Source organism: Macaca fascicularis, chromosome 8 (genome assembly GCF_037993035.2).
Source record: "Macaca fascicularis isolate 582-1 chromosome 8, T2T-MFA8v1.1".
Taxonomy (NCBI): domain Eukaryota; kingdom Metazoa; phylum Chordata; class Mammalia; order Primates; family Cercopithecidae; genus Macaca; species Macaca fascicularis.
Window position 1 is genome coordinate 120607101 of NC_088382.1, and position 72089 is coordinate 120679189.

The 72089-nt window shown below is 32.8% G+C and overlaps 1 long non-coding RNA gene across 1 annotated transcript; it reads right to left on the bottom strand.

The window, feature by feature from the left end:
- Positions 1-2519: 2519 nt before the first annotated feature.
- Positions 2520-24077, bottom strand: LOC135964555 (uncharacterized). Its single transcript, XR_010577041.1, has 4 exons — positions 23800-24077; positions 4591-4706; positions 3743-3851; positions 2520-2556 (listed from the first exon to the last, which is right to left on the bottom strand). It is a non-coding gene; the product is annotated as an uncharacterized lncRNA (long non-coding RNA).
- Positions 24078-72089: the final 48012 nt, after the last annotated feature.

The window sequence follows — 72089 nt, forward strand, 5'->3', positions numbered from 1 at the left end:
GACTCCGTCTCAAAAAAAAAAAAACAAAAAAACAAAAAAGAATTGGAAAGACTTATTATTTGTATATCTATGATTGAGAATGATAAATACTATCTTTAATTTCTGCAATGTTATTTATATTCAATTTCTAAAGAAGGATCACAGTGATATTAATTGCTGAGTCTAAAAAACTTACTGATTGTTTTAATCTGTTACAAAAAATACAATTCAATCTTTATTGCTGTAGTTGTTTCTTTCTTTTTTTTTTTTTTTTTTTTTTTTTTGACGGAGTCTCACTCTGTTGCTGAGGCTGGAGTGCAGTGGCACCATGTCGGCTCACTACAACCTCCGTCTTCTGAGTTCAAGCAATTCTCCTGTCCCAGCCTCCCGAGTAACTGGGAATACAGGCACTCACAACCACGCCCGGCTAGTTACACATATATATATATATATATACAGTTTTTTTTTTTTTTTTTTTTTTTTTTTTTTTTTTTTTTTAGTAGAGACGGGGTTTCACCATGTTGGTCAGGCTGCTCTTATACTCCTGACCTCAGGTGATCCACCCGCCTTGACCTCCCAAAGTGCTGGGACTACAGGTGTGAGCCACCACTCCCAGCCACCTGTAGTTTCATAATATGATTTTTCTGTTCTTTTTAATGATTAGTTACCTGGTTATGAACACTATGCTAAATATTTCAACCAGGAAGCAAATTCAAACAGTTATAATGAGTTTAAATGTTAAAATTGCCCTGTAGTCTTATTAGTGACATGATAATCAATTTTAGTTTATGAATCTTTGATTTGCACTATCCTATGCAAATGCCATTAGCCACTAGAACATTTCCATTATCATGGCTCTATTGAACAATACTTCTTTAGTACTTTTTAGAACTTTTTATTCCTTTTACTCAGTTTGTATTTCAGTATTTGCTTCCCCCCCATGCATTCTAAATTAGTTAATTCTTTGATAATTGTTTAACAAGCGTTGCTAAATGTTTTCAAGAGACCTCAAGTTTGCTAGATGCTATGTATTGCCAAGTTGCTGTCAGAAATTTACAAGATATGGTTCTTTTGTTCTGGTAATTTATATGTTATGAATAATCTGACTAACAGTCATTTGGTTAAATGTGTATTGATTTGATAAACTGTATGTTTGATCCATAAAATGTATGCATATATTTCTAATTTATTTTGAATTAACTAGATAGACACATAAATTGACATATAGAGTGATGTTTTCTCTAGATGATAGTTTATATATAAAGGAGAGATGTGACTATAAGACTTCAAGTTACAGTTGGCAGATAAGGGCATCAAGTTCTGACTAAAACCTGACCATAATGAGCTTCTTCATTGGAATTGATTAGTGATAAGTTAAGAGATGTTGAGTAGCAAAGCAATTCAAGTACAGCATTAGAAGCAGAGAGAAAACAGAAAAAAGAAGGAAAATAGTTTGTTGGCTGACTTTTTCAATTTATTTATACAGTGGGGTTAAATTGTATCTGCTAAATATTTTTGGTTTAAAAATAGTATAAGCCATGTGAATATGTTTTAAAAGATCAGGACCTCATGCTGTAATTATTGGCTGTCCACATGCAAAAAATTAATCAGATCTTATGCCATTTGCCAAAACAAGTTCAACATAGATCATAGACTTAAATGTAAAACACAAAACTCTAAGACTCTTAGAAGATAGTATAGCAGAAAACCTTAGATGACCTTAGATATGGTAATAACTTTTTAGATACTACATCAAAAGCATGATTCACGAAAAAATAATTCATAAAGTTGATTTCATTAAAATTAAACATGTCTGCTCTGCAAAAGGCAATGCCAAGAGAACAAGAAGACACATTATAGACTGGGAAAAAGTAGTTGCAAAAGACATATATGATAGAGGACTGTTATCTAAAAGACACCAAGAGCTTTCAAAACTCAACAATAAGAAAACAAAAACACTAGATTAAAAAATGGGCCTTGATAGACATATTATCGAAAATACATAAAGGTAACAAATAAACATATGAAATGATTCCCACATTATATAATAATAAAGGGAAATAAAAGTTAAAACAACTATGAGATGTTGCTTCATGCCTATTAGAACAACCAAAATCTCGAACACACAGACACCACAGAATTCTAGCAAGGATGTGGAACAAAAGCATCACTAACTTATTGATGGTGGCAATGTAAAATGGCTAAGCCACTTTCAAAGAGTTTGGTAGTTTCTTATAAAAATAAACATACTTTTAGCATTCAGTCTACTAATTGTGCTCTATGGTGTCTACTCAAAGGAGTTGCAAACTTATGTTCACACAGAACCTGCACATGGATATTTATAGTAGTTTTATTCATAATTGCCCTAACATGAAGGCAACAAAGATACACTTAGGAGATGAATGGATACGTAAAATATGGTACTCCTAGAATATGAACTGTTACTATTCAGTGCTAAAAAGAAATGAATTCTCAAGCCATTGAAGGACTTTAAATACATATTACTAAATGAAAGAAGCCAATCTGAAGAGAGTACTTACCTTATACCAACTATATGACATTCTGGAATAAACAAAACTATGGAAAGAGCAAAAAGATGAGTGACTACTAGCAGTTGTCAGTGGATAGGGAGGAGGGGAGATGGTGAATAGGTGGTACACAGAGTATTTTAAGGTCAATGGAAGTACTTTGTATAATACTATAGTGGTGGATACATGTCAGGATAAATTGTCCAAACTCACAGAATGTGCATCAACAACAAACCCTCATGTAAATGATAAACTTTTGGTGATTTTGTGTCAACGTTGATTCATCAACTGTAATGAATGCACCACTCTAATTGGGGGATGTTGATAATGGGGAAAGGAATGCACATGTTGGGTAGAGGGTATATAGGAAAATCTCTGTACCTTCTCAAGTTTGCTTTGAAACTAAACCTGTTCTAAAAAACCATTAATTCTTAAATAACATGTATGTTATTATCAAAGGAAAGACTTTTGTTTAAGCACGAGAGCCCATTAAATATGTATGCCCAAAGGCAAGAAACCAGAAGAGAGAAATATGATTGTCAGAACAAAGTAAAGCTAAGGGTCAGTAAATGTGGAGGTAAATGTATTATCTATGTAATAATATAAAATATTTGGAAATTGAAGTTAGAATATCTGGATTTGAAGTCACCTCCCTCATCTATTCCTCACTTCTCACTCTTTATTTGCTCTTTCTACTTAGCCAAAAACCTTAAAATACCTTATAAGGAATGTCAGAAACTGGTTTCATTTTAATGTTCCAACCTCATTTTAAACCACTCCCACACGTTCTGTGCTATGACCATTCTGTACTTTTTTTTTTTTTTCTTTCAAATGCCTAGGCTCTCTCTCATTTCTAAGGCTTTACAAATACTATAGTTTCTATTGAAGCACTTTCCATCATCCTCTTTATCTGCTTAAACCACTGCCTTTCCAACATTAGTTTCCACAGAAAGTTTTTTTGACTTTTTACACTGTAGTAAGTACTCCTGTATTTGCTCCCATTAGTATCTTACAGTCTACTGGCATTTTACTACTCTGTATTGTGCCTATGATATTCAAGAATCCTGAGGAAAGATTTCACAAATCACATTTATTACTTCTTATTTTTATAGCATTAGGCATACTAATTAATACTTATTAAAATATTTGTTGAAAAACAAAATGCTTAGAGAATTTAAATAATACACAAAGTCACAGAGCTACTGACACGTAGGATACCGACAAAACAGCTCTACCTTGCTTCAGAGTTTTCTATCTCCAAGGCAGAATCTGATTTGACCTTATATTATTACTGCTTTGTGTTGAAAGTGCATTTTCTCAAGTTCATGCTCCCTTTTACTATACCTGTAAGCGATACAAAATGAGAGTATTTTAGGAGGGACAATATGTGGCATTTCTATTTATGCTGGAAGCTAATGTAAAATCTTATAGAGTGACTTAGGGATGATTTTTGTAAATAATATTTTGTTGGTAGATTTCAAAGCAAGCTTTTTTACAACTTTCCACATTCCATGGTCCATTGATATTAATCAACATTTCAGGGAATGGTCTTAAATCTAGCTCCCCTACATTCAGTCTTTATTTCATTAATAATAGAAATGAGGAATACACTTTTTTTTGCCTAGTTCACTTAAAATTCAAAGATACAATTTTAGCCAAACACAGTAGAAAAGATGTAGTTATGTGTATCAACAATAAAATATAACTTTATTTGGCCTTAAAAACAAGCAATAGAGTTTATTTTTTAAAGAACTGTTTATACATTCCTCTTTTCACATTGAAGATAATTTTTATATGTATATCCTAAGGTATTTTTCATCAGAAAAATACTTTAAAAATCCAAACTTTATAAAAACTATATTGGTGAGTAACTCAATTTAGAGTTGTGGACACACAAAAAATACATTTCTACATACCGACAGGACTGGATGTCTATTGTCTTTATTCTCAAGCATCATTTCACTTATTCTGTAAATAAAACTTCTATGTCTTGTAAGAAACTCATCCATAAAGTTCAAATAGGGTAGAGATTGACTCTTAGCCACAGACCGTGGGCAGCTGTTCACAGGGCAACGGTGTTTACCTCAAGATTGAGCATCTGAAATGCGAGAGTTCAAAGTCCAAATGTGTGATTTGATACATAGGAGGGAAGGCATCAATGGCCTGAGTGTTGCCACAGACATGTTGTTCATTTTGTGACTATAAAAATAAAACTAAGCAGAAGTCGTCATGAGATATTGTGGTAGGGATTCGAAATTTTTAGTCATCAAACATTTGAAAACGTTTTCTTTACAAGTGAATCTCAGTGTGGAAGAGAAATAAAGTGGATGTTTTCTCTTCACTATTCACAAAAGCAAGACTGTAAGATGTGAAGTATACATGACCAAATAATGTCCCAATTTGGGAAGCTTATAATGAAAGAATAATGTAAAAATAGAGGAATAAAAGTTATTTAGAACAGTGACTTCAGAGTCCAGGCACATAGCAGTAAATATTCTGTGTTGTTCTGATTTTGTCACTACATTTTTCTTGGTCTAGGACCTACCCAGTGCATTGCAGCATATTCAAAATCTCTGGTCCCACATATTAAATGTTAATAGCAAATCCTCAAACCACAAATGGACTGATACATTTCAAAGGGCCCAAAGGCATTCCCTAGTGAGAAATGTTTGGCCTTGCTGACAAAATTTGTTGTCACCTGCCTACTTTTTTGAGTCTGATTCTTGAAAATTCTTGCAAATTTTGTGAGCTACAAAATATTCTCTCCAACCATTTATTTACTGCTTGAATTGGCAAAACTTGGTTTCTAATGCTGATGACTGAAAACTTTAAATAATACAGACACAAATTCCTAACAGCATATTTGAATTCCAATGATTGCAGTCATTTTTTTTTCTTTATTTCTACACTTAGGTAGCATGAATCAAGGGATTTTCCTTTTGTCCTATTACAGATCGAGTTGGGTTTCTGTCATGTCACCAAATGAAATATTCTTGATTAAAAATGTATGTCTAAAATAAGTCAATTTTGACCTCGAGAAAAAATGAATATAAACTTGAAATATTCATGTTATATAGAGAACTTTACCTGTGCTATTTCTACCATCTAAACACTAAGCATCAACTTTCATTTTAGAGGGGTACTCACTGTCTGCTCTTAGAATCTCTTTTTGCATAAACACGCATATTTTTCTTTAATGTCATACAGTTCTCTGTCCAAATATTAGTTGATAAAAGACTATCGTGATGGGTTTTTTTTACATTTTACCTTTACATGTTATTGATTTATCTGCTTATGTGCTTGTTGTCTGCTTCCTAGAGGTAGAATGTCAGATCCATGAAAGAAAAAATTAATTTTGTTTAAAACTCCTATTCTGGCACCTAGAACACAGCACTCCAAACATATAACAGATGCGAATATATATTGACATCTGATTTAATAAATCAGGTGCATATTTATTTTATATTTATACACATATACAATTGTCATTTTGGAAGAATTTGTAAAACTCCGATGTAGATAATGTAGATAATTATACTCCTCAATTGAAGACATATTATGATCATTCATTTTAGATGGATCTGTCTTGTTTAATGTAATTAAATTACACTAAAAATTCCTCCTTCTATGTTATTTCCTTCTCTCTCAGGTGAATACCCATTTAATGTATTATTGAGATATATCTTCCAGTAATATATATAAAACATTGTTTTTGTATGTATAGATTATTTTAATTAGCTCCAATTATATTGTTTTAGATTTTTCTTTTTATTACATTTCTATATGTATGATTTTTAAATTAAATCACATTGCTGAATATATATTCATTTTGCTTTTAACTATTTAGTAGTATTGTATATTATACATCCAACATATATTTTATTTGTTATCCTATTAATGGAATTCCAGTGTATTTTTAATTAACTGCTCCCAGTAGCTAAATTATGATGAGTACTTAAATACATATATGCTGTTTAAATTAATGGTTTTGCTGTATCATAGGTAACATGCATATTAAAGTTTAATATGTACACTTTACATATTGATTGGTTATTTTTATTGTTTTTGTTTTTGTTTTTTTGAGATCGACTCTCGCTCTGTCACTCAGGCTGGTGTGCAGTGACATGATCTTGGCTCACTGCAACCTTCGCCTCCTTGGTTCAAGAGATTTTCCTGCCTCAGCCTCCCAAGTTGCTGGGATTACAGGTAGATGCCACCATGCCTGGCCACCATACAAAAAAAAAATTTTTTTTGTATATTTAATAGACAGGGATTTTTATCATGTTGGCCAGGCTGGTCTTGAACTCCTGACCTCAAGCGATCTGCCCGCCTTGGCCTCCCAAAGTGCTGGGATTACAGGTGAGAGCCACCATGCCCGGCCACATTATTTATTTTTATAATGAATGTACTGTTGATGTTTCTCTTCCAAAAGTTATGATGTTGTGAAATTCATATCTGAAAATTGAAGTGTTTGCTTCATGCTATTCTGAATTTTAAGTACTCTTCTCAAACACAAAAACAATTATTGCAAAATAAGGTAGAAGGTATTCATTGTAATCTAAAATTTTCTAGGTGAATTTAAAATATAACCTTATTTCATATGTAAAAAGTAAAAACAAAACGTATTTCTGCTTGCTGGTCACTCTAAGATACATAATATTTTAACTTGAATAAGATGTTTCGGTATAACATTTAATTATGAATAATGAATTATTTGCTTTTGAAATTCTAGCTTTGCCCAAATATAGTTGTATGACTAGCTTTGCAAAGAGCTGTCAATTTTATTTTTCATCAAATGCAATGTAAGGCAAAAAACTGCATCTTACATTGACTCTGGCATCATTTCAGATTTCTAATCTCTTTTTTTTTTCTGAGATGAAGTCTTGCTCTGTCACCCAAGCTGGAGCTTGGCTCACTGCAACCTCCACCTCCTGGGCGCAAGAGATTCTGCTGGCTCAGCATTCCAAGTAGCTGAGATTACAAGCATGTGCCATTACACTTGGCTAATTTTTGTATTTTTAGTAGAGATGAGGTTTCACCATGTTGGCCAGGCTGCTCTTGAACTCGTAGCCTCAAGTGATCTGCCCGCCTTGGCCTCCCAAAGTGCTGGGATTACAGGCGTGAGCCACCATGCCTGGCCTCAAATTTCTAATATTTTTAAAGCAATGTTAACAATTTTCTCTGAAAGAAATGGCACCACGTATGCATTAAATTCAACTGGTTATCTTGATAAAATTGAAACCGCAACAATGTAAGAGTGAATTTTGGAGGCAATATCTCTCTTGAAAACATAAAATTTGAAAATATTGTATCTCATGAATTCTAAGAGGTTTTTGTTTAAAGATAATAAGACACAGGTGTGACTATCAGTACCATACCTATTTATGAATAAAAAATTCAAAATTTTTTATTATAAATTCTTTTTTTTTTTTTTTTTTTTTTTTTTTTTGAGACGGAGTCTCGCTCTGTCGCCCAGGCTGGAGTGCAGTGGCGCGATCTCGGCTCACTGCAAGCTCCGCCTCCCGGGTTCACGCCATTCTCCTGCCTCAGCCTCCCGAGTAGCTGGGACTACAGGCGCCCACAACCGCGCCCGGCTAATTTTTTGTATTTTTAGTAGAGACGGGGTTTCACCGTGGTCTCGATCTCCTGACCTTGTGATCCGCCCGCCTCGGCCTCCCAAAGTGCTGGGATTACAGGCGTGAGCCACCGCGCCCGGCCTATAAATTCTAATACTGCTCATTTATGTGGTAATTATGATGACTTTTGTGTATTATTATTCATATACAATCACTACTTATGGAAGATAAAATGAAGATGTGTACATGTGTGTGAGAGCACATGTTAAAATTGTGTAGAAAGAGATAGCTTATAAATATGGTAAAAGCATATACATTAAATATAGTACCATATAGTTTTAGTAAATGTGATTCAAAAATACTACAGGGACATGCATTCTGATATGAAAAAAGTAATACACTATGGGAGAAAAGAAACAGTGTTTTTTGCTTCATAAACCTAGGATGTAAACCACAGCTAATAAAATTCTTAGTATTTGTTGTGTTAATTTGAAAGAAGTTAAAGAAGTGATGTGTATGGTGATAAGAATGCTAGATAAGGAAACAGAAGCTTTAATTCAAATCATATGATCGCCCACACAGTGATGCTACATTTTTTGAGTGCTTGGTTACATTATTCATCTTTGCGATTGCAGTACATGAGTGTAATTGGTACCCAACATTTCACAAATAAATGAATGAATAAAATAGTTAAATAATGCAGACACTACCACTTACTAGGTGAATGACATGGACCAAGGTAATCACTGAATTATCTTAATTTATAAAATAAGGTTTAGCTCTATTTTACATATATTTCATATAGTACATGATAGCACCGTGTGAGCGTGGTGGTCTCAGGATTTACTATGCCTCAGAAATGAGTTACTGGTTTCAGAGAGCTCTTAAAGCAGTGATTAAAACTAAATTTGTGTAAATTGGATGTAAGAAACGAGTTGATAGGTTATTCAGAAGAACAAATTAATTACCTAAACATAGTGTGACATTGTAAGGTGTTACTCCAAATGGCTCACTTCTAAGAAGGACAAAAAGGTCTTTATTAATAATTGTGCCAGGGTAATAGGCTAAGTCATAAGTGTTCCGAGTATACTCAAATACTTCTTCAGTGGTACTGTTTGATACATGTTTGATTATAGTTATCCATAGGCTACTCAGAAATAAAACTAATATACACTATATCTTTCACAAGAAAAAGTTTCATTTCATATTTACTCCAAAATATTGTTACTCATATCTTCTCCTCTAATATAAAAGAAAAAATAATTGAAGTCAACCATAAATGTAGACTGTGTGCAAAATAAACCATATCCATAAATGAATCAAGATGTCAATTTAATAGCTCAGAAATATAGACATCCTCAAGTATATCCTACATTTAATTTACTGGGGTCAGTACATTTTTAAAAAGCAATTGCCATGATATTTTAGAATGCAAATCTCTCATGCTGGCTCAATTAGATCCAGAGTTAAAATATTTTAAGTTCATCTTGTGGGTTTTTTTCAGACATATGTATCATTTAGTACACCATTATAAGTTCTTATAATGTTTTATAATTTCTGTAATTAAATAACTATAACTTATACTTAAGTCAATAAATGTAACATAGATACTTTGCTAAGATGGTATAATCAAAAGTATTGTTTATTTTTACCTTCTACTATGTGATAATAGCCAATCTGTTTTCCTCTGAATGTATTTTCTCCATTATTTTGTTCCTCAGAGACAAACTGATAGGAAGCTTAAAAAGCAAACAAAAAAACAAAAAAACTCTGATACCTACAATACATATAGTACTTCTGGGCTCACTGTTTTCCAGTTTCTAATTATCCTTTTTAATTTGCTCCTGCTTATTTTCATAGATCTCTCAATTTTTCCTGTTACCAAATACAACTGAGTAATTATAAAGCAAAGTACAGCTTTATAACAAGATAATTTAACAAAATTAGAAACATTGGAAAGTTAAATACTAAACAGTTAAAGAAAATTACTACATTAGCATGAATATAACTGTTTTCTGTGATGACAAATCAATCAGAAAGAAAAATAATCAACAGGAAAAAATGAACTGTTTGAAATAAAAACAATAAAACCTTCAAATACTTATTTTAAAACACTTCAGAATCTTTATTGACATTTTCTACATGAGCTGTTCCAATTTTAATTAGACAGGATGTGTAAAGAAATAACCGCTATAGCCAAATTTCTAAAGAATAAAATCTGTCACTAAGTATTAAATTCTCCAAGAAAGAAAATCTCACAGCACTCATCTACATGATGATAGACTTCTGTTCTGAAAGGGTGCTACATATGACTCCTTCAATTCTCCTATTAACAATTAAAATTGTTTAAATACATGGAATAATAAGGAAGTTATTGAAGCACAGTTTATAACTTTGCAAAATCAGGCAAATAAAAGTAAAATGAAAGTACTTTTCATGGGAAGGAATACTACGACTCCACACCTTGGTATTTTCAACATCTAATACTATGCTTGGCGCAATAAAGGGAATTCATTTAAAAAGTCTTAATTGCCTTGCAAGCTTGTAGTGGCTGTATTTTGTTTCTTTTTATTACATATTATTATTTTTAAAATTAATAAATTCATGCAATTTTCTTAAAACACCTACTCTTTGGTCAGGATTTTAGGAAAACTGACTACATGCAGATGTTTAAACAAAATATGCTCTAGATAATAAAGCCTTTAACAGAGCAAGCATAGCTTATTGAGGGTGACACCTCAAGCCAAATTTATAGGCAGCTCTAGAGATAAAATGGCCTTTCACAAATGTCCCATGTTGAAGAAAGGAGATCATGCCTTTGTCATCCAGCATCCTCCCTGTGGAGGGAGACAAACTTTCACAAGGCAGCTCCGTTTAGTCTAGAGGATGTGATTCTCATAGGCAGCCCACACTTGTGGAAGTTTAGGAATAACCTCCTTCGTCTTGAAAGCAGGACCTTTGTAGAGCACTACCCCTCGATTTTCTAATCATTCCATTCCATGTGCCTTGAACAATGAACTAAGCCATTCACAAATACTTGTAAATCTGCAAATGTTCTTATCTCAGGCTTCATATATTTCTCCAGAAATTAGACAACCACATGACCATATGCACTCTTTGAAGTTTTTCTTTTTCAGGGTGTTTTCCCCTGATGACTGTTTTCCAAGTTCTTACTTGAATGAGGCTTTAGTAGAGCACTGTTTCATTTTCAGCATATACCCATATACTCAGCTGACCCATTACAGAACCAAATTTGGCATTTTCTCCTCCATCCATTGATTACAAGAAACCCTTCATTTGGCCACAGATATGGGCTTGCAAAGAGCTGCAGTGTGATGGATCATTTGGGAATCTGGGTCGTGGTTCATGCAGTTCACTTAAGTTCTCTGGCCCTGATCTCACTTAATTCTAAATGAACCAGTTTGTTCTCACTGAACCTTATAAGTTTTAGGGTAAGAAAAAAACAGTTCATGATAGGCAGTTCTGCTTGATATGTCATGATCAGATATTTCATCATTATGCTGCTTAGGATGATTAGAACTGCTTAAGGTAATATGTATAATTTTCTGTTGCAAGTGGTATATATTTATGCCAGAATATTCTGGGAACTACTAGAAATTCCATATGGGTTATTTTTCCACCTAGAATAACTAATAATATGGGTTGTAATTAATTATAAGTATAACCCTTGGCAGCTTCTACATGGTGTTGAGTGTGCCTGTGCACAGAAGTCAAATTTGGGGTTTGGGAACCTTCGCCTAGACTTCAGAAGATGTATGGAAAGGCTTGGATGCCCAGGCAGAAGTTTTCTTCAGGGGCAGGACCCTCATAGAGAACCTCTGCTAGGGCGTTGCAGAAGGGAAATGTGTGGGGTCAGAGTCCCCACACAGAGTCCCTACTTGGGTACTACGTAGTGGAGCTGTGAGAAGAGGGCTGTCGTCCTGGAGACCCCAGAATGATAAATCCACCGATAGCTTGTATTGTGCACCTGGAAAAGTCATAGACACTCAATTCCAGCCCATGAAAGAAGCTAGGAGGGAGGCTATGCCCTGCAAAGCCACAGAGGCAACGCTGCTCAGGTCCATGGGAGCCTGCCTCTTGCATCAGTGTGACCTGGATGCGAGACATGGAGTAAAAGGCAATAATTTTGGAGCTTTAAGATTTGACTGCCCTACTGGATTTCGGACTTTCATGGGGCCTGTAGTCTGCCTTTTTTCCCCCCAATTTTTGCCACTTGGAATGTCTATGTTTACCCAATGCCTGTACCCCCACTGTATCTAGGAAGTAACTAACTTGCTTGTGATTTTAAAGGCTTATAGGCAGAAGGAACTTGCATTGTCTTGGATAAGACTTTGAACTGGACTTTGGAGTCAATGCTGAAATGAGTTAAGACGTTGGGGGACTCTTGGGAAGGCATGACTGGTTTTGAAATGTGAGGACATGAAATTTGAGAGGAGCCAGGGACAGGATGATATGGTATGCCTGTGTTCTTATCCAAATCTCATCTTGAATTCCCACGTGTTTTGGTAGGGAGCCAGTGGGAGGTAATTGAATCATGGGGGCAAGCGTTTTCCCATGTTTGTTCTTGTAATGGTGAATAAATCTCACAAGAATTGATGGTTTTATCAGGAGGAGTTTCCCTGAGCAAGTTTTCTTTGCCTGCCACAATCCACGTAAGATATGACTTGCTCTTCCTTGCTTTCCACCGTGATTGTGAGACTTCCACAGCCATGTGGGACTGTAAGTCCAGTTAAACCTTTCTTTTGTGAATTGCCCAGTCTTAGGTGTGTTTTTATCATCAGCCTGAAAACGGACTAATATATATACTTTACTACTTTTTTAAACTGCAGCAGTCAAGTGATTCTATTACAAATTACTCCAACATAGCCAGAAACAGAATTCCTCTTCCTCTTCTAATTATATTTTGCACCCTTTTTCATATTGTGTTCTCTGGAGAAATCAAAATTAATAACTTGGTGTGTATCACTCCTTATATTTATTTATAGGTAGGATAATTTTAAGCTTCAACTGATGCTACAAATATTTCTAAGATGCATTCTTTTACCTATTAATTTAAAAATATCATATTTCCAATTTTAGGTGATATAAATGTAAACTATCATATCACTTTACTTTGTTATTTATTCTACCTAAAATGTATTTAAAATTTCTTTTCTTTTTTCATTTCAGAAACTTCGCCAGCATATGTTATTTGTTACTTTTTCAGTGTTACTCCTTAAGTTTCGTGTAAACCTTTTCAACTGAAACACAATTCCATAAATGGTGTAGAAAGCTTTCTTCATTCATTCCTGTTCTTGTTATTTCTCCTCCATCTGTTGATGTTTACTTATATTGGAACTTCTATTATTTAAATATTTGTTCTCCTATAATACTTTGTCATGTCTTTTAACCTTATCTCTGTGTTTTTCAAATCATTCTAATTTTGGTCCAGGGTGCATGCCATATTTTATTTGTTTTGCATTTCAAAATATAAAGTTATTTTCTATATCTTTCTGAAAGAGGTTATTTCTTTAAATCTAAATTTATTTTATAATTTCTAAGTTTCTTTTGTGTAACTTAATGTTTTTCTAGAATCCTTTTCCTTGTTTAGTTTTCTCTTTTGCTTTCACTAAGAGAAAGCAAAAGAGAAAACTTTTAGTGAAAGCAAAAGAGAAAACTAAACAATATGGCAATCTACTTATGTGTTTATATTGGTCTTCTTTCTTCTTTTTATTATTTCAATCGTGATACTTCAGCCATTGTGTGTAGTCTCTTTCAACATTTGTTTTGGCTTTTCGGATGAAACAGACAATAAAAAGTAATATCTGAATATTTTCCCCAGTGGCCTGATGTTGACTAGATGAACAAATAGTGCTCCTTTCTTTTTAGGGGTAGCCTATGATGAAAGATCCATCTTTTTTCAAGTATAATATGTAAAAGATTATTGGCAAGTTAAAATTAATCATCTATCATGCTAAAAGAAGTAGTATAAATGTCTCAATCTTCCTACACTTACAGCTAGGGGTGTCATATTGATCTGCTCACAAAATCAAGAGATTGGTTAGACTTACCCTATAGCTTTTTCTAAGGTACAGAGGTCTTCATAATTTCCTTGATGCCAAAAACATTAAATACCTACATGTGCATTTCTTTTGGTCCTATTTAGAACTCATATTCTTAAATGTAAATGAGGATCTTCAGATTCTCATTAAAAATTTTTGTGATGGTTAATCTGGTTGCTAAATTGTACTACCAGAGAGGTAGAGGAGGAGACAGATATGTTTTAGTTACATTCATTCCAATAATTGGTCGATGTACTTATGGTAATACATTTTGTATTCCCTAATGGTATAATATGAGTTTGAAGATACAATAATTGTCATTCTGTTAGAGATTAATAATAAAAATATCATATAAGTCTCAGATATCAATCTCAAACTTAGCTATCATGTTCCTAGACATTTGAATTACAACATAAATTATATCAATTTCCCTAAATGAATTTGAAGTGATTTATACAACTGATTTTAATGATTTATGTAAGTAAAGTGTGTGTGCTTTTAAAAGATAAGTACTATAAAAAGTATAACTTAAGAATCATAGAGTACCAATTGAACATACTGTGCTTACACAGGAGTATTGCAGTTGCTTAGTGCTTAGGTGACTAATATATAAATAAGAGTAAAGTGTAAGAAAATAAAAAGATTTGAAAAATTCTAAATATTTGATAGCAGAGTTTCTCTGAGAGAGGGAGCTTATTTTGTTTAGTGTGCTTTATATGTGACTTCAGATCTGGACATAAAAATATATGTTTGTTCATATGAAATTAACAGAAATTCTGCATGCTCACTAAATATTGAATGTTGAAAGACTGAAAAAAGTCACATAATAACAAACCTCAGGGATTGGAGATGGCCAAGAAACTGAGAATTTAAGGCCAGGAATACCTAATATTTTAGAATTAAGTTCCTTTTTTTTTGCATTGCAATGCAAAAATCATTTTAAGGGAATGTCTTTCAACATAAATTCCTTTCATTTCCCTGTATTTTAAACAGAGGCATTCTTCCCATGCGGGTCTAAATAATTAGAGTGAGTTCGTGAAAATATAAGGCAGTGTCCCATTTGAAGTCACCATTATAAAAAAAAAAAAAAAAAAATGGAGAGCACTTGTTTTGAATTACAACAACCCATAAACAGAAATGATTGAAAGGAATCAGAAACCGAGAAACAGAGATGGTATCATTTGGCATACAGCAGCACTATTACCAAGTTTAAGGATTAGGGTTGAATTTCATCTGTAACTAAATGAAAAATTTCACAAGTAGAAAAACGTGGTTAGCAATATAAAGCAAGCACTGGTGAAGAGCTTGAAATGCAGAAGTGATTATTGTGGAACAAAATAATTTCTAGAGGAAATTTGAATGGACTGGGAGAGGAGAAGTATTGAAAGAAACCACACAGTAAAAACAAATTACAGGAAGAGGTGCGGAAATATCAGGCACAACAAGAATTCTTGGTGGAGTGTGAGCAAAATTAATTCTAAGTATCTTAATTTAGAATCTAAGAACTGAATTTAACTTTTAAAAATCTTATATATTTGTATTATAAACTTTAATCCTGAATCTTCTTAATATGAACTACAAATAAATTAACTTTTTAAGCTTGTTCTGGTAAGGTAGGCTCACACCTTCATATGGACCTTACAGAGTTTTGGAAAGGGTGTCACTACTACCAGTAAAGAAAAACTGAGGTAACTAGATGATTTCAAGAAATTATAGGAAGGATGACCTAGAAGGAAGTGTAGAACCAACCTCAATAAGAAAAAAAAGAAATAGCAATTTTTCATTGTGTGAACATCTTATAAAATGTATATTTTGTTAGTGTGCTCAATGACACACTAATACGAAATGTTACATAATTTCCGGAAATTCTCCTGAAGATACCGTGCCTCTTTGTTAGAAGTCTCATTAAAAATGGGTACAAATATGTTGAAAAGTATCCACAGTTCCAAATATTTGTATTTAATTATTTTTCATTCTGCTTATTTTTTCACTTGTCCATTTGTTCTCTTTTTACTATTTCATCTTATTTTACAATCAAATTCATTAACATATTCCTATCTTTGTCTTAAGTCCTTCTTGCTACCTCTTTATAGTTCTGTTTTGTTTCAATTTCAATCTATTCTCTTACACATATTAAATAAACATTTTATGTGATATCATCTATTAGCTAATGTCTTATTATTTTCTCAGTTATGAGGTTAAGCTTGTCATGTTTGAATGCCACTGGAAAGAGGGAATCATAACCAGAAAATAACTATATAAGAATAAAAATCATACATTATTTCTAATATAATCATACATTATATATATCTCTAATATATTTATATGATACATCTCTATCTGTCTGTCTGTCTGTCTATCTACCTAACTACCTATATCTATATGGCATAGCAAACAGGAGCCATGTTGCTGACATAAGTCTGTTTTATTCTATCATTGTTTCTAAGTAGCCATGTTGTATGGTGAATTCCCATGAATTTGTTTGCAGTAAGTGAATCAGTTTATTGTCAGGAATCAGAGAGGCTAATATAAGAGAAGATGGAGACTTGATAGTGTGGTTTTGCATGTTAAATGACTGAGACATCAATTGTGTTTTGTTTGTGAGCTGCTATGCTGTGCTCTTCATCTCCTCTGAGCCTGTCTTAGAACATTGAACGCAGCACTGTAGTGAGCCAGCCTTTGGAGACAGATTGATTGACTTTGACTTTAGCTACCTGTGTGAACTTGATCAAGTAAACTCATGTAATTAGTTTTCTTGTCAGGCAAATATAGATAATGCTGATCTCCACCTCATCGGATAAGTCTAAGTCTAAACTGATTTAGAATAGCGCCTACCCATATTCAGTACTGCCTAAGTGGTAAATATTACCTTGACCTTGCTCCCTCTCATTCTATTTTTCCTTCTCTGCCTCTATCCCTCTCTTCCCTTTCATTCACACTGGAGCAAGTAAGATTAGGTGGGTGATTTCCTAGATCCGCTATTCAATAATATTTCTGTGTAAAAATTAAATGAACTTATTTGCGAGTACTCCAGAACCAACCCTGGTTTTAAATAATTTGAACATGATGACATGATGAGGAGAGTTTAGCAAATGCCATGATACATAAAGGTTGCAGTTTAAATTCAGGCACCTTCAGATAGAAAAGCCAAAATAAAGCAATGATATTTATTCTGTGTATGATGATGATGGGGATATTTTCATGACCAGTGGAAGTAAAATGGATGTATTGCTCTTTTCACTTTAGTAGAAAATGTTAAGAGCATAAGTGTCCATGGAAGAGGGACACTTTATTTGTCCCTAGAGGATAAATAGCTCAAGCAGCACAGGCCAGAATCCTGACAATTTGTCTACTAAGTCACCCACCTGTCACATGTGCAGAAATTGTTTTCTAAAATGTACCATAGACAAGGAAGTTTTATTCAAAAGCCAGAAAAAAAAAATCTATGCACAGCAAACAATTTGTCAAATTTCTTTCGGAAGTATGAGCTCTGAACATATGGAGCAGTGTCAGTCATTAAAGAAAAATGAAACTGCAATGTGTCTACAAAAATGCTTTTGTGGGAGAAAGAGCTAATTGTCTGCATGCATTCCTTAAAATAATATTCAATATCTATAGAAAAAATCGAATATGATGATCAATTTCCAGTACATACGCGGGCATCTTAAAAGTGTTGATTTTGTGCTATTACATAGTAATTCTTGTATTAAAGTAGCATAATATCATTAAGATAAAATGTTAACTACAGTGCTACCTTCGCAAGTGTCCTAGTTTTACACTCTGTATTAGAGAGCTTGAGTTTAAAAATGTGATTATTACATTTGTTCAGTAATCCATATCAGTCTACATGTAATACATCTGATTTATCTTTGACAATTTATTTGACTTAATACAGCTAATGTGTCATTTATTTCATGTCATGTTTTATAAATAGAACAAAGTATGTATTTTATACTTTAAATATTTTAAAGTAGTTATCAACTAATTCTCTACCCTGAAATTTCTATAATGATGCCTGTGTAACAGCAGCTTAAGAGTTTAATAATGTAGGCCAGGCCAGTGGCTCACCCCTGTAATCCCTTCATTTTGGGAGGCCGAGGTGGGCAGATCACCTGAAGTAAGGAGTTCAAGACCAGTCTGGCCAACATGGTGAAACCCTCTCTCTACCAAAAAATACAAAAATTAGCCAGGCATGATGGCAGGTGCCTGTAGTCCCAGCTACTCGGGAGGCTGAGGCGGGAGAATCACTTGAACCCAGGAGGCAGAGGTTGCGGTGAGGCGAGGTGGTGCCCCCTCCAGCCTGGGCAACAGAGTGAGACCCTGTCTCCAAAAAGAAATAAAGAAAGGAAAAAAGAATGTAATAATGGATTAATTATATTTCCTTTTTCTATGGTGATTATACTTCAATGTTTTTACATAGTGACAGCAGGATGTTCTGTAACAAATCTGAAATCCAACGTCAGGGAATCTGAATTTCTACATTCAAGCACTAATTTCAATACATATTATTAATGTTAAATTTTATTTTTAAATATGTCAACTCCTGTGAACCTCAATGTCTATACATATGGAATAATACAATTAATAATAATATTTTTGGTACATATTTTGTGTTAGATATAGGGCTCACAAATGTGCACTCATTAATGATATGAGGTAAATAGTTTTGCTGTCTTACTTTACTAAAATGAGAAACCAGGCTTAGTGATTTTTCCAAGGTCACAGAGCCCATGATACGGCCAGGATGTTGACTCAAGCATTTTCCCCGTAGAGTTTACAATCTTAAAAAATGGAGTGTCCTATTTGTGTTGCATTGGTAATAGTAATGGCCCTGGAGTTTCACTCCTCCTTGTATTTATACTCTTGTGTAGTCAAGGGGTAGTTCTCTGCACCTCAGCTTGACCATGTGTTCTGCCTTGGCCCGTGTAGGGACCCAGGTAACAAACATGACATGAGTAGAGTTATGAACAGCAATTGTACATTGGGCCTTGTGCTTCTGCCCTCTTGAAGAGAAGATCATGTCCAGTCCAATCTGCTTACTCCAACAGGAGGATGAGAGACATGTGACAGACACTGAGCCCAGATGTCCCATTTATCTCAGCTGGACAGCTTTGATAAGCTAAGCTCCACTGAGATCAGTGAATTTCAGCCAGTGACACATGAGATATAATTATACAGTATTGTATTATTTTTGCAATATTAGTATGAGTTTGGGGATATTTCTTAATACCCAATAGCTAAAAGACAGACACATCTCAACTATAACATGAGAGGAATACTTATATCTCAGGTTTACGGAAAGGCTAACATTTGAAAATATTTGTATGTGGGAAAAGGTATTCAGAAATATGTGTTATTTTTACTTACTCTGATTTATACAATTTTCTGAAAGGAGTTGTTCAGGTGGTTTGAGAGGGTAAATAAACTGTAATTTGGACCCTTCTTCCCCACTTTCTGTGAACATTGTTTATCAGAGATTACATTAACTCTTAAAACCTAAGGGCTTAACAGATATTTGATAATTACCCGGAAATCTTCCTGCAGATTCACTTCCAACACTGGAATATAATGGCCAATTGGATAAACATCTGGTCACTCATTCTATTTCTTCTACCATCTAATCAACTTCTATATATGCCTTTTTCTTCAATAGCATTCACACTGTCATAATGCAAACTTTCATCATCCCTTTCCAAGATTGGATTAACAGTTCCAAGACCTATAAATAGACTACCAGGAAGTTGGTGCTTTTAGGCTAGCTACTTTCAAGTTAATCATCAATGCTCCCAACTAGAGTGATCTTTATAGCAAACAGATATGGACATCTGACTTGGATATTTTCAGAAACTAAGCATGTTTTACTGGATACATTCTAAATTATTTTGCATCACATTAAAGACTTGTATCTTTCTCTTTAGTTTAAATTCCCAACATTTTCCCATATTATACAACAGCCTTCCTCCCGAAAACACAAAATGAACAAATCACGAGGTTCTGGATGCATACAGTTTCTTAACTATTTTATTTCTTGGCATATGCTAAGTCTTTATTGATTTGCGTATACCAGTGAATTTTTCTCAAATATTTTTTTCTTTCTTGGGCCTAAGAAAACTACAATTCATTCTTTAATTCTTGACTCATATTATTAATTCTTAAGCTATCTTCCCTATCTTTCTTTATCTCTCATTGCAGCTCTATTCAGAAAATATTTTTTCTTTATAATTAATGTTATCTTCTCTAGAATATGCATTTCTTAATGATCATATATTTTCTTTCTATCTGATTACATAGCACTTGAATATAATACAGGATTCAGCAACTATTGGCTAAACACATTAACTGATTATACAATTCATAGACAATCTATTCATATTTTATTGATGTTTTCTTTTTTGAATAAAAGAAATCAAATTCCTATGCTATAAACTTGATAACTTGACAATTATTTAAGTTATGATGAGTATGTATGGAGTTGTATTAAATATTGGCCTAAGTTACCATCTCTAAACTGACCTCAAAGTGTTGCAAAATTAACTAATAGTAAATCATAACAGATACTTACTATTAATATTTCGAGAATGTGAAGAGAGGATATAAAAATTTTAAGTAGATATTTTGGATGGGTTGAATTTGCATACTTACAATGGAATTTTATCATTGCAAAAAGATGGGCTTCACCTCAGTGTTATTTTTAAGAAAAATAGTATTCTTTCATATGTCATATTGGAAGACTATCCGAAATTTATGGAATTATTCATGACAATTACACTTTCTAATTCATGACATAGTTTGACCCAACTAACATTTAAGCTCCCTGTGATGAATTAAAAAGCCAAAGGTAGGAATTAATATGTAATGATGAATCCCCTCTATTTTTGCTGGACATTAAGTCTATCTACATGTAAGTTTGATTTTTGTGGAACATAACCTTAGTTTTAGCCAAACAAAGTCATCTTATAAAGATATTCAAAGTAGGCCAGGCGCAGTGGCTCTCGTCTGTAATCCCAGCTCTTTGGGAGGCCGAGGCTGGTGGATCACCTGAGGTCAGGAGTTTGAGACCACCGGAGGTCAGGAGTTCAAGACCAGCCTGACCAAAATGCAGAAACCCCATCTCTACTAAAAATACAAAATTAGCTGGGTGTGTTTGCACATGCCTGTAATCGTAGCTACTTGGGAGGCTGAGGCAGGAGAATCGCTTGAACCCAGGAGGCGGAGGTTTCAGTGAGCCGAGATCATGCCATCGCACTCCAGCCTGGGCAACAAGAGTGAAACTCCCTCTAAAAAAAAAAAAAATTCAAAGTATAGGCAAATTTATTGTTAACAAATAGTTATTGAGCATTCTCTCCACCTATGCAAGAATGTAGAGGAAGCATCACAAGTATATATATGTATACATATATATATATCCCATAATAGAAAAAATGATGAAGGAGGGGCAATATTCAAAATAAAACAAGGTAATAAATAAGTGGTAGAAAATCTGAATAGGATAACAAGAGTTGTAAAAAACTGGCATATGAAATCTGTTTTTAGTTAGGAAAATAGTTGATAAAAAATGGGTGGAAGCTGGAGTGGCTGCACATGCCCTACTCAGTCTATTCTGGGTGAAATAATAGCAGAGGGGTAGAAGAGAAATGCCTAACATCATTGACAATTTCCTAATGATAGAAGAGGTTAGTAAACTTATAAGAGGGAACATGCAATCTGAATAATAACTAAGGAGTCAGCCTCAAAGTTTCAAAACACATTTTTAAATAATTTTGTAATGCACTGAATTTTAAACATCACTTGAAGTTATAGAAAAGAAATAGATTGAATTGAAAAGTTGTATTTATTTTTTTTCCTGAAGCTAGAAAGTTTAATTAGGCTTTTTGGCATAGGGAATCTAATGTTAATTTTATACCTAGAAGCTACGTGATTTGAATAAGCATAAGCCATCTAACAACACATTGATAAATGACATAATTTAACATAAACAAATAAAATAATCCAGCATTGTGTTCACAAAGATGCTTTCATTAGACACTAATTTTATGCTCTGAAGCATATTCATTTTGTTTAGATTTTCAAACTAAACATTAAAAAATTAGAAAAAATATAAGCAACCTAAAACAATTAACATAAACAATTAAAATGTTTAACATAAACAAATAAATTGATTTTTCACTATTTTACCCAACTAGCAGGATGATAGTGAGTTAATAACTATTTTTGATTTTTAAGTTAAGCCTGGTTTTGTCTAAGTAATTCTCACTGGTATTCAGTGGAGTAAATAAATTTTTCACTCTCTTTTACATATTGAGAAATGAAGATTGACAGAAGAAACTTGCTTAGCTCAAAGAGATAATAAGTGGAAAAATACAGATTATGTTGGATCATTGTGGAACATATTCTGTAATTGGAAAACAAGAAAAGTATATACATTTGTATACAGATAATATTAAACTGTAAAAATTAAATGTCATAAAAGCAAATAACAAAAACTAAAGTGGGAAATATTTACAGTACATATTACAAAAAGTTCATTTTTAATGTGTATAGGTTTCCAATATTCATAAGAGAAAAAGTCAACAAAAGAAAAATAAAGTATATAAGTAATTTGCAGAATATGTGTGCATGCATATGTATGTAGGCTACTGAGTTCATTTTATATATAGTATACATATTATATATAATCAAGCTTTGTAATATTTAAAATCAAGTAAATTAAATAATAAGAATATTTTATTTTAAAATCAATTAAGTTGAATTGGTCAGTAAGTTGAAGTAACCAAAAATATTCCTTTCTGACTTGAGTTAAAAGATTTTAAATAATTTATGTTGTTGATGAAGAAATAAATTCAATGTTTCTGAAAAAATAATTTTACACAATATCTAAGGTGGATTATTTAAATGTGATTTGAAACATTAATTTGCCTTCTATGAATAGGTAACAGGAAATAATCAGAATGCAAGGAAAGTATTAAGTACAAAGTTTCTCATTACAACATTATTTAGGTAATAGCAAAAAATTGACGAAAATTAGAACAATAACAACACTATTATATTTTTTTCTGTAAATTATGGCATATCCACATTCTTAACTCTTTTAAAGTCAATGGAAGCACATTTAAGTTTCATTTTACCTAAAATAACAATTAAGTTCATTCTTTTAACTGTGTCTACTTTAGAAGTTTAGTTACCCAACCATATTCTTGCTAGCAAAATACGTTGATTTTATTTAGTTAGACATCACTCTGCCTCTATGTGACTTACATATAGATGACCATATCCTGAGCTTATATGAAATTCGTGATTTGTTTGTCTTAGTGGAACTATGACCCTTATTGATCATGGGCTTAAAGGTAGGTATGTGACCCAATCTGGCAAAAGCAACAAAATTTAGCTTTCTGAAAGCAAAACCTATTTATTAGCGGGTTTGCATTTTCGAAGGAAGAAAAGAACCTAGGTTCTTAGTAGCTTTATAAGCTGCAAAACTGCTCATTATATTATGTTTGAAGTTGCGTTACTTTTAAATCTCCAGTATGTGAGAAAACAAATTTCTCAATATTTAATTGAGTTTGAGCTTGGATTTAATGTTTCAAATACTCAGTAAATTCCTTATAATAACTAATACGTAGACCAAAAAAAAAAAAACAAAACAAAAAACCTTACCTGTAAACACTGCAAGAATGTCATCCACTCCCACAAGCAGAATCCTGAAGATTTTTTTCAGAAATAATAGAAATGAGAACAATGTGGTGAAGCACTTAACAGTGCAGTGGATGCAGAAAAAGAAACTGTTGGGGGAATAAATAAAGATCCTTAAAGGAATATCAAAAACAAATCCTCTTTTGAACAGAATAATTGCTTTAGAGGGGACTGTAGGGAAGATTGGAAAGGGAAGAATTAAACTATTATATTAGAGCTTTCACGCTGGATGCCGTTATTGATGTGAAAGCACATTTCAGAGCCGACATTCAGTTTATAGAGAAATTTTACTGAGTCTACAAGCTCCTATTTGTTTGCATTCTCCTTTAAAAGGTTCTTTGTGGTTTAGTTTGAAAGTCTTTCCCTCTCCCCCAACCGCACAGAAATTTTATATTTATTCATATAAAAAATCTGGGATCTTTTAAATTGCTATTAACATATTAGGCCTGGATTGGCCATGAAAATGTTTCAATTCAAGCCTAAACCAAAATGAGACTAGCCAGTGGCCTCAAATTCTCAGCAGAGATGTTTTTTCTTTCAATAAACAATAATGTGATGGGAAAAATTTCCTTGACATTTGTCTGTGTGGGCCAGAATTTCATATCCAGTTTATACATTTTGAGCATATAGACTTATTATTTTTGACATTTATGCAGTGATTTTTCAGATCTGCATGGGTCCAAGTCCCCCTATCCACTCCCATCTCACATCATTTGCCAAGCTGTCTTGAAAACCAAAACTCTCAATCTGCTTGTATTGGTAATGATCGCAGGACAGCTAGTTACTTCAAAGCTTATGTCTTTCACTGAGAGCAAATGATTTACTTCGTTTTCTTTCAAGCACAGTCTTCTATTTTAAAATATAAGATTCTGGAATATGTATCTAGAATTTTTTAGTTTAGTATTTATGTATTTAATTTAGATAAGAGACTTATTTATTTCAGGGTACCTAGTCTGCCATTTTGCTAGGAGAGAAATCTTTGTAGGGAGAATTGTCCCAATATAATTGCTTATAAAATATTAACAGGAAAACACCACATACAATGTGTTTGCATGCATGCATGTGTGTATAGTATGTCACTTAGGTAAAGTTACATATATATGTATGTAGGCATACATGCACATATGTGTCTGTTTGAATGTGTCTGTGTATGTGTATGCATATGTATATGCCTATATGTATGCAAAATTGACATTGGATATATATTTCCAATAAATATAAGCATGTGTGTATGTGTGTATATACATAGCTATGTGTATATTTAAAAAATGTATTTTATCAATCTATAAAATATATTTTGCCATTGTGCTGAGATGTTTAGTGATTTTATATTCCTATTTCTTCTGTTAATCATCTTGAAAATATATAAAGCTAATGTTCATTAGTTTACACTAAAATGTAGGTTATTTAAAAACAAAAAAGTAGATTTTTCTAATCTTTTCAAACTGCAATTTACCCTTCTGTCCTAAAAACTCAAATAATACTTTAGACTTTGATTTTTTTTTTTTTTTTTTTTTGAGTTAGGGTCATATTATGTGGCCCAGGCTAGAGTACAGTGGCTGTTCACAGGTGCATTAACAGGGCTTTGCAGTCTCCAACTCCTGGGCTCAAGTGATTCTCCTGCCTCAGCCTCTGAGGGAACTGGGACTACAGGCACATGCCACCGCTTGTGGTTTTGTTTTATGTATAGGTCTTTATCTGCTTGTAGATAATATTCTCTTTAATGATGCCATTCATGTTTGTTCCATCTTTTTGATTTATAGGAGCTAATAAAATGCAATTCTTTAAATAATATTACACAAAAGAAAGAGGTAGTTTAGACAAAAATCCTCATAGCCATTTTAGCAATATTGACTCTATGAAAAAGCCAATTTGATGTACTCACAGAAGTTTACATAAGAAATCTTGAGAAAATATGTGTAATCATCTTTATAAAATAGCTCCACATTAATAATAGAAAATTTTAGAAAATATTATATCATTTTTAAATATTAAAACTTTTTTTGAGTTTTGTGTTTCTATCTTAAACTTAGAAATAATGATGATTTGCCTCTAATTAAAAAACAGGACTACTAAACAACTATTGAAAATAGTATATCATCTGTTTTGAGATTTACACCACTCATCTTAGTTCTTAAAAGCTGTGATCTGAACTGAAAATGCTCTGAGTCTTTGGTGTTACGTGTCACCTGTTTGATTCAGCTAGTCTTCAAATTATAGTCCTAAGTATCCTAGCTCTATCTAATTATACTTCAAGTACAAAAGGAGACTATTCAGTTCTCTAAGTTACAAAAAAGATTTCAAGAAATTTCTACCTAATAAAGTAACCATTACAAAGGCACAATATAAAAAGGAAAATTTTAAAGCAAAGGGACACCAACAAAGAAATATTGACATAATAACATATTGGATATTTGCTTTTTGAGTGTCAATTGCTGCTTAATGCAATTCTACCTAATTATGATTTTTAAGGTTACATCAAATGTTACAATCATGAAACCACTTCAGTTACTTATGTTTAACTTTTTTCCAAATGCTTTTCCACGCAGTCATTTATTATGATTATCATGTTAAAAATAACATTAACATCAATTTCAGTTGAATGCATACTTTACCTTAATCCTTATGTATATTCTTGAAGTAGTCTTTATTATTAGTGTTTTCCACATAACATTGAAACACAGTCATACACCTAATGTGACAGAACCAAGAATTGACCACAAATCTATCTCCATACCTGTGCCAATTGTCATCAGAGGAAATTAATTTACTAGTAATTTTCCTGAAAATGTTTTACTTAACATTTTATGCCTTTTATTACTATTTCCTCAAAATTAAATGGCATATTTTTTGGCAAACTACCTTGTAAGTTAGTCATTTGTTTTCTTCATTTTTTTTTCATAAAAATTTAAAAAGCAACATTGTAGATCTTTCACTACCTGATTTCAATACTTACTATAGACACAGTCTGTTTTAGTTCATTGGTGTTGCTATAAAGAAATAACTGAGGCTGGGTAATTTATATTAAAAAAAGTTTATTTGGCTCATGGTCCTGCAAGTTATACAATAATCATTATACAAGCAACTATTTCTGGTGAGGAGTTCAGGAAGTTTCTACTCATTATGGAAGAAGAAAGACAGCAGGCATTATATGGCAAGAGAGGAAGAAAGAGGGAGGGAAAGGAAGTGCCAGCCTCTTTATAACAATCAGTTCTCACAGAAATTGACAGAATGGAAACTCACTTGTTACCAGGAAGAAGAGAAAGGCACCAAGCCATTCTTGAAGGATCCAGCTTCAAACCCAAATACCTCCCACTAAGTCCCACCTGTAATATTAGCAATGAATTTTCACATAAGATTTGGAGGAGGCAAATATCCAAACTATATCACTGTCTGAAAACAAAACCAAACCAAACAAAAACAAAACCAATACAAAATACAACAATTCCAAGAGTTTGACGCCATCCTGGGCAAAATATTGAGACCCTGTCTAAAACAAAAAATGTGTAAAAATAATAAAAAAAAGAATAGACATATAAACTAAGTTGTATATAAAAAGTATAATAAAGAAATCAGAAACAGACATACACAAATAAGTCAACTGTTTTATAAAAATGCAAAAAGACAATTCAGTGGAGAAATAATAGCATATTCAAAAATGGTGCTGAAATAATTAGACAGCCCTATGCAAAATGGCAGTACTACATAGACTTTACCATTTGCAGGAAATTAGCTCAAAATGGAACATAAATCTAAACATAAACAGTAAAACTGTAAACTTCTAGGACCTAACATAGAAGAATATTTATATACCTTGGGTGTGGTAATAAATTTGAATTACAACACCCAAAGCATAATTTGTGAAAAAAAAAGATAAGTTAGAATTCATTAAAATTATACTTGTGCTCAATGAAAAGCACTGTAAAGAGAATGAAAAAAGTCAGAAATGGGGAGAAAATATTTGCAAAATACATATTTGATAAAGAATTTTTATCCAAAGTATACAAAAAAAAACTCTTTAAACTCATCAATAAAACAACAAACTAACTTAAAAAATGGACTATCATCTGGCCAAATAACTCACCAAAGAAGCTTTACATATGGCAAATAAACATACAAAAGGATGCTCAAACTCTGTTGTCATGAGGGAAATGCATATTAAAACGTGAATGGGGTATCAGTACACAATTATTTCAATGACCAAAATCTTGCAAACTAGCAAGATTATGCCATAGATGATATGCCAAGATGCCATAGATGTGCCAAGATGCCATAGCAAACTGACAAGAATAAAGAGGCACAGGGAATTCTCCTATGTGGTACAGCCACTTTGGAAAATAATTTATCGGTTTCTTACACAGCTGAATGTCATCTTACCATAAGATCCAGCAACTGTGCTCTTAAGTATTTAGCCGACTTTTAAAACCATACGTGCATACAAAATCATGCACATGACTATTTATAGATTTTATTTAAAATCTAACCCAAACTGAAGGCAAGTAGTATCTCCAATAAGTCTGTCAATAAGTGAATGCATGTACAAACACTGGTTCATTCGTACAATAGGGTACTATCCAAGGATAGAAAGGAATGTGCTGTCAATCCATACAAAGACAGAGGTGAATCCTAAGTGTATATATGTAGGTGACAGAAACTCTGAAAAGACTGATACTATAATATGCCATTTATATGACATTCTGGAAAAGAAAAACTACAGAGACAGTAAGAAGTCAATGGCTACTAGAGTTTGAGAAGAGGGAGTTTGAATACATAAAACACAGGGAATGTCATAGCATTGTGCAACTATTTCTTGTGATGCTGCGATAGCAGAAAATGACACTATACATTTATTAACACCAATTGAAATTTATGACAAAATAGTGAATTACAATACAAACAGTAAAACCTAACATATGAAGATTTTTTTTAAAAGTTAGGAAGTTGGAACTTCCCAGGGTGAAATGTAAAATGTGACAAAATAATTTAACTGTTTTACAAATTTAGCAAACAACTTCACTGAAGCGTGGTATGGGGAGATGTTAACCTGAGCAACTTTGATGAGTGGCATATGAAAAATTACAGCTGAAAGGAACTATTCATAAGCACTATACTCTATTCTATAAAGTTGTGTCTTACAGGGGAATGAGTTAACAATTCTGGAGCCAATATACAAGAATACAAAAAGTGAACAGTTAAGTAAATGGATCGCAGATGGCAGAAACCGGATTTCTTTTTTTTTTTTTTTTTTTTTTTGAGACGGAGTCTCGCTCTGTCGCCCAGGCTGGAGTGCAGTGGCCGGATCTCAGCTCACTGAAAGCTCCGCCTCCCGGATTCACGCCATTCTTCTGCCTCAGCCTCCCGAGTAGCTGGGACTACAGGCGCCCGCCACTTCGCCCGGCTAGTTTTTTGTATTTTTTAGTAGAGACGGGGTTTCACCGTGTCAGCCAGGATGGTCTCGATCTCCTGACCTGGTGATCCGCCCGTCTCGGCCTCCCAAAGTGCTGGGATTACAGGCTTGAGCCACCGCGCCCGGCCTGAAACCGGATTTCTTACAGTTTGAATGTTGGATTACAGATAAGCAGTAAGAGGAGACTGGGATGATGTATGTGGTAATGAATTAGCTCAATAATGATACAGTAGTTACATGCAGGAAAACGAATAGATCTGTATCCAAATAGAGGTTGATATACACACCTGTATAAATTTTTGCTTTGCCAGCTAACAGGCCTAGGAACAATCAACAACAATCAATAAACAACAATCAATAAACAGAAAAGTAAATAAAATGCAAAGTACCTGTGAAGAAACTAAACCTATGCTACATCCAGAATTATTATGTGTACCATTACATTTAGAAGACAAGAGAGCAATCCATATTTACAGCTTTAGGGAAAAAAAATGTCAGCTTTTATATTAGATACAGGGAGTACATATGTAGGATTGTTACATGGGTATATTGGACCCAAGTGGTAAACATTGTACCTAATAAGTAGTTTTTGAAACCAAGCGCCCTCCCTCCCTTCCTAGTAGTCTGCAGTGATTATCATTCCCATGTTTATGCTCATATGTGCTCAATGTTTAGTTTCTGCTTATAAATGAGAACATGAGGTATTTCATTTTCCATTCCTGTGTTAATTCACTTAGGATGATGGCCTCCAGCTTCATCCATGTTGCTTCAAAGGACGTGATTTTATGCTTTTTATGGTTGTGTTGCATTCCATGGTGTACACATACAACTTTTTCTTTAATCCACCATTGATGGGCACCTAATTTGATTCCGTGTTGTTACTATTGGGAATAGCATGGTGATGAACATATGCATGTGTGTGTCTTTTTGGTGTAATGATCTATATTTCTTTGGCTAAATACCCAGTAATGGGATTGCTAAGTCTAATGGTAACCCTGTTTAAATTTATTTGTGAAATTTCCAAATTGCTTTCCACAGTGGCTGAACTAATTTACATTCCCAACAGCAGTGTATCAGCATTCCCTTTTCTCTGCAGCATTGCCAGCATATGTTGTTTTTTGACTTTTTAAAAATATCTATTCTGACTGGTGTGAGATGATGTTTCATTTTGGTTTTGATTTGTGTTTCTCCAGTGATTAGTGATGCTGAACATTTCATAATGTTATGTTTTATGTCTTCTTTTGAGAAGTATCTGTTTATGTCTTTTGCCCACTTTTTAATAGTGTTATTTGGTTGTCTCTTGCTAAGTTCCTTGAAGAGTCTGGATATTCCTTGAAGAGTCTGGATATTAGACCTTTGTCAGATGCATAGATTGAAAATATATTCCACTATTCTGTAAGGTTGTAGGTTTACTCTGTTGACGGTTTCTTTTTCTATGCAGAAGTTCCTTAGTTTAATTAGGTCCTGGTTTTCATTTTTTTTCTCATAATTGGTTTTAGGGACTTGACCATAATTTTTTTGCCAAGGCCAACTTTACTAAAACTTTTCCAAAAAAAAAATCAATCAGCCCAATACCAAACTCCAGAAGAGACACGACAAATGCTAAACAATTTTAGCAAGATTTCAGAATACAAAATCAATGTACAAAAGTTAATAGCATTTATACACACCAATAATGTCCAAGCTGAGCATCATATCAAGAGCACAAACCCATTTACAATAGCCACAAGGAAAATGAAATAACTAGGAATATAGCTAACCAAGGAGGTAAAAGATCTCTACAAGGAGAACTACAAAACACTGCTGAAAATATCAGAGATGACAAAAAGAAATGGACAAACCTCTCATGCTCATGGATTGGAAGAATCAATATCATTAAAAGGGTCATACTGTCATTTTAGCAATCTACAGATACAGTACTATCTCAAGCTACCAATGTCATTTTTTACAGAATTAGAAAAGAAACAATTCTAAAATTCATGTGGAAGAAACAAAGAGCCCAAATATTCAAAGTAAACCTTAGCAAAAAAGAACAAAGCTGGAGGCATCATACCATCCAACTCAAATTATGCTATGAGGCTACAATAATAAAAGGGCATGGTACTGGTACAAAAACAGACACACAGACCAATGGAACGTAATAGAGAACTCAGAAATAGAGCCACACACCTACAACCATCTGATCTTCAACAAGGTTGACAAAAACAAGCAAATGGAAAAGGAATCCCTGTGCAATAAATGGTGCTAGGCCGTCAAACCCCGTCCCTACTAAAAATGCAAGAAGTTAGCTGGGCGCAGTGGTGGGCACCTGTAGTCCCAGCTACTCGGGAGGCTAAGGCAGGAGAATGGCGAGAATCTGGGAGGCGGAGCTTGCAGTGATCCGAGATCGCGCCACTGCACTCCAGCCTGGGCGACAGAGCGAGACTCTGTCTCAATAAATACATACATACATACATACATACATACATACATAAATGGTGCTGGGATAGCTGGCTAGGCATAATACAGAAGGTTGAAACTAGATTCTCACTTTCCACCATATACAAAAATTAATTCAAGATGGATTAAATGTAAGACCTCAAACCATAAAAACCCGAGATGAAAACCTGGGAAAAATATTTTGGCCAAAATTGTTTAAATCTAGCAATAGAGCGTTCTGTCAGGCTCAGGATATGCTTTTCATTTCCAGGACTAAGCAAACGTTCCAATTCTAATTTTTCAGGCATCAGAAAGCATATATCACTTCTTTCCACATTTCTCTGGTCAAAACCATCTTTTCCCAAATTTAGGTTTTTATATTTTTCAAATACAATGTATTAGAACTTGTAGAAAAAAATAAATTTAAGAAAAATATACACACTAAAGCTCTATTAGGTGTGTATGTGTAGAATTACAAATGATGTCAGGGAATGTAGCTTTTCTGTTGCCATATAACCCACATTGCACACTTTAATGCCAGGTAGTAATCAGTGTGTACATATATGTTTTTTTGTTTTTTATGTTCAAAAAATAATGTTTATTACAATCAATTGAGTAAGTGTTGGGAGAAAAGACACATAATGGGCAAACTTCAAAAAATCATAAATAATCCATTAAAATTTTTATCCTACGTGTTTATACCCAACAAGCTTCATCATAGTAAAGTTAAAACAAGAACTGTTCAGTGAATTAATCATAGTGTCGACCATACTATCTCAATTTTAGTGTCATTGACTTTTTATAGTATTTGAACACATTGACTGTGGATCTACATTTTGTCAGACACTGTGTAGAGCAAGTATTTAAATAAAAAAAGTATATGAAACTGTCTCTTCACAGGCTCTCAGAGGTGATAAACATAATTGACATTAATTAAAATACAATATGTGAAGTTACAAATAAGTTCAGATTTTATAAGGGCAAAGGAAATCACTACCATGAAATCTCCCAGTAAAATGCATTCAAATAGAAGAGAATCCTTGTTGGCTCCTCTTCTTTATAGCAAGCTGATTCAGACAATTCTTCTGATGACATTATGGCAGAGTTTTACCAGGCAATTTGTTGTTTCATCAAATCAGGGAGTTGCATCAGTAGATATCACACTTTGGCCTATGTCTTATATGATGAATAGGGCTTCAACAAGTGGAAGCAGGTGAAAGGGCACTTAAATATGAACAAAATAAAAGAAGCAGGAAAAATAATTGTGTGTTCATCGGCTCGCATGTGGTTTTCTCTGTGCAAAGCGTAGCTTTGGTTACGGAAAGAACAGGACGTAAGGCTGTATATAGATAGAGCCAGATTGTGAATGGCCTTATTTGCTGTAATGAGTTTGCTTGCCACTGTGAAGCTACTGAAGAGTTTTTACAAAAATAGACACATATTGAGGAAAGAGGCAGTATAGAAAATGGAATGATTGCAAGTAGGGAAATCAGCTCTTCTACTGCTATTATAGTAGTTCATGTAAGATAATGAAGAACTAAAATGACAGTGAAAATGAATAAGAGGTCAGGATGTTGAGAGACACTGGAAATATAATGAAATATAATGAAAAGACTGGATCTGGATTAAATATTGACTGCTGTGGAGGTAAAAGTACCTTAAAATATGGTAGAAAATACAGGAGAACAAACACTTTGATGGTACGTGATAATCAAAAGGCATTTGAGAGAAGTTAACATGAGTTGGAAGATATGTACTAAGTTTTTAGGAACACGATTTAGAACTGCTGATCAAATTACAAATATGTAATTTGAATATCCAACATAAAGTGAGTAGTTGAAACTAAGTAATAAGAGTATCAGATATCATCCAGGAAAATAGTACTTTTTTGAAAAGTAGACAAAACTTCAGGAAATACATCATTTTTGTCATAAATTGCTTCTTCTAAGAATAATTTCCTATATGTAATTTAATAAGGCTTTGCTGTTAATACTCTTAACTACTACATAATTGCTGTATGTTCACCATTTTAATTGCAATACAGAAGCTTGCAGTTTTTCAATGCCTCTGTTTTCTGAAAGAGCAATCAATGAGAAAATAATTTCTTTGATTTACCACTTAAATAATGTTTGGGTGGTAATGTTTGCTTATATCAAAATACATTTGCCAGCTCTTTGGCTCTTCAGTCACTAAACTTAAAAGGAGAGGGAGAATTAGACTGACACTTACGGCCCCTTTCAAATTTAAAACAAAGCACTTATCAAAATATTGACTTTGGTTTTATATTCGTCTTCACCTTTGATAATGTCATAAAAGCTCACAGATGATATTTAGTTTCCTTTTTATTTATTTATTTGTTTATTTATTTTGAGACTGAGTCTCGCCCTGTCACCGAGGCAGCAGTGCAGTGGCGCGATCTGGGCTCACTGCAAGCTCCGCCTCCCGGGTTCCCGCCATTCTCCTGCCTCAGCCTCCTGAGTAGCTGGGACTACAGGCGCCCGCCACCACGACTGGCTAGTTTTTTTGTATTTTTAGTAGAGACGGAGTTTCACAGTGTTAGCCAGGATGGTCTCGATCTCCTCACCTCGTGATCCACCCGCCACGGCCTCCCAAAGTGCTGGGATTACAGGCGTGAGTCACCGCGCCCGGAGATATTTACTTTCATTTTAAAGAACGTAACTTCCATCTACTGTTTTTCAAGTGTAAATTTTAAGAACAATTGAAATGGTTAGGCATTCATTCTCTGGTAAGTAAGGGAAAACCTAACTTAATTATATTATAGATATAGGATTTTATTTTCCTGATATAATAAGTCTGACAGTAGATGTTGCTTATGTTGGTTTCATGGTTCAACCACCTTTAAGTTTATGTCTATGATTCTTCTGTTAATATTCCTCAAAACTATTGTGGCTGTAGTCATCTGTTCACTTTAAAGAAAGGATTATGGAAGAACTGAGAAAGGTTGCTTTGGTAACCTTTGTCTCTTTTTATAATAATATTATTTTTAAAATTTAATTTTAATTAGCCAACTTCTGTTCACTTCTCATCGATTGGTTTCCATGAAAGTAAAGCAAACTGAGAAAGTGGACTTTTGGTTTTTCAGTTTGCTTGGCAGGCAAAAAAGCGAGAAAAAGGATTGGGAAAGGTTTTGTGTAAAAATTAAGTGTCTTCAACAGCAATATATAAAACATACAAATTTTCTGTTAAATCTAAACTCTAAACTTCAAATTTTGTTCCAAGTAAATTTACAAATTTTACTTATACTAAATACATACAGAAGATATATTATATAATATTATGATATAATAATTACTAATGTTACTTTTATAGTATTCCTTCATTAGTTTTTTTAGAGATAAAAATATTTTACTTACTTTTAAACTATCACCTTCATCCTCTATGCTTATTTTTATTTCTCATTCATATTTAATCTTGGACAGTCAACAACATAGTGATTCTTCATTTGAAATATTGCATGGTACCGTGAAAGGCACATTGGGCAAGAAATCAGAAAATCCATGTTAATTCTCGACTGTTTTCTTACTAGATGTGTAAACCTTAGCAAGTTAATAAAGCTCTCTGTGATCATTTATAATGATAGGATATTAATGACTCTGCCTAATTCAAACTTGCTATAAAATTAGAGATAATGCATGTGAAACTAAGATGTAAGGAAGTAAACAATGTTTGATACTGACATTTGGGGAGAAGAGAATGTCTTTAATATTTTAAAGTTATTAATAAAAATACACTAATTATTTGGAGGACAGACTATTCTTCTATAACAGAGTTACATTACTTTAAGATAAAGCATCTTCCAATATTACTAGTTAGCACACACCTACTGGCACTAACAATCACAGTCACCCAAACAGATTCAGAATGAATGTAAAAATTGATGGTAGGAATACTCGAAATAAAATCCCCAACATGGTCCAGAAACAACAGCACTTCTAGAATAATCCTGTAATTTTTATGCTAGTAATATATTATGCTAACTCTTGGATTCTAAGAAAATTAGGCTACATGGGGTTACATTAAAATCTGACTTAGCTTACTGTACATTTTGCCTAGGATTGTCATAATTTTTAGTTTCTCTTACCAGAATCAAAGTAGACTGTTAAATAAATAAACATATTTTAACCTTTTGAATTTTAATAAAATTTTTGTTAAACTTTTTGACATTATAAAAGGATAGGATGTGCTTTTAAAACATAAACTACTTTTAAAAGAGGATTTCCATTCTTATTGTGTTACAAACTCATTAGACTCTGTAAACTAAAGCACCCTAGTACTACAAGGTTCATTTATGACAAGCTCATAATAAGAATAACATGTAATCTATGAAAGCTCAGATGGAACAATCTAAGACTTTTGTTCAACTACTGTGTCAGGAAATTTCTTCTCAAACCATTGAGTATTAGTTTAACACATACTTTTTTGCTTTATTTATTTATTTATTTATTTATTTATTTATTTTTTGAGACGGAGTCTCGCTCTGTCGCCCAGGCTGGAGTGCAGTGGCCGGATCTCGGCTCACTGCAAGCTCCGCCTCCCGGGTTCACGCCATTCTCCGGCCTCAGCCTCCCGAGTAGCTGGGACTACAGGCGCCTGCCACCTCGCCCGGCTAGTTTTTTGTATTTCTTAATAGAGACGGGGTTTCACCGTGTTAGCCAGGATGGTTTCGATCTCCTGACCTGGTGATCCGCCCGTCTCGGCCTCCCAAAGTGCTGGGATTACAGGCTTGGGCCACCGCGCCCGGCCTTGCTTTATTAATATACCTCTGAGCAAACAAGATAATTATATATGTAGGAGTCTTTATAATAAAGAGAAAAACAGACAATATTGCTAAGTAATAAAATATCTATGATTTAGCCAGCAAGTAAAGGTTTCATTTGGGAAAAAAAAAAATGTATTGTTCTGCTCTTTTAAAGCAAAAATCACCTTTAAATCCCTTAGGAAGGCATCAAACTGGAAATCCACATATCATCTCTCAATAAGTCCCAAAATAGGAACTTTTCCTTCAACAGGAAAATGGATCAATACTTCTTTGTAAAAGCACATGGTAGGCAATTGGTTTACATTAGGGCTATGTTATGTAAAAAATAAATACTGTACTTTTAAGTACCAGAACCACATTCAGGTGAAGGAAAGCTCAGAAAAGAGAGGCACCTGCTGCTGCTATTAAAGTGCGTTGCTCTGAAAAGATGAGATCACTTTTGGCCTTTTTGCTTTATGTTTTAGCAGTAGGATAAAAATCTAATCCCAGTTGATCCCTTTAGAAAGAGAAGATTTATATAACAAAGAAAGGCAAATGCTTGAAAATTACCTTAGAGATGTAATAGTACAAATGTATCAACATTGCCAGAAGACAAATTTTGAAAATAGAAGCCCATGTATTCTGGCCTGTCTTTGTATAAAATGCGTCACATTTTATACAGACTTTCACATTACTTTTTACAGCCTGTGCTAGTAGCACAAAGACTCTCCAATGTTTATTATGTAATAATTAGTATACATCTATATATAACTTGATGGAAATGTACTTATTACAGTTGGATATGGTATGGATATCCAGGTAATGAACACACATCATAAGCTCTTGGAATCACACCGTAATACCTTTCCCCCCAAAAGGAGAAACTAATATAAAGTACTGGATTTTCGTTCATACTACAGACAGGTATGTAAAATTTACTTCAGGAACTTTGATTTTAGATGTGCAATGAGAATAGTGTGTTTGTTTCCCTGGTGTCAGAGGCTGTAGCTCACAGTAATATTAATAAATGTAACATGTATTTGAAGTCTGACTTTAACATTAATGTAATTACCTTAAATAATATATCTGAATAATTACATAGTAACATATTTTCCTAAATTTTCAGGAAAATTTATACTCCTGGAACAGGGGGCGTGTAGTTATCTGTTCTAGGGGCACACATTTTCAAAATGCATAAATCCAAATGCACATTGAATCTGAAAGGCCAATCTTTTCTAAGAAAGGGCCGTAGTGGATAATGGAAAAAGATGGAAAGTTCATGAGAGATCTTCTTAAAAATCCTACTTTTTGCAATGATTCAAAGATGTCTTTTAAAAAGAGGAAAATAAGAATACTCTTTCTTTTGAGAAAGGGTCTCACTATTTTTCCTAGGCTGGAGTACAGTGGTGCAATCACAGCTGACTGAAGCCTTGATTTTCCAGCCTCAAATGATCTATTCTCCCACCTCAGCCTCTTGAGTAGTTAAGACTACAGGTGTGCACCAACACATCTGGCTAATTTTTGTAGAGACAGGTTTTCACCATGTTGTCCAGGATGGTCTCTAACTCCTGAGCTCAAGCAATCCACCAGACTTGGTCTCCCAAAATACTGGGATTATAGGCATGAGCCACCATGCTCAGCCCAGACTATCGTTTTTTAGAAAGTTGTATATTTTGAAACTACACATTATACCTATGTTAATAAAGTGATGTAACTCAAATGTTATTGGGTTCATGATAGAGATGAAATTTGGTGAAGTGTAGAAATCTAGGAAGGGGTTTATTATAATGTTAGCTATTGTAATTGTTATATATAGTAAGGAGTCAGCTATTGGGTTAGACATTAGTTAAATATTGTTTTAAAGTAACCTTTCTGAGATTGCAAAATTTGGAGAATAAGGATTATAATTTGTAGATTTTTCTCCAGATTTCTGTGATCTTATAAAGAAGAAAAATTTTAAAACTTTACTTTATCTGAACTATTATTTTTAGTAAGAAAATGAACAGTAGTTGAGAGAAGAAATGTATCACCATTAAATGTCAGGTAGACCTGACCTAAGGGGACAGGATATGTGAATAGTGATACCTTAACTGGAAAAGAAAAATAGCACTAGCTGTCTTTCTTGGAGACAAAGGGATATACAGTACAATACTTTATTTGTTTTAATTTTAGAAGGGGTTTTGCAATATGATTCAGATCTTTGAACTCCTGAAATCTTCGCAAATGGGGGAAACCACTTTTTTCAGACTCTATCCCCTCCATGTGAACATGGGTCTTACTGTAACATTCATTGTAATTGGATGTTAACTTGTAGTTAACTCATTCCGATTAATATGTTATCATTGATATATCACCTGTGTGATGTTCTGTGGAGTATCAGTATGTTAAATATTCCCACAGAACATAATATGAAACAGTTGAAAAGTTAGCGTATCCCTTGGGCAAGAGAGTAACTGCGCACTGCTGTCCTACTATCTTTTCTCATGTAAGTGATTTTTAATTTTTTCCTTGTCATGGGGATATATAATTTGCCACCCTGTTTGCTATAATGTTTGTACTATTTTATGTTCCTGCCAGCAATGTATGAGGGCTCTAGTTTCTACACAACTGTAATATTTGATTTTTGTCGTTAGTTTTAATAACCATTGTAGTAAGTGTGTAGATGTGTCTAATTACATGTGTGTGTGTTTGTATATGTATGTTTGCATGTACCTGATGACCAATGATGGTGAGCATCTTTTAATGGGTTTATGTCACATTTATTTCTGCAATGTCTAGTCTGTTCCCTTGTTTTATATGTCTGTCCTAATGTCAGTATCACAACATCTTGATTATTTAGGTTTCCTAGAATTTTTGAAACCTGAAAGTGTAAGTTCTTGTTTTTCAATAATTTTTCTTTTCAGGTTGGTCTAAATCATTTGCATTTTTATGTATAGTTTTTAATCAGTTTGTCAATTTCCATAAAAAAGTGCTATTGGGATTTTTATAGGAATTTCATTAAATCTCTTCGTCAGTTTAGAGAGCTGCCATCTTAAAATTATTAAGACTTTCGACCAATGAACACTGTATTTTTCTCCACGTATTTGCCTCTTGTTTAATATATCTAGGCAATGTGTTGTAATTTGCAATCCTGCAGGTCTCCATTTAAAGAAAAAAACTGTTTAAAACTGTTTTATCATTATTGATGTTTTTAATTGAGTTACTTTATTAAGTTATGGGTTGTTTCTTGTGAGGACATAGAAATTCAATTGATTATGCACATTAATATTGTATTCTGTAGCTCTACCAACCTTGTGTTATGAGAAAAACTTGGGATTGTAACATTCCCCTGTCCCAAATTGGAAGGAGACTAAAAGATGACTCAGACAAGTCTAGTTTGGTGAGTTGATTAGTATTTACATATGGGAGACTTCTGGGCAGCAGCCGGGCAGCTTTAAAGAGTCCTGCCGCTTTTAATCTTTAAGCTGCTTTCAAGCTAATTTACTAGCTTTTTGCCTACTGTGTGTGTGTGAGATGGGACTGTTTTCCTTGGTAGGCTCTCAGCTACTCACTGGGATGTTTCGGTTTTCATGGACAATTGCTTCTTGCCTGGCATCCCTAAGAATCCAGTGGCTGGTGTCCCTGAGAACCCATGGCCTTGACTCACTGACTGGCCTTTAAGGTTCAAGCAGCGGGCCTACACCCTTAAGTAACCCAGTGGGGAACCTGTCACACTAGACCTTGCTTATGAGCTCTAGTCTTTTGTTATGCTGTGTTTTGGGAAGAAAGAGATTTGGTATATTTCTAAAGATTAATATAACATAAGCATGTCATCTTAAATGAAATCTATTTTACTTTTTGATTTTTTTCATCTTTATAGTTTTAGTTTATTTTTCTTGTCTCATTAATGGCTAAAATCTGTTGTTTTATTCTTGTAATGAGACTATTGCGGTAATTCACTGAGAATTAATGGTGGCCTAGGTCAGGGTAAACAACAGATGTGTCGACAAGATAGGAAATAATTTTTAACATATTTTGAATGAAGTTCCAATAAGATGTGTTAATATGTGGATATAGTGAATAGAGAAGAATGAAAAAGGTCAAAGATCAGTCTGAGTTTTAATATATAAATTAAAGCCATATAAATTTAGCCATAGTAACGTAATTATACTTAATATATATATTTATATTTTGTTAGTAATGGAGGAAAAATATATTTGGATGCTTTGCAAACCATAAAAATTACATGGAATATGTATTTGTACAATTAATAGTACAAAAACAATATACTTTAATGACAAAATTTCTAAGAACCCTAACATTTGAACAAAAGAATGTATCATAAAAAAATGGCATTTGATTTTTTCTCTCTTATTATCAAGATTAATGGAGCATTGATTGTGTGCATAAACATATAAAAGTGCTGAATGTAGAATATGATAGAAAATGAGGATAGTAGAAACACTTCACCTAGAAACTTCTCAAGAGAATTTGGGTAAGATGAGTTAATTAAATGTTTCTGTGAAGTGGAGGGGAATAAACTAATCGTCTTATTAATTTAAAAGAAGGTGATATGTAAGTTATAGTAAAACAGTGCAAGTTTATGATTCTGTTGGAGAAATGGATACAAATGATTTTCTTAGGCAATTGACATTGATTTGGATATGATAAAAAGATAATCCATTGGAAATGGAAATTGGCTTTGAAATATTTCAATTACGTTTTTTGAGACTTTCTATTTTGGATTTCCTTAACAGAGAACAAAATAAAATGTTTAACTCTGGGACCCTTTATTGTGATCAGTATCTAGTTGTGCACAGACATGGTTAACATTACCTTCCAGACATAAGTTTTAAATGATTTTGTCAAGGTGCAAGCAGAGATAATTCATGCTGATATATTTTGAAAGTACAAAATGTAACATTACCACCAACACCAGAATCTAAATGGAATGCTGTTTCTAGCCACTGAATTATTAGAAGTTTAAGAATACAAATTTGAAGTAATTGTGCATAAGGCCCTTTAGGCCAGTTCTTAAGACTCAAAAAGACAGAACCAATTTGTAACATAAACTTTTCTTTTTCTTTTATGGTTCTACAAATATTATAATTGTGCAGTTTTATAATGTAATTTTTAATGCTTTCCCTTGATGTGCCTACATAAGAAAATGTTAGGATAACATTTAATAGATTCAGTAATTCCAACAACATTATTGTTTCTGGTGGAAGACACCCTTATAAATATCATAAAAGCTCCAGACTTCAATTTGACAGGGATGCAAGGGAGGTTAGGACTCACTTGTTTCTCAAAGGATAGCTGAGTTAAAAATTCTTTTAAAATTCAACTGTGACAAATGTGTAGTCTTTTCATATTGCTAGCATTGTAGTGAATATAAAGTTTTCTCTCCCCAGGTCAATAGTGTTTATGTAAATGAAGTCAAGATACTTAAGGATGAGTTACATAACAACAATCACAATCTTTAGTTATAACTTAAATGAGCTGAAGTTGCTCTAATCTATGCCTCCTTTCTGCTACTGAATTTTAACAATCTTTTCATGCTCTGGATTCTCAAAAGAATGGCTTACATTATTCCCACCTTTTCAGAGCCTGTTACCTCATCCTTTCCTTACCTTAGCCCAAATGAGCATGACAAAAGCCAACTATAGCAGTAATTTTCTTTTCTTATCGTCTTTGAAGTATTAGAAATAGGGACACTTTTATTCCACCCTGAAAGTCAGTTTCTCCATTGCTTCTTATTCTAAATTTTTTAGCCATCACCCACTTTTTTGCCGTTGTATTCATATATGCCTTCCTTCTACTCTTAGTGTTGTTCTCAACTAAGATGCTGAGAGTGGCTCTCTACTTTTTTTTTTTATTTTTTTATTTTCCTCTTTTGGAAAATATGTTTTACTTGCATGTGTTCAGTTACAGGTAGAAAAGTTTCAAAACACTTTTTCCGTCCTGACCGCATACCTATGTTCTGTATGTCCATTACCTAATCAATATTTCTGATTTGTATCATAACCTTTAATAGTCATCCTGCCACGACTGAACAAACTCTCACATGAACACATACTCAGAAGAACAATTTTTCATGAATTCTATAGTAGACTTGAGGTCATGTTTCAAAAAGTGTACATGCCTGAAACCTAAGCCACTCCTCAAGTTACTGAAAAAGTTATTTCTATAAACAGAGAGCCACTGATTCTGGCCAGACAGTCTTTTAGTTGTAATATTTTTATCAAAGGAGTTTTCTAAAGAAATTTTTCATAGTAGTCTGATGCTAACACATCTTACATGACTTGCTACTTGATAGGTACATAATGTTTAAGTTCCCAGTGGCTCCCTTCAATTTTCTGTGAAATGAGGGTATCGTTTGCCTATTTTGTTTTTGTTGCCTATGCTTTTGAAGTCCTAGCCATAAAATCTTTTTGAAGTCCTAGTCATAAAATCTTTGCATAGACCAATATCCTGTAGTATGTCCTCTATGTTTTCTTCTAGTAGCTTTATAGTTTTGTATCTTATATTTAGGTTTTTAATCCACTTTGAGTTGATTTTTATATTATATATAATACATTATATAAAATGCAAGATATACATCTGCATATGGATATCCAGTTTTCCCAGTAACATTTATTAAAAAGGGTGTTTGTTTGTCAGTGGATGTTCTCAGCATCTTAAAAAAGAACAATTATATATAAAAAGGTGGATTTACTTTTGGGTTCTTTATTCTGCTCTATTGGTCTATATTAAAGTAAAAAGCTTCTGCACAGCAAAGGAAACAATGGAGTGAAGTGACAATCTGCCGAATGGACAAAAATTGCAAACTAGTCTTCTGACAAGGGACTAATTCAAAATATGTAAGGAATTCAATAGCAAATAACTAACAATGTCATTAAAAAGTAGGCAAAGGACATGAATCGATATTTCTCAAAAGAAGAAATATAAATGGTAAACAAATATATTAGAAAATTCTCAACATCACTAATCATCAGATAAATACCTGTCCAAACCAAAATAAGATGTAATCTTACCCCAGTTAAAATGATTATTATTTTAAAAACATTAAAAACAACATGCTAGTGAAGAGGCAGAGAAAAGGGAACTCTCATACACTTTTTTGGGGAATGTAAATTAGTATAGACGTTATGAAAAACAGTATGGAGATATCCTAAGAAACTAAAAGTAGAACTACCCTATGATTCAGCAATCCCACTACTGGGTATTTATTAAAAGGAAAGAAAAACAGTGTATCAAAGGTATTCCTGCACCCCTCTGTTTGTTGCAGCACTATTCACAACAGCAAAGCTATGGAATTATCATAAGTGTCCATCAATGGATGAATGGATAAATAAAATATGGTATACATACACAATTAAATACTTCTTGGCCATAATAACGAATAAAATCCTGTCAATTGCAGTGACATGGTTGAAACTGGAGTTTATTATGTTAAGTGAAATAAGCCAGGCACAAAAAGACAAATATTGCATATTCTCACTCATATGTGGGAGCTAAAAACGTTGATCTCATCAAGGTAGAGAATAGAATAATAATCAGAAACTGGGAAGGGTGTGTGTGTGTGTGTGTGTGTGTGTGTGTTGGGAGGAAGTGTGATGAAGAGGGTTTTGTTAATGGGTACAAATATAGTTAAATAGGAGGAATAAGTTCCAATATTCAATAGCAGAGTAGAGTGACTATAATAACAGCATAATATATATTTCAAAATAGCTAGAAGAGAGGACTTGAAACATTCCCAACACATAGAAATGATAAATATTCTGGGTGAGGAATACCCTAAGAACCCTGACTTGATCATTACATATTCTATGCATGCACCAAAATATCACATGTACCCCATAAAAATGTACAAATTTTATATATTTAAAAAATTGTTTTAATGAAGATATCAATACCATAACTCATACAGCTGTTCTAGTGAATCAGTGATAATATTATAGTATAAATTAATTAGAATGATAAAGCATACAGTAAACTCAAAATAGTTGCAATAATAATACTTATTATTATCATAGTCACACATTAAGATGGAAATTTTATCATTTTAGTAATTTAGTTACTATTCACTGACATTTGCCTCCCACTGCAGAGAACTTGGATAATCCTGGGTGTTTCTATGAATATTAAATACACTGATGGGAAATCCATGGGAAAAAGAATCCTTTACAGCAGCTTAAGGCATAATAATTTAATTCATATTTATTTATAATATGTGGGTTATTTAAATAACCTTTTGTATTTTATATTTAAAGCAAATTCGCAAAGATAAGAAAGAACATTCTCATATGCCACATACCTAGTTTCCCCTGTTAAACCTCTTCAGCAAGTATAGTACATTTATTACAACTAATCAACAAATACTGATACATTATTATTTACTAAGATCCACATCTTCTTATTATGATTTTCTTAGTTTTCACTTATGTTCTTTGTCTGTTCCAGGATTCCATCCAGGATACAGCATTAAATGTAATCATTATGTCACCTTTTCTAGAATGTCTCATAATTTGTTGAATGCACATAGCAGTCTTTCAGACTTGCTTCTTTCACCTTACCAATATATATTTAAGGCCTATCCATGTCTTTGAATGATTTAATAGCTTATTATTTTTATTAGTAGATAATATTCTATTGTATGAATTCACCATACTTGTCTATCCACTAACCTATTAAAGAACATATTTGATCCTTCTAGTTTTGATAATTTTTAATAAAGATTCTACAAACATTCACATGCAGGTTTTTGTGTGAATATATGTTTTAAAATTAGTTATATAAATATTTAGGAGTTCAGTTGTCTGATCATACGGTAAGATTTTGTAATTTCATAAGAAACTCTCAATCCCTTCTCCAAAGGAGCTGTACAATATTGTATTCCTAGCCGGAGTGAATGGGAGTTCCTGTTGTTCAGCATCCTTGCCAACATTCAGTGTTGTCAGTTTTTCAAATTTTAGCCATCCTAATAGGTATGTATACTAGGATTAAATTGTTGTTTTAATGTGCAATTCTAAGATGGCAAATGATATTGTAATCTATTTACATGTCTAGATATCATCTGTATATATTCTTTGTGGTTGTGCTTATTCAGATCCTTTGCCCATTTTTAAGTTGTTTCTTTTTTTCTTATTTTTCTCTGTGAAAGTTGTTTGTGTATTTCAGATACAAACTTTTTATCAAATATGTATCTTGAAAATATTTTCTACTATTTCTTGGTGTTTCACTTTTTTTTAACATTGTCTTTTGTAAAGCAAAACTTTTTTTTTTTTTTTTTTTTTTTTTTTTTTTTTTTTTTTTTGTTGAGAGGGAGTCTCGCTCTGTCGCCCGGGCTGGAGTGCAGTGGCCGGATCTCAGCTCACTGCAAGCTCCGCCTCCCGGGTTTACGCCATTCTCCTGCCTCAGCCTCCCGTGTAGCTGGGACTACAGGCGCCCGCCACCTCGCCCGGCTAATTTTTTGTATTTTTAGTAGAGACGGGGTTTCACCGTGTTAGCCAGGATGGTCTTGATCTCCTGACCTCGTGATCCGCCCGTCTCGGCCTCCCAAAGTGCTAGGATTACAGGCTTGAGCCACCGCGCCCGGCCAGCAAAACTTTTTAAATTGAATCAAGTCCAACTTAATTTTTCCCTCATTGATAGTGCTTTTGGTGTTGTATCTAGAAACTTATCAAAAAACTAAAATACAGATCTTCTACAATATTTTCTCCCAGAAGTGGTTTATTATTTTTATTTTTATATTTGGGTCTTTAAATCATTTTTAGTTAATATTTGTAAAATACGTAAATTCTGTGTCTATGTGTGAGACAGATTTTACATACTTGTCAACAATTTTTTCAGCACACTTTGTTGAAAAGACTATTCTTTCACCATCGTATTGCCTTTGAATCTTTGTTAACAATCAATTGATTATGCATTTTGGAGATCCTCCCTTTTTGCTCTTTATCCTATTCAATTAATTTATGTGATTACCGTAGCTTTACATTAAGTCTTCAAGTGGAGTATAGCGAGTCCTCCAACTTTGTTCTTTATTATTGTTTTGGTTATTCTACGAGTTTTGCTTTTCCACATAATCTTTGAAATAAGTTTGTCAATATTAACACATTAGCTTGATGGGATTTTGGGTGGGAATGCACTGAATCTATAGATCAAGATAATAAAAGCCAATATCTTAAATATATTGAGTCTTTTAGTTCTTGAATACTGTACTAGAAATCCTACATAAAATGATAAGGAAAAGAAGGAATGAAATAAAAAGCATTCTGATTGGAAAAGAAAAGAAAAACTAAAGCTGCTTATACTTGCAGATGGTATGATTTTCTATGTGAAAATCCCAAAGAATTGACCAAAATATGAACATTTAATTTTTTTTCAGAACTTGGAAATAAAACAGGAGTACTGTACATTGTTGAATGAGAGTGCTGTGAGAGGACATTCTTGCTTTGTCCTCAATCTTAGAGAAAACATATCAGGTTCTCACTATAATGTATAACATTCGTTCCAAAATTTTTATAGATATTGTTTATCAAGTTGAGAAAGTCCTTTCTATTCTTAGTTTGCTATGGCTTTTATAAAAAATGGGTGTTGGATTTTATCAAATGCTTTTCTGCTTCTGTTCATAGGATTAAATGACTTATCTTCTTTAGCTTAATGATAAAGTAGATATTACATTCATTCATTTGTAACTGTTGAGTTACCAGCCTTTTATGTCTGAAAAAATCCCAAATAATCAAGTTAAATAAATAATCTTATAAATTTGGTATTCAATTTGATAGTATTTTGTTAAGGACTTTTGTGCCTATGTGCATAAGATATTGGTCTATGTGTTTCATTCTTGTAATATCTTTATCTGATTTAGATATTAGGGTACTGCTGACCTAATTAAGTGAATTAGAAAATGTTCCCTCTGCTTCCGTTTTCTGGAAGAGATTGTACAAAAAATAGGTATGATTTATCCATTAAATGTTTGGTATACTTCAGCAATAAATCCACCTAGAATTTTATGATTTCCTTTTTGTTAGGTTGCAAATTATTGATTCAATTAAAAATAGATCTAGGGCTATTTTTACTTCTTTCATGATTTTGTTAGTTTGTGACTTTCAAGGAATTGATCTATTTAAGTTGTAAAATTTGGAGTAGTAAAGTTGTTTATAATATTGCCTTATTATCCTTTCAATGTCTGTAGATGTTTGTAGAGTAAGACATTTGTTTCCTGCTGTTAATGTATTGATTTCTGCTCTATTTTTACTATTTTCTGTTTCTTAAATTGCTTTCATTTATCTAGTTCCCTAAGGTGAAATCTTAGGCTATTGGCCTTACTTCTCTTCAAATATAAGCATTCAATTTACACATTTTCGTCTAAGCATGCCTTATGCTACATTCAACAAATTGTGATAAATTTTAATTATATTTTATTAGTTCAAAATATTTTAGAATTATCTGGAAATGTCTTCTTTTTTTTTTTTTTTTGATAAATGTGTTATTTAGAAATATGTTGTTTACAGCTACTCTACAGAATGAGGCAGGAGAATGGCGTGAACCCAGGAGGCGGAGCTTGCAGTGAGCCAAGATCACGCCACTGCACTCCAGCCTGGGTGACAGAGCGAGACTATGTCTCAAAAAAAAAAAAAAAAAAAAAAAATGCAGCAGCTAGAAACATCAGTGTTCAAATGTTTGTCTGAGTACCTATTTTTAATTATTTAGGGTGTAAAACTAAAAATAAAATTGTTGGATTATATGGTAAATCTAGGTTCAACTTTTTGAGGAATTGCCAAAATGTTTTTCACAGTGGCTGTACCATTTTACATTTCCACCAAAAAAGTACAAGTGTTCCATTTCAACACTTACATTCCATTTTATTTTACTTATAATGTCCCTAGTGGGTTTGAAGTGGTATCTCATTGTGTGATTGCATTGCATTTTCTTGTAACTAATAATGTTGAGCATGTTTATGCATTTTCTGATCACTTGAAATCTTCTTTGAATAAATGTCTGTGAAATTACATTGCCAAATTTTAATTTAGTTTTTATATCTGCTGTTGAAATGCATAAATTATTCATATAATCTGAATTCTACACCTTTATGAGAAATACGCATATCATTTTTTTCCACTTCAGAAATTGCCCTTTCACTTTTTAGATAATGCCTTCTGATACACAAAAGTTTTTAATGTTAATGAAACCAAATTTATTTATTGTGGTTGTTTCTTGTGCTTTTATTATACACTATCTGTGAATATATTATTTAATTCAAGGTCATAAATATTCACTAATATGTTTTATTCTAAAAGTTTAATAGTTTTAGCTCTTAAAATTTATTTTTATAAATTCATTTTAAGTTGATGTTTATATATGGTATCAAGTAAGGACACAACTTCATTCTTTTGAATATGGATATCTAATTGTTCTAACAACATTTGTTGAAGAGACTATTATTTTCTCTTTAAATGGTAGTGGCACCCTTGTGAAATATCATTTGTCATAAAGGAATGAGATTTCTACAGGAATTTCATTTCTATTCCACTATTTTAAAGGCCTATTTTGATGCCAATACCACAACATTTTAATAATTGTAGCTTTGTTGTGAGATTGAAAATTAAGAAGTGTGAGCCTACCAACTTTGTCTTTTTCAATATGTCTTTAATTTTCTGGGGTCCCTTTTCATATGAATTTTAGGATTCATTTTCCATTTATGAAAAAAATGTCATTTGGATTTGGATAGGATGATATTGAATCTGTAAATCACTTTTGGTAGTGTTTCCTTTTTAATAATATTAATTTTCTAATGCATGTACATGAGATATTTTTCTATTCAAATTTTTAACATTGTTTTCAGTAATATAATTTAGTTTATGCTATGTAAGTCTTTTACCTTCTTGGTTAAATTGATTCTGAGCTATTTTATTTCTTTGGATGCTATTGTAAATGAATTTAACTTTTTTGGATTATTTATGCTGGTTTATAAAAACACAACTTATCTGTGTGAGTTGATTTTGTATCACCTAACTCTGCTGAATTTGTTTTCTTAGCTCCAAGTTTTGTGAATTCTTTGGAATGTTTGGAATTTTTTGGAATAGATATATTCGTGAATAAGTTAGCTATTCGTCTTTTCTTCTATTTCCCAATATGTGTTTTTACTTTTGTTCTTGTCTAATTTCTCTGGTTATAACTACCAACACAATGTTGAATAGAAGTAGTAAAATCAGGCATCATTGTGTTGTTCCTGATTTAAAAGAAAGACTTTTAGTTTTTAGACCATTGAGTATGATGTTAGCCATGGATTTTTCCTAAATCCCATTATTTGGTTTGGAAAGTTAACTCCTATTCTTAGTTTGTCAGGTTTTGCTGTTGTTGTTATTGTTTTCTAATAATGATAGAATGCTGGTTTTCTCAAATGATTTTTCTGCATCAACTGAGATGACCATGTGGTTTATATTATTCCATTATTGTGGTATATCACATTGATTAATTTTGTATGTTGAGCCCTGCAACTTTATTGCTTGTGCTTTTGTGATTTTGCAATGAATTCCTAGATATAATATCAAAAGAACAAGCACTAAAGTTGGAGGCCTCAACATTAAAAAAAAATCTTGCATATTTGGAATAAATCCCACTTGGTTATGGTGTTTAATGATTTTAATATGTTAATGCATTTGGTTTGTTAATATTTTGTTGAGGATTTTTGAGTCTGTACTCATAAGCAATATTGCTCTGCAGTTTTCTTTTTGAAATGTCTTTGTCTTTTGTATCAAAGTAATGCTAGCCTTGTAGAATTAGATAGTAAACATTCCCTTATCTTCTTTTTGGAAAGTTGGAGAAGAATTTGTGTTAATTATAAACATTGGTAAATTTTTTTAAAACAATGGTAAAATTTATGAGTGAAAATGTATGTTCCTCTGCTTTTATCTGTTGAAAGATAAACAGATGATTGTTCAATCTGTTTACTTATTGTAGGTATGTTCAGGTTTTTAATTTTCTCTAGAGTTCATTTAGAACTTTTGTATATTTTAAAGATTCATCCATTTCATGTATATTATCTAACTTATTGCTGTAGAATTGTTTATAGCATTATTTTCTGTCATTTATTTTTAAAAAGTCAGTTATAACCTCATTTTCATACATAATTTTAATAATTTTCTTCTCTCCTTCATTAGCCTACCTCGTTTTGTCATTTTAATGATCTTTTCAAATAATTAATTTTAGATTTTGTTGATTCTCTCAATGGTTTTTCTTTTCTTTACCTCATTTAACTCTGAACTAATCTTTATTACTTTAGTTCTTCAAATAGTTTTGTATTTAGTTTGTAATTTTTCTAGTTATTTAAATTGTAAAGGTAAATATTGATTTAAAATTCTTTTTTATTTGTTAATATAAGCCTTTATAGCTATGCATGTCCTTCTTATCACTGCTTCAACTGCATCATATAAATTTTGGTAGGTTGTATTCTCATTTTTATTCATTTCAAAGTATTTTTTTTAACTTCCCAGTGATTTATTCTTTGAATTATTGGTTGTTTAAAAGTGTGTAGTTTAAAATCTACCTATCTGTGAATTTTCTAGTTTTCTTTATTTTATTGATATCTGTTTTTATCCCATTTGAGCTAAAGAAGATATTTTGTAAGATTTCAAACTTTTTAATTTATGGAGTAATGTTTTGTGTCCTAATATGTAATCTATGTTGGAAGATATTCCATGTGCAATTAAAAAAATGTATTCTGTTTTTGCATGGTTCCATGCATATGTCTTTTCAGTCTACTTGTTTTTTACTGTTGTTCAAATCCTCTATTCCTTATTAATTTTTCTCTTTAGTCCTATTCATTATCAAAAGTGGGGTATTAAAGTTTCCAATTATCACAGAGCAATTTATCCCATCAACTCTCTCAATGTACGTTTCATACGCATTGAGACTCTATTTTTTGGAGTATATATGTTCATAGTTGTTATATCTTCAAGATGGATTTGAATTTTATTATTATATAACTTGTCCCCATTAAATAAAATTAACTTAAGGTCTATTTTGTTCTGATATTAGTTTAGCCATCCTAGCTCTTAAATGGTTACCATTTGCACTGAATATATTTTCTCATTCTTTTACTCTCAAACTATCTGTTTAATTGGATCTAAAGTGAGTCTTCTGTAGACAATATGTATTGGTTTCACATATTTTTAAAATTTATCTGCCAGCCTCTGCCTTTAAATTTAAAAGTTTAGTTCATTTACCTTTAAGGTATATAAACCCTAATGGTATATATTTTATTTAATTAGATAGTCTTTAGTTACGCCCATAATGTTTTATAGATTCGAACATGCAGGCCTTGCACTTGTTTTTTTTTTTTTCAGATTTATTTTCATGTATTATTTTTGGTCTTATTATCAATAGTGTTGTTTTAAAATATGACCCCCAGTAAATGTTGCTAATATTTTGAAGCAAAATCAATTTTATTGTTCTTTTACACTTAATATTTTTTAAAATTATGTGTTAGTTCTAGTAGCACTTTAACAATCATACTTGGTTTTTAAAATGATAATCATGTTGTCTGCAAATAAAAACAGCTTTATTTTTTTTAAAAACAAGTCTGAATCCTCTTTGATTTCTTACCCTTACTGCACTGGCTAGAATCTCCAGTTCAATGCTAAGGACATGGGAGAGTATTTGTTGATATGTGAGATATTTTTTGTGAATCAGGACTTAAAATTCTGACTAAATAACATGGAATTCATTGCAATACACTCTAGGAATAATTACTTAAAATGTAACACATGGAAATGTCCTGCAGTAAATGCTAGAATTTTCTTGCCTAAGTGATGAGAAAGCAATCAAAAGACACACAGAGGTGAACATAATAGAATGAATTTATAATGACACACTGAAACAATTTTCTTAAAAAGCTCATGAGTAGCTCTCCTCTTTAGGCCAAAGTTGATAATAGAGCATGGTACCATGGAACTAAGCTTCTTAGTAATCATGAATCTAAGAATTATAAAATCCATATTAGTAGACTCTAAGTAGCAGAACTCATTATTTGAGACAAATGGTTGAAGTTATTCTAATGGACAGCAAGATTGAAATAGAAGCCCAGGTGCTTTCAACTACAGAAATTTGTGATATTTGCTATTATAGTGATTCTAAAACTTTAAAAATCATATAAATTATATAAGAATATTTTTAAAAATATAGATTATAATTCAAGATATCTGGTTTGGGACCTGAGATTCTGAAGTTCTAATAAGTTCTCATATGATGCTACTGCTGCTGACATATCACACTTTGATTAGCAGAGCAATGATTAATAGAACATAGTATTTCTAGGGGATGGATGAATATGCAGTTGACTAGAGGTTAACCTGACATGTTTAACCACCACATCTCTCTCTCTATCTCTCTTTCTCTATAGATATAGATAGGTATTATATATAATATCTATTCATATTATATAACAGATTTTATATATATATATATCTCACATATATAGATAAAACCATAAACCATAATGAGATAATGTGAAGAATAAAACTGTGTCAGATCTCAAATAAAGAATTGAAATTCCTCACTTATTTCTAGGATAACTATCAGATCCAAAGGTTACTGCTTAAAGTAGAAGCTGAATTTCCTTGAGAATTAATACCAAACATAAAGATTAAAAAATAAGCATTTATCCAAAACTATACCAAAAAATAACTTACAGACATGTATAACATTTAGGCTATAAAAGAGAGATACCTAAACTCTAGAAGGCATTGGAATACAAGATATGATCAAGAACAAATAAATCAGAGAGGCTGAAATACCATTATGACTAAAATTATTGAAATAATCTTGACCGAAGTCTGTTTCACAGCAGGTCCAATGTGTTTCAATCTTTGATTCGGTAGTTACATTCAAATCACCAGATTCAAAATTGGATATTTAAACTTGGCACCTGTCAGACTCCTCACATTATGCCTGATCTGTAAAGTAAGAATAATTTCAATGGAAGCATTCAAGTGAAAATTAATCCACCCACCTTCCAGCCATCGTATTAAAATAGAAGAAATATTTTATCCCTTGTATAATGTATGAAAGTAGTGACATATTCAACGAACAAAATATAAAAAGATGGTTCGCTATTATGTAATTATTCAATCCAGTTATATATCCTTCAATAATAAGATAGGTCATGGTGGATTATTTTAGACTACCATAGTCTTCACTAAATTCTATTCAGACTTGAATTATATGTTTCTTTTATGGCATTTTTACTTGGACAGATGAGTTTTGTCTCTGGGACTTGATAAAAAATAGTATTTATCAAGTCAATGTGTTCTCAATCCTTATCCACAAAGAAAATCTAAACCAGTTTGTGTTTCCTAGAAGAGAATATTAACTGTTTTGCTCTTAGGCCGTATTAATTCTCCTTCACATTATCCAAAGAGAACTTGGTCATTTCAGAATTCTGCAGAACATGATTCTGGTACACTGTTGACATTAAGCAAGCACACCCACTGAGCAGAAAGTTGCATCTTCGCTGGATGCTTAAGATCCACATAGACAGATAATAACACTTTGATGAAATTTTATGGGTTCACTGAGCTGAGAGTACTAAGATGTATTATTGTCTGTAGTAACAAGCTTTTGAACCTCTTATCTTACAACTACTAAAAAATAGATACGTTGCGTGGTTGGCTTTTTTGCGTACTGGAAGCAGTATATTCCACAATTGAAAATGCTTCACTACCACATTTCTAAAGCTGCCAGTTTTGAATAGGGTTCAGAAAAATAGAAGACTTTCTAGTAAGTTCAAGCTGTGGTACAAGCAGCCCTTCCACTTGGACCATCTCATAAAGTAGATCTAATAGTGCTATGAGTATCTCTATGCGTAGGCGGAGGATTACCTAGGTGCCGAGGCAAGAGACTGAAGTCACAAACTGTTTCAGTATAATAAAGAAAATAGTTAGAATAAGAATAGTTATAATACAAATTAGATTTAGAGATGATCATGGACAATTATCAATCATTACTATAAACATTAATCATTAGCAGTTAATTTTACTCTTTGTTGAATTACTAATATAACCTGGGACTAACTGGTGGGTATAGAGTCAGGTGCTGAAGGGACATTGTGAGAAGTGACCTAGAAGGCAAGAGGTGAGCCTTCTGCCACACTCGCATAAGGGTCGCTGGAGGGCTCCTTGGTCAAGCGGTAAAGCCAGTGTTTGGGAAGACAAATAACTAGTCAGTTATTTAGCAGACCGCGGAAGGGAGTCTCCTTTCCTTGGAGGAGTCAGGGAACACTCTGCTCCACCAGCTTCCTGTGGAAGGCTGGATATTATCCAGGCCTGCCCACCGTTATCCAGAAGTCTAAACCCCTCCCTGTGGTGCTGTGCTTCAATGGTAACGCTCTTCGTCTACTTTCATGTTCCTCCGGTACTCCTGGTTCCTCTTTGAAGTTCGTAGTAGATAGTGGTAGAAGGAATAGTGAAAATCTTAAAGTATTTGATCTTATAAGTGCATAGAAGAAAATGTTGACATATGCTGCCTTCTGTCTCTGTGCTTCACCTACCTAAGAGGGAAGGGCCCCCTGTCCTGTGATCAGGTGACATGCTTCACCTTGTCAATCACGTAGAAGATTTATTCTCCTTACCCTGCCTCCTTGTCTTTTATGCAATAAATATCAGTGCACCCATTGATATTTATTGACAGTAATTATGACACCGTTTGGGGTCACTGCTGGTCTCCCTATCTTGATGGTAGTGGTCCCCTGAGCCCAGCTATTTTCACTTTATCTCTTTGTCTTGTGTCTTTATTTATTACAATCTCTCGTCTCTGCGTCTCTGCACACAACCCGATGGTTGTGTAATAGTCTTATAAACAGAGTTGATACAGTGATAGAAGTTATACACAGACTTTACTGGATGCTGACCTTCTCACAAATGCTGGTCATGCTACTGCCACTGCTGGTTGTCCAAACTGTCAGCAGTTAAACAACTCAGTCCACTCAATATGGTGCCACTCCTTAATGAAACAAGCCAACATTCAATCTCAGGTTAATTATAATAGAACATATCCATCCTGTAAAAGACAGAGATTCATACTTCTGGGAATTATTATAAATTCCAGAAATTACTTGTCTTATTTGTACAAAGTACCACTGCCATCATCCCTATTGCAATTATAAGGAATGTCTAATTACTGGTATAGGATTTTATATAATAGTCCTCAGAAATAAGGAACAAATTTATAGCAAAGAGGTACTACAATGGACAAAAGGTGAGGAGGTGAGAACAGCACTGTTGTCGTATGTGCATATATATACACACACATGAAATATTGTGGGTTCAGTGAGCTGGGGGTACTAGGATGTATTTTCTGTAGTAAAGGACAAGCCTTTGAACCTCTTACATTATAACTACTAAAAATGGATACATTGCATAGTTGGCTTCCTCGCATACTGGAAGCAGTATATTCCACACTTAAAAATGCTTCTCTCTTACATTTCTAAAGTTGCACATATATGTGTGTATATATATGCACATATGTGTATATACATGTGAACATATACATGTGTATATATATGCATGTATATATTACAGATGTAGATATATACATATATATTAATAAATTGGATTTTATATGGGAAACGAGTATATCTAAAGGATGAAAGAAGAAAACTAGGCTGTAGAAAATTAATAAATATCTCATATTTTCTTAGCCTTCATTTTTTTCCAGCCATTGCTTTGGCAATAGGTTTCAATTCAGTATAGTCTGGAAACAGCACCTTCCCTCAACTGCAACAGATATCTGTAGCTTTCTGTCTTAAAGGTGTCTTCCCAGTGAGTAAAACTTTTTGCATTAGTCTCCATGGGAACCTTTGTCAAACCTAAAAATGCAAGGATGTGAAACCCTGGGAATAACTATTGATTAATGGGGAAAAGAGTCAGTGACAAATACTCTTTTCTATGTGTCAAGTAGACAATTCTGAGATCCATTTTTAGTTCCTCAGATAGTCCTAAAAGATGTTGAATTCCAATTGTCCCTAGTTTTTTTTTTTTTTTTTTTTTTTTTTTTGAGATGGAGTCTCGCTCTGTCGCCCAGGCTGGAGTGCAGTGGCCAGATCTCAGCTCACTGCAAGCTCTGCCTCCCGGGTTTACGCCATTCTCCTGCCTCAGCCTCCCGAGTAGCTGGGACTACAGGCGCCCACCACCTCGCACGGCTAGTTTTTTTGTTTGTTTGTTTGTTTTTGTTTTTTTTAGTAGAGACGGGGTTTCACCGTGTTAGCCAGGATGGTCTCGATCTCCTGACGTCATGATCCGCCCATCTCGGCCTCCCAAAGTGCTGGGATTACAGGCTTGAGCCACCGTGCCCAGCCCAATTGTCCCTAGATTAACAATACAATTAGGATTTGCTTTTTTTAATTTAGTTTCCCTTTTCCAAGTCTCCTAATCATGTTCTTTGGGATAATTTTCTTAAAAAAGTATTTTAATGTAAGCTCTCACGTTAAATTATGTGATTAGAGAAACATAAACTCATAAACTCTTGAAACCAATAATTGATATACTAAAAACTCAACTTAGAACTAGTGGAAAAAGTATGTTTTAGCCATGGGTCAAAGAGAGATGCTGTTAATCAAGTCATAAAATAGAAGTACAACTATAAGATGGAATACTTAGGAAATAACTTTTTCACAAGTACAACACAATAAACTGTTAAGATGATCAATCATATTTTGCTGCATGCATATAAACAAATTTGAAAGAGATCTAAATTTTAAAAATTAGCTAACTGGCCGGGCGCGGTGGCTCAAGCCTGTAATCCCAGCACTTTGGGAGGCCGAGACGGGCGGATCACGAGGTCAGGAGATCGAGACCATCCTGGCTAACACGGTGAAACTCCGTCTCTACTAAAAAATACAAAAAACTAGCCGGGCGAAGTGGCGGGCGCCTGTGGTCCCAGCTACTTGGGAGGCTGAGGCAGGAGAATGGCGTGAACCCGGGAGGCAGAGCTTGCAGTGAGCTGAGATCCGGCCACCGCACTCCAGCCTGGGCGACAGAGCCAGACTCAGTCTCAAAAAAAAAAAAAAAAAAAAAAAAAAAATTAGCTAACTATAGAAGAGTCATAAAATCCAAACTCACAGGGAGTTTGGATAGGTGGTAAACTCTACCAAGTAATAATTTAAAGCCAAAATCAACAAAAAGTGGATTAAGAACCCAATGGTGGAAGATAAGAACAATTAATCAATGCGAAATCAAGAGCTTTTTGTACAAAACTGCAGGTACTATTGAATAGAAATGATCACATTCTGTGCTATTAGCTATGTGCTAAATGGTCTGTATTTATACTTTCATTCACACTCAAAAGATGGAAGAAATAGCAGATAATTATCTAATCAAAATATTTAGATTAATTATCCTAGCATGATAATTTTCAAAATATACTTTTGGCAGGGAGTATATTTTTATATTGTTTTTAATCTCCTGTGAAAGTTCTCTGAGTCTTTCAGGAGATACACTCACACACATATCCATACACACATATCCATACACATATATATAATCTATATATGCTTATAATATATGTAGGCACATATGATATAAACATGTACATATATTTTGGTTACTCTATGAATATGTATGTGTATGTGTACATATTGCACTCACAGATATATCATTATTAATACATCCTTTTCTCAAAATTTGTTTTGTTTTGTTTTGTTTGTTTGTTTTTTAGACAGAGTCTTGCTCTGTCGCCCAGGCTGGAGTGCAGTGGCATGATCTCAGCTCACTGCAAGCTCTGCCTCTCGGGTTCACGCCATTCTCCTGCCTCAGCCTCCCGAGTAGCTGGGACTAGAGGCGCCCGCCACCACAACTGGCTTTCTTTCTTTTTTTTTTTTTTTTTTTTTTTTTTTTTTTGTATTTTTAGTAGAGATGGGATTTCACAGTGTTAGCCAGGATGGTCTCGATCTCCTGACCTCGTGATCTGCCCTCCTCAGCCTCCCAAAGTGCTGGGATTACAGGCATGAGCCAGCACGCCCAGCCCGAAATTTCTTAAAATACTTTTTATGTCCTTCAAACAAAGCATACCAAGATATGCATGTGCATTTTAAATGTAACAGTCAGCCCAAATTTGCAGCCTGTGTGGCCCTATGCATGTTTGGTCCTATGAGACAATTCAAAGACAGAATAATATGCATCAAATATAAGACCACCCTAGCTAATTAGGCTACAATGACTATGAAGAGGTTAGACATGTTCATTAATAATAGCCATAGTCATGTAAGATTTCATCTTCTCAAAATAATATTTGAAATAATACATATGTTTTCCTTGAATCTCTTATTTTGCTATATTTTCTCTCAGTAAAGATTAGTTGACTTTTGTTTTCTTTCTGAAACCCATTCTTGATTTTTAGCCTGGGTCTGTTTGTCACATATAACCTCTTTTACATTGACCTCTGGTAAGATCGAGATCCTTTTTGGGGCCCAGCGGGAAGCCAGTTCTGTGCCACTAACATCAAGGCAGTAGGTGGCATATATTATTTTGCCTCTAGATACTCCTGTAGAGATATAAAGGCTGTGAAAAAAAATCTATGCAATACACAAAATTATATAAAAAGGTACAATTTGACAACAAATACTTCAAAAAGTTATATACAGTTAGTTAAAATATATATTAAATTTAACATTTTGTTGATGTACTTCTCATTTGGATGACATTAACACCTCGATACAGAATCTCACTATGCTAATATCTTTCTCAGAGTAAATTGAAAACATACCACGGGAATACTCTCATTTTCCTACAAACAAATAATCAAATTCACCTAATCCCTACCCTTCCATTTACCCTAGGGATAGCCTCTTTAAGGTCACACATGGATGTTAAGCAATCCACACAACTCCCTTTCACTCACACTCCTACTTCCATCCTACTTACTGCATATATCTCATCAATTTGAATCCCAAATCAATACTCCATTAAAACTGCTATTTCTCAACTTGCTAACAAATTTCTTACTGCTGAGTCCGAAGGTTAATTTGACACCTACCCTGTCTGTCCTCTTAGCAGTTTCTGAAAACTCTGTTATACAAAAATATATTTAAAAAAAATAGATATGAAAGTACCGCAATACCTGAGATTTATCCTAATTCTGTGACAGATGTCTTTGCATTTCCAAAAACTGCTTTTGCATTTATATAGTATTTTTAATTTTTACTTTCTGAAAAACTTTCATTATATTTAGATTTATATTTCCATAAAAGATGATGTATAGGAATTAAAGCCTACAACATTTTGTTCTTTAGTTTGAATATTTAGTTCATTCTCATTAACTGCAAAACCTGATAGATTGTGTTTAAATATTACATCTTATTATTGCCTTCCTTTAAGTTTAAATTGTCTCACATGTTTATATTTAGAAAATTAACCTGGCTAATTTTAACTGTTAATTGATTTTTTAAATCACTCTTCATCCATTCTATAACATTTTAGGTATATTTATTTATTACTTTTTTGAGTGATTACGATTGATTTTTAAAGTCTAATATGTATTGTTACTTTTACAACTTTCTAGATAATGCAAGGACTTTTGGACACTTTCAGTCCATGCAACTTTCCACATCTCATATGCTACCTGTGTTTTTACTCTCTGTATTATTTAAAACCAGTAAGATGTTATTTTTAATCCAGTCAATACTTTCATGACAACATATTTACCCTATATGAATTTCTGCATTTCCATCTGGTTCAGTCTGTATGCAATGTGTTTCCTCTGATTTTTGATTGGCAAAAAAAATTTATGGGCTGCATTTAATTCATCCAGGGTCTTTTTATTGGATACATCGTTCTTATTTTCTTTTAGCACATTAAAATTGCCATTTCTTTCTTTCTTTTTTTTTTTTTTTTTTTGGCATCTACTTTTTTTTTTTTTTTTTTTTTTATTATTATTGTACTTTAAGTTGTAGGGTACATGTGCATAACGTGCAGGTTTGTTACATATGTATACTTGTGCCATGTTGGTGTGCTGCACCCATCAACTCATCATTTACATCAGGTATAACTCCCAATGCAATCCCTCCCCCCTCCCCCCTCCCCATGATAGGCCCCTGTGTGTGATGTTCCCCTTCCTGAGTCCAAGTGATCTCATTGTTCAGTTCCCACCTATGAGTGAGAACATGCGGTGTTTGGTTTTCTGTTCTTGTGATAGTTTGCTAAGAATGATGGTTTCCAGCTGCATCCATGTCCCTACAAAGGACGCAAACTCATATCGAGAAGAATGCTGTCAGTATATTTTCTAGTCATGTGAATGTAATGTGTATTTTTGCCCTGTGGCTTCTTTTAAAATTTTGTATTTGATTTGATTTTCAGATATTTTTCTATATTTTGAGGAGTTACTTTCTTTGATTTGCTGCTTCTTTTAGTGGCTACTTGATATCTTTTTTTTTTTTTTTAATCAGTTTGGGTAAAACGTTGGCCTTTATTCCTTCAAACATTTTTATTTTCCGGTATTTTGTCTCTTTTCTTTTCCTAGAATTCCAATTATGTGTATGCTTGACCTTTTCATATGTTTTGGACTGAGTTTTATTTCCCTCTCTCTAATTGGTATGTTAAGCCCTAAATCCAATGTGACCATATTTGGAGACAGTGCCTTTAAAGGTAATTAAGGCTTAATGAGATCATAAGGGTGAAAGTAGCAATTCAGCAGGAGAGGCCTCAGGAGAAACCAAACCTGCCAACCCCTATTTATATGCATTTTACATCATTTAGTCCCTCTATGCTTTATTCTCTTTTTTCGCATCACAAGATTTTCCTTATTTGTGTTAAATCTACTATTAGATTAAATCACTAAATAATTAAATCAATTAAGTCTTGAATTCTGAATTTTTTGTATGTTTTGTTTTATTTGGCTTGTTCTTTTTTAGAGTTCCCTGAGAAATGATTTTTCTTGGTTATAGTCTATTGAAACATATTAAGCATAGTTGTTTTAATATTATTTTTCTTCATATTTCCATTATCAAGAACCTCTCGGTAACTATTTGCATTTTAGTTCTTTTCTTTGTTTACTTATATCTTAGAAAGCCTCGCTATCTTAAACTGAGTTTTGGATATTGTATGAGGAAAGAGTAGAGATTATTGAAGATGTTGGATAATAGCTTCATACAGAGATAATTCATGTTTTCTGGAGTCTTAAGTTCAATAACACCACCAGATGATTCTAGTTTATTGTGGAGATTAAAATAATTGAAGCTTGAGTTTAGTTTCCTTAAAACCAGGCAATCTCCACTTCATTCCATGGTTGTATCATTTTGGGTTCCATTTAAAAATATATAAAGGGAAGCATTAGTTTCAACATATTTGGTGAACTATGAAATTAAAAAATGTATCTCCCTCAACCAAAAGGAGAGTTAAAAGAGCTGCCAAGATTCTCAGCCACCACTTTACTATTGCAGATTTTAATATTCTTTCTTTTTCTTCTATTTTACATTTGTATTAAGTGTTGGCAAATATACATAGGTGTATAGTTCATTAGATTATTTTGTGTTGATGGTTTTTTGTTTTATTATACTTTACGTTCTGGGGAATGTGTGCATAATGTGCAGGTTTGTTACATAGGTATATACCTGCCATGATGGTTTGTTGCACCCATCAACTATTACAGATTTTTCTAAGAGTAAAGTTTCCCCAAATTATGGCCTTAATTTATTTTTAAGCAAAATATATACATTTGAATCTAGTGTTTCGTCCTTGTTTTTCAAAGAGTTGTTAGATTTCTGATGATTTCAGTAAGATGTTTTAAAGATTTAATTAAACATCCTCATTGTTTTCTGCCAGCTAGTTGGTCTAAGTGAACTAGGTTTCCATTTTTGGAAAGAAATCAATTTTATAATAGATTTGAGGTGAAGAAATGTATTTTTTCAATTATATTTATTTTTATTAGAGACAGGTAAAAATAAATACTCAACATACTTATGGCAACTCAATATAGTAAGGCTATTTTAGATTCCGATTGTTAGAGCATATATTCTTTTACTTTCTTTCACACCGTTGACCATAATAGAGTATATATTGTTTCTTAAAAATCGCATTGCACTATGTAGACTCTTTGAAAAAGAAATACATTGGCAGAATGTGGTAACATATAATATGGATATATCAATATTTTAACTCACATCACAGGCTCCACGTGTACCTTCATTCATGGACTTTTAAGACTGGATGGCACACATGGATATTGACATTATAAAAAATTAAACATTCAGGAAATAACTAATGAGAAATATTTCCTTCTGAAAAAAATTGTTGAGAACTTCTTTCTTTAACTTTTTATTTCACATTTATGCTCCAGCAAATTATCCTTGTGATTTCCAATAACAGTAAGATACTGGACTATATATTTTATTGCTATTCTTTTGATAAGATTATCCTTTCTACCTTACATGGCTTTTTCATTTATCTTCACTTCATTCAGCTCATGCCAACTCACTTTTAATGCTTCATGTATAGTCCTCCTTAGGAAATCTGTACTTACACCAATAACCATTACTCCAGTCACCAACTATATTGTGTCTGACTCACTGTTCTATTTGTATTGGATACTTATCTCTATCAAGGGAGTAATGATGCTGATTTATAACACATTTATTCCTGTACATTCCACGTGAGAGAAGGAAATATTTACTAATCCTAAAATTAATTTTTGTTGACTAAACAATAGGTGAATTAATGAAAAAATGCTGATAATATTATGGAATCTGAGAGAAAATATTTCAAAAGGTAAGGATTTTTTGGGGTTTTTTTTTGTTTTGTTTTGTTTTTTTAAGAAAAAGATAGTGTAAAGGATGAGAATAAATTTGTAGAGCTGATAAATCAGATTTTTCTTTGGATTTGGGAACATCAATGACATGCAACATGAGTAACTGAGGGGTGCACAAATAGACAACTCTTTTGAGAAGGCCAGTTGTAAACCAAAGTCCTCTCAACCATGACAAAGGCACAGTTCAGCTGACAGTTAAGAGGCTTCATCAGAAGACCAAAGGATAATATTATGGATGAAATACTGCAGGAAAATATTGCTCACTGTATCATCATTTATATATATAACAAAAATATAAATAATGTTGAAAAGTTCTTTAATTAATTTCAGCAAAGAGCGTGACCATTTTGGTCCACTTAATGTAGAAGACAATGTATATAGAGAGGAGATGATAAAATCAGGTGGATTTATAATAAAATAATAAAAATCTTAGGTCAGTAAAACAAAATGTACTCCACTGAATGTGTAGATACACTACAAAAAAAGTTAGCCCTGAGCATCTCTGAGTTCATTTTGGACATTTACATCACAGTGGTTGTACATTACTAGACAAAGTAATGTCTTTTCCATATGTTTATTTATACTGGTAGCTACCATTGGGTTAGAAAAATTTATCTGAGAAAAATAATAAAGCATATTTAGAAAACGATTGTTTTGTATACATATTTTCAGTGTACTTTTATAGGTTCTCTTCTGCTTGGCTTTTTAAACTTTCTATTGGTTTACCATTTGATTTTATTTTCATTTTTACTTCTTTTTTTCTTCACTTGCTCATAAAGGTAAATACCATTGCATTTTAGAGAAGCATATTTTCAGGCCACCAATTATTTGCTGCTATCTTTCCAGAAAGTCCTATGAACTAGTAAAGAAGAGTGATAAGAATGTGTGCTTCAAAAATACTTTGAAAACATTCAATCTATTTTATTTTAAATGTATTGTAAGAAAATTTTGTTTCACATTATATAAGTGGTGAATATGGTTATTTGATAAAAGTATATGCTTTTCTATCGGCTGTAATTTTGTTGTTTAGAATGTAAATTGCTCTTTTATATAAGAACAATATAAGTTTTCCCTCTGTAAAATAGCACATTTTTCTTTTACTTAGTACTAAATTCAATCTGCCTTGCAAAATACTCAATTGTTTAAATATCTTATTCACCTTTGTAAACCCTTCAGCAACTAGCAGTCTTGCACATATTTAGAAATTTGAAAAATGCTTATTTGAACGAAGTGAAAGGCCAAAAAAACAGTGAAAACTCTGTCAATTATAATCATTGTCTATGAAATACAGAACATTTTTTTCATAGAGAATTGACATTTTAGCATTAAATTTTATGTGCATTTAAATAGTTTTCTCAGAAAAATCCTTGTTCTATTCTGAATTTGTAATTTACTGTAAGTATTTTTTGCTTGCGTCTGATTCTCCACTAAACCCCTGGCTCACATACACACAATTTAAAAAAAAATTAATGTAGCCCTCTATTGAAAAAAGGGAACAGCCTATTTCTTGACTCCCTCCACACCTTGGCATTTCACACGCAATATTACCCTTCTTACTGAGCTTCTGATCTAGTCACACTCCACTTTCAACTTGTTCATGCATAGATTCAACTATTAATTTTAGTTGGCATTAGTAAGAAGGATACACTATTAAAAGTATTCAGAGTCCAATTCATATTTACTTCAAATATTTTTTCACTTTTTTTATTTCAAGTATGTGTTTAGCTGATATTTTATTTAAAGCTTGACAATGAAATAATTATTTTTAATTAGACCTAACAGTCCAAGTAAGCAGATGTGATAATTTTAATATATGTTATATATTGTTTCTAATTTCTTTTTTATCTTAAGCTCCAGGGTACATGTGCAGGATGTGTAGGTTAGGTATAGGTAAACGTGTGCCATAGTGGTTTGCTTCACCTACCAACCCATCACCTAGGTATTAAGCCTGGCATGCATTAGGTATTTTTCCTGATGTTCTCCCCTGACCTGCCCTCCCACAACAGTCACCGGTGTGTGTCTTTCCCCACCCTGTGTCCACGTGCTCTCATTGTTCGGCTCCCACTGATAAGTTAGAACATACATTGGTTGTTTTTCTGTTTCTGTGTTGGTTTGCTGAGGATAATGGCTTCCAGCTTCATCCATGTCCCAAACTATTATCATGGCTACATAGTATTCCAGTAACACTACTACATTAAAATATCATGGCTGCATAGTATTCCTTAATATTTCTAATATAGCAATGTTATTGGAGATGAAAACTATGAAAAACAAAAGCCACTAGCCTTAAAAACCTCAAAATGTAGTACAAAACCCATAGCTTTATGTTTGATCTTATGAAATTTCAAGATCTAACTTATTTTAGTTTGAATTAAATTGCATTTTGTAATGTTAGTTGTAATTAATATTTGTAATATTAATTCAATATTTTTATAATATTGAATACCTACTTGGTTCAATGTATAGTTTTTCATAACACAGTTTTCATGTACAATTTGAATAATAAAAACCTTTAAATTTGAGCTATCATTATAGATATGTAATACGTTAACAAATTAATATAAAATGTGTTATATATTCTTTAATATAAAGTAACTTCAAGACTTCGATATACTAACTTATATGATTGATGCCCACATATAACTATTTTGTTTAGATTTCCAAAAAGTAATTGATTTTAAAATGTTTTACCAAAACCACTAAGCTAAATAAAACCATGTTCTAAAATCTATTTTCTAAAACACAGTCAACACTTATAACTACTTACCATGTGTATAATTTTTATATAAAACGAATATTTTGTTTTAAATGAGGCTTTATACTTATTAAATAAATTGCATATCAAAAATTAAAATAGTTTTTATATGTTTTACTTTTATATATTAGACTTTGCAGATGAACTTAAACTTATACTTTCTTACAAACAAGCAGACGTTACATTAAAATAGCAGACATTGCGTTTTCTTTAATGATGAAAATCTAGTTCAGAAAATTTGATGTTCACTTTTTCTTTAAATAAAAACATCACTCTTTGAAAACATGTCACATTGAATACAGTTTAAAATAAACAGATTGGATGATATATTGTTAACTAATTCCAAGTGTTGAAAGAAGGGATCAACCAAGATGTTGGGAGGCAATTCCCATGGATTTATTGTGTACCTGCATGTTCTAGGCTTTCTGAATTTGAATTTCAAATAATAAATGTGACTTGGAAGCTGGAGATGGTGTATGTTTTGGGAAAAATTTGGAGATATCCCAAAATAATAAAGACAATTCTCTTTGCTTCACCTTCAGTATAATCAGGTGGCCACATCAAAAAGAGGCCTGACTATTCAAGCTCCTGGAAGGTAACTTGTAAACTCTCTGAATTTCCTGAGTGACAAGAGTATCTTTTTTGTTTATAGTGGCCCCCTGGGACCACATCTGATAGTTTGTGCTAACTTGGTGGTTCTGGTGGGGCTGGGCAGGCACACCCAGTAGTCTTGGGATAGAATATGGCCACAATAGAAAGACCAACCATGTGATTAAGAGGTTGAAACTTTGGGTCACATGACATTGCCTCACCTCTGGAGAGAGGGACCTGGAGATTTCAATCACACTGACAATGAATCAATCAATTGTGTTTATATAGGGAAGCCTCAATAAAACTCTAGACACTAAAGCTTTGGTGAGAGTTGCAGGTTGGCAATACCTCTAGTGCATTGTCAGATGTAATGCCAGAAGGGTAACATGTTCTGAGGATGTGGAAAATTCCCATTCAGTACCCTCCCAGACTCTTCCCTATATGGTTATTTTTTTTCTTGACTGTTTTTAATGCATAATTTCTCTATAATAAACATAAATCTGACTATAGTAAGCTTCTAAGAGTTCAGTATGTCTGTTTTAGCAAATTATCAAACTTGAGGGTGTTTTTGGAAACCTTATGAACTTACAGTTGGTAACAGAATTCTTAGGCAGACAAGAATTGCATTGTGCAATTAAAAAATTTAAAGAGTGTTGATTTTATGTTAAATGTTCTTATCACAAAAAAGTAAAACCACAAAAGGGCATGTGGACACATTCAAAGGTTAGGGATATATTTACTGCCTTAATTGTGGTGATGGTTTAACAGGTGAATGCATATATGTTCAAACTCATCTAATTGTATACATTAAGCCTTATACTGTGTTCTACATATCAATTATATCTCAATAAAGCTGTTAATGAAAACAAAAAAAAATGCTCTTTAGTTTAAGTAATCATAATACCAAAATACATGAAGATAAATGGTCTGTTTCTTGACCTGGGTGCTGATTCCAAAGATGTGCTGATTTGTGAAGATCCATAGAGGAGGCAGCTTATAGAGGGGGGATTTTTTATGTATGTATATTTTAACAAAGTATATGAGTATTTGTGGGTATGCAAAAATTTCTATTTTTTATGGTGACATAAGTAAAGATAGGCAAATTTAGATAATTTTATTTTGTCATAATTGAGTAGGAACAATTAACTATGAAGAACAATACTTTGTTTGCTATTGTTTCCTGGATCCTAAAGCCTTTCCTGAAGTCTGATCTAGGTCTTATTCGGGGAATCTATGCCTATGGTTCATCCTGGACTTCAGTGAGAGTCTTGGTTTCACTATGTTTTTGTATGATATTATAGTGTCCCAATTGCATAAGGTAATTTGTTCTGGAATACACACACATAATAATAAATGAAAACCTTACAATAAATTATTCATGTGAATGTTTTCTTGTCATAAACAAGCTGTTCTACAAATACTGATTAACATCTATCAGTCTTCATTTGCCGCAATAATACAAAAATTATGAGTAAAACAGGAGGAAAGTTGACCTCATAACACATATCTTCTTTCTAGTTTCAAATTATTATTTGCAGAAAAATATAAATCGTGTTGTTTAAGATGGCTAGAAGCTTTCAAAATTACCTTTAGTAGACACTCTCACCATACATTTATTTAGAATTTTGAGCTTGGTACTTTACTGAAAATCATAATCTCTTTCCGCATTTTGATAATAAATTAATGAAATGTAATGGGAAAGTGAATTCTAATGTGAGGTGGATTAATTTGGGACTACCATAATTGTTTATGATAGCATTTTAAAATTCATTTTCTTAAAATGACAGAAATTGTTTAGAACTCACTAGTTAAACAACAACAAAATGTCTATTTCAAATTTTGCTTACCCAAGAAATCTTTAGATTTAACAGTATGATTTACTCATGATTTCATTCCTGTAGTTCATATTTTTATTATGCTATAAGAAGAACAAATACACGAATATGATGTATACATTTCCTAAATGACTTTGGCTCAATTTATTCATTTGAAAATGCAAATTTTATAGGTATATGAACTAAAGGTTAAACTTAAATTGGACACAAAAGCAATCTCTTTCCTGAGGTTTAATATTAATAAAATTCTATAACAGATATTTATAGGAATTTTAAAATATAGTTCATCTTATTTGTGAGCTGGTACTTGGTTGCCATTTTCTTGAATCACTTCCTGATGGGGCATAAATAAATAGATAAATAAATAAATAAATAATAAATGAGTTGATTTTCAATCATGTGTGGAAAATTTATACTATGAAAATCCAGATCAAAATATTGTTCTTTTCACATGATTTCAAAAGTAGCTTACATCTTATATATGCTTGGTTTAATATCTATAGTTATAGATTTACTTGTCATAAAATTTCTAAAGATTGATGACAGTACAAAAATTTAAATAATTTTACTGTACTCTTTTCGTATTTCATTGAATTTTAACAACATTTATAAAAGATAGGAATAAAAAAGATATCTTAAGCAAGTTAGGGTTGAAATAGAATGAAAACATTGAAGAAAAAAGCACATAGGGCCAGATTTTCTTTATAAATAATACATAGGCAGGGGCTTATTTAGCACTTTGTGGGACTTGTGTGAGCTTATTCTCTCCACTGAGAAAACTATTTCCTGAGTGCAACAAAGTATTAAGGTAAGACTAAAGGATAAAAAGAAACTTCTAAAAATAATTTTCTCAGTTTCAGAAAGCAGTTTATCCAATGGGAATTTCCTAACATATGTAATAATGTTTTTACCTTTTAGAATGTTTCCTTGGTAAAGTTAAAGCATTTAAGACACAAAGTGGTCAATGAATTAAGCTTTTGTTGAACAAACAAACCAAAAAACTCCAATAGTAATTGAATGGATTATTTTTTCTAACCTTTAGATACAATTATGGCTTACAGAGGCTAGGGCTACACTAAAAATACTGAAAGACCCTGGAAAACTGCCACAACTAATTCTGGATTATCTTTATGAAACTACGTGCACATTACTAGCTCTGATTCTAACGAAGCAATAATTTATTACATGGGTTGATAGTAAAAAGTATTTCACTCAAGGACAGTATTATAAACATTGCTTCTATTTTCAGGCAGAGAGTAACTTCATAATTTTCCAAACTTTCAGCGAATAATTATGCAAAATTATATGGATAGACATGAAAGGTGTGCTGCCCATTTTCACTTTCAATGAATGACTGACTTTTCAGCTCCAAGAAGTTAAGTGATGTCCTTCCTGGGTAGCCCACAGCCTATGACTGAGTAAAGTGAATGAATGAAGGCCTGATAATTTCAGTCTGACAACACAGAATGTTTGAATGGGCTATATTCACTTCAGAGACTTCTATTGGAATGGTCAGCGTTTCTATGTCATGCACTGCTGTCCACCTTATTTCATCCCAGTCCTGTTCCTCCCTCCTTTTCACTGATAAAAATTCTTAAAAAAAAAAAAAAAAAAACTTTATCCCAACTATATCTCAGTGTATCATTCCAGAGAAGCCAGTCCATAACAAACTGCCTAGGCTATCTGTCAAAATTCAAACAAACTCATATTCCATTGTTCATTTCTGTCAAAAACAGGGGGTTTATCTAGAAAGTATGAAGTATTCACAAACACTGTTTAACTATTAAATCATTATAAAATATGAAAAGTATAAAAATAATATTTCTATATATTAACAATAATAATCCAAAAATTAAAATTAAGAAACTAATTTCATTTACAATGATATTGAAAAGGAAAACATCCTTTGGATTTTTTTTTTTTTCAGAGATAGAGTCTTGCTCTGTTGGCTAGGCCACAGTGCAGTAACATGATCATAGCTCAGTGCAGCCTCATACTCCTGGGCTCAAGGGATCCTCCTACCTTAGTCTTCTGAGTAGCTGGGATTTCAGGTGTGTGCCACCACATCCAGGTAATTTATTTTTATTTTTCTAGCGATTGGGGGGTCTTACTAGTTGCCCAGGCTAGTCTTCAACTCCTGATTTCAAGCTGTGCTCCCACCTCAGACTCCCAAGTAGGTAGGATCATAGTGTGGCCTGGCCTGAAATAAATTTAATGAAAGAAGTATAAACCTTGTACACTATTGCACAGCAATGCTGGAAAAAAAATAAGATCTAATTAAATGAAATGACATTCCTTCTTCATTTGAATACTCAGTCATATAAAAAATAACAATTATATTCAAATGGCAATCTACAGTCAAGGTAATCCCTATCAAAATAACACCATATGTTTTTAGGTAAATTGTCAAGTACTTGCTAAAAATTTATAGTAAATGCAAAGAACACGGTGTAGAAAAGAAATCTTCAAAAAAGAATACAAAGTTTATAGACTCATTCTTCCTGATCTCAAAATTTACTACGGTGCTAAGTAATCAAGTGTGGTACTGACATAAGGATACACATGTAAATTAATGGAACTGAATTAATAATTTAGAAATAAACTCTTACATTTATAGACAATTGATTTTTGACAAAGGTGGCATAGCAATTTAATGGAGAAAGCATAGCTTTTACAACAAATAGTAATTATAAAATTGCATGTTCATATATGAAGGGTGCATTAAGACCTGTACCACATATCATGCAAAGCAGTCATCTTCAAATAAATCATAAACATAAATGTAAAAACAAAAACGATTAAACTTTTAAAGATAATATAATAGAAAATCTTCGTGGACTAGCTTAGGCAAATATTTCCTACATAGAACATCAACAGCACAATCCATGAACAAAAAAAAGTAAATTAGACTTCATCAAATTTAAAAATATCTACACTACAACAGGCACCATTAAAATAAATGAAAAGATAATCCACAAAATGGAGAAATATATTAATGAATCCTATATCTGTGAAAACTCTTGTCTTCAAAATTTAAAAAGAACATGTACAATTTATTAATAAAAAGACAATTTAATAAAGGGCAAAATATTTGAATAGACATTTTATCTAAGAATATAATTGTCAATAAGGACATCAAAACATGTGCAACATCATTGGTCCTTAGGGAAATATCAATTAAAACTATAGTTTAATCTCATCCATTAGAATGGCTATAATCAAATTAGCAAGTATATTTAGTGTTGACAAGGATGTAAAGAAACTGGTACACTTATATATTGTTTATGAGAATGTAAGTACTGCAGAATCCTGTGGAAAACTTATTGATGTTTTGTGAAAACTTAAACATTAATCTGTCTTAAATTCCAGTAATTCCTCTTCTAGATATCTAACCAAGAGCAATAAAAACATTTTCACATAGACTTGTACACAAATTTCTATAAGGTTATCATTCATAATAGCCAAAATAACCCAAATAACCATCGTTAGTTATAAAACTGTAGTATGCCTAAACAATGGAATACTATACAGCAATAAAAAGTAATAAAATATTCCTAAACTTACCAACATAAATTAAACTCAAAAAATTATGGTAAGTGAAAAAAATCTAAATTAATATCCAAATAATTTTTTAAAATGTTAAGAAATTAAGCTAGATGTTGGATTATGAAAAGCTTGGGAATGCAGGAATGGATTATGAGCCTAATTTTCTAA